This window comes from Macadamia integrifolia, chromosome 3 (genome assembly GCF_013358625.1).
Source record: "Macadamia integrifolia cultivar HAES 741 chromosome 3, SCU_Mint_v3, whole genome shotgun sequence".
NCBI classification, from domain to species: domain Eukaryota; kingdom Viridiplantae; phylum Streptophyta; class Magnoliopsida; order Proteales; family Proteaceae; genus Macadamia; species Macadamia integrifolia.
In genome coordinates this window covers 4,707,729-4,778,679 of record NC_056559.1, presented here as the reverse complement: position 1 = coordinate 4,778,679, position 70,951 = coordinate 4,707,729, and the positions used below count along the sequence as shown (strand labels likewise).

Below are 70,951 nucleotides of genomic sequence, written 5' to 3'. Positions count from 1 at the left end.
TAACTCGGTATTAGGTAAAAACCCATTAATTCCCCAAACAACCCTTAGTGGGACTTAAGTGGCTATAAATAAGACTCTTACCATTCATTTCTTCTCCTACCAAAATAGAAACAAGGAAAGGGAGGAAGAAGGAGGGGGAGAAGGAAGTCAATGGAGGAAGAAGAAGAGGGAAGCAAAGGGAGCACCTACCATTGAAGGTAAGTTCTTCTCTCTACCATTTAGATAATTCTCTCTCTCTCTCATGCCCCATTCTTGACCTAGGCTAGGTTGGGGAAAAATCCTAATCGAAATTCCTCTACCCACATACCCAATCTACAAATTGAATGGGGGATTTTGGTGTGAGGGACCTAATCAAGCAAGTTAATCATTCACCATTGAGTGTGAAGGCATCTTACATGAAAAGCCCCAAATTTGGTAGCCCAAAACCTTGGAAATTTGCCAAGTTCTCTACAACTAGTTATCCCAAACCCAAAATTAGGTTGGGGAAAATGAAATTAAACACATGAATAATGGATTTGAGTGATCACACAAGCAATTGGTGGTCACCACATGAACCCCCCAATCGATATTCCTCAATTTAGGTTAACCTAGACTTGAAAAATGGGGATTTGAGTCTATCTTATGATTCTATGTAAATTAAGCCACCAATTACACTAAACTCAAGCTAGGTGATGTGTGTATACCCTACATGCAAACCGACCCTAAAATCACAAAACCTAAGTTGTAAACCATACAAAAGAGGGAGAAATGGAGTTGGAAATGGCACTACACTCGAAACCACATACACACACGATCAGATAAAGGGGCCACAAGGCCTATGGGGCTAATCTGGGTAAGAAAACCCCAGTTTCAACTTCACCGGCCAGCCAGTGAAGGCAAGGACCATCCACCAGTGAAAATATTGCAGGATTTGCATCCCTTTCGGATTTGTCCACCAGTGAACTCACCGGCGGATGATCATCCACTAGTGAGCATCCACCGGTGAACCATTTTAAAGCTAATTTTTAATCCTTTTATTAGAGCACGGATCTTAGTGTCCCACTTCCCTATGGATAACCAAATAACCTAAAAACACTATGTGTCCTAGGAGTGGAACCGAGAAGTGACAGGAGCACGCAACACTAAACTATCAACTATCTACCGCCATCTACAACTCGAGGTGAGGGGATTTTGTATGTTTTTATGGAATACTTGCATCATATCGTATATGTGGGTGAATCATGTCATTTTGCATATTATTATCTCGTTCCTTGTGGGAAGTGTCGATGTGGCATGAGAATGTGGATTATGGTTGTACATGTGTATGTGTGTGACTGGGGAGCAGGGTGGCCAACGGTTGGTGCCGGCGGCACTGCATGCTTAGGGTGAGTGTGTGTGTGTGCGCTTGTGTGTGTGACAGGGGTGCAAGGTGGCCAACGGTTAGTGCCAGCGGCACTGCATGCTCAGGGTGAGTGTAAGTGTGTGTGTGTGTGTGTGTGTGTGTGACTGGGGTGCAAGGTGGCCAATGGTTGGTGTCAGCGGCACTGCATGCTCAGGATGTGTGTGTATGTGTGTGACTGGGGTGCAGGGTGGCCAACGGTTGGTGCCGGCAGCACTGCATGCTCAGGGTGAGTGTGTGTGTGTGTGACTGTGTGTGACTGTGTGTGATTGGGGTGCAGGGTGGCCAATGGTTGGTGCCGGCGGCACTACATGCTCAAGGTGTGTGTGTGTGTGTGATTGAATTGTGGATTTTTATGCTTTTATGGAATGCTTCCATCATATCGCATACGTGAGTGAATCATGTCATTTTGCATATTATTATCTCGTTCCTTGTGAAAAGTGTCGATGTGGCATGAGAATGTGGATTATGGTTGTATATGTGTATGAGTGTGACTGGGGTGCAGGGTGGCCAACGGTTGGTGCCGGCGGCACTACATGCTTAAGGTGAATGTGTGTGTGTGTGACTGGGGTGCAGGGTGGCCAACGGTTAGTGCCGACGGCACTGCATGCTCAGGGTGAGTGTGTGTGTGTGTGTGACTGGGGTGCAAGGTGGCCAATGGTTGGTGTCGACAGCATTGCATGCTCAGGATGTGTGTGTGTGTGACTGGGGTGCAGGGAGCCCGGTCTTGACTCTTCTGTGTGGTATTCATTCTCGTTCGGCTCTTGGAATCACATCCAGCAATGTGTGTGAGTGTGATTGAATTGTATTGTGGTATATTATAATGCATTGGGCTAGGATAACCACCCTGGTACTACAACCCTTGCCAATAGGAGTTTACGTATTGGCTAATCCTTTCATCCGACGGTCCGTGATTGGGGACGATTTCTGGTGACTGAGGTGCGCAGATGCCAGCGTCGTGACAGGCCCCCACGTGATGTTTGATTCGGTGACTGGTATACCCTACATGCGATGTTGGATTTGATGTAGTGGTATTATGGGAGGGTTATTAATAGGGGTTTGCCAGATAACAATGTGGTTCCAAAACCGGCACGCTCTTGACCCACAACTAGCTTGTATCCCTGGGGACTGATAACGTACATTCATGACTGGGGATAACACCTATGTTGCAGTAGCACTTATACCCCCTTTGGACTTAGAAATTATTGCTTAGAATTGCTTGATAATAAATGGATCATGTCATTGCATTCATATTGATGTGGTTGGGCATGGATATTTATGCTATTGCATCTTCTTGGATTGTTATGATTGTTTGTGTGTGTGTTACCCCTCACTGGGCTTCGTGGAAGCTCACCCCATTTGTTGCACCCTTTTTAGATGGTGGAACCAGTGCAGAGGCATGCTTTTGACTTCGGTGGCAATGGTAAGGCTTGTGTTTTCGAGACACCGTGTTGATGGACACCACTTCTTTATTTTCAGTTATTTATCCTTATGTATTATTTATAATCTTGTAATACCTGGGATCATAATTCAAATGAATTTTGGTAGATGGTAATTATTATTTAGTGAACCACCAGTAGTAAAGTAAAGTTTACAAATCTTATACATGTACTCTGATTTTAGTTGTGATTTTGGGGCATTTACGGATTGGGGTACTGTATCTGTGATCTTGGAGGGTTAAGCTAACTGGATATAGGTATCCAGTGCCGTATATCTTGGCCTAGAGGAGGCAGGGTGTGACAAGTTGCATCAAGAAGAGACCAAAATAAACATCATCCAAAGTTTACATGATCAGAACAAAAACCAAACTGGTAAGAGTAAGGACTAGTCCAAACAAAATTAGAACAATAAAGAAGAACAAAAAAAAAAAAAAGATGGCCAAAAGCTTCTCAGAATCTACAGATTAGACAATAAAGGGATATACTCATTTCTTTCTTCAAACAGCTTTGGGACTTATCAAATATTGACTTAGGAGTTAGGTCATCAGGTAAAAAAATCAATCAAAACCAATAAAGGGATATACACATTTCTTTCTTATAACAACGAAGGTGAGACACAAATCAAGCAAATAAAGAAACTAAACAAGTAGTACAGAGATGGAGTGGAGAAAAGGTAGTAATAGCAGGTGAAATCTAAGTGCCAATAGGGTCATCACCTGGCTCTCTAACGGTACCATGGACTCTGTAGCCCTTAGAAAGGAGAAACTTCACAAGCCACGACGCCACATACCCTCCTGCGCCTGTAACACACACTCTTCCCTTCTCTGCCATTGTCGATCAACCTGCAAAAATTAGAGAACCCAATACTTTTTTTTTCTTTCTCTGAGATCAGTTTCTTCGGCCGGCAACCCTGTGAACTGTGGCATTGGTATTAGGAAGTCGGAGAATGCTTTAGAAAGAGAAAATGGAGAGAGGCATTCCGATAACAGGTAACACAATTGCAGAGGATTTTTATCCGTGACGTTGGCGAAGGAAAGCTACCCCAATATTTGATACCACTCTTTCTTTACTAACGTCAAGGATACCGAGTCACATATTTAATATTATCGTTGGAATTCATCATCCACGTGGTCGAACCACATCCAATCAAAACTTAATACGTCTTCCCCCACAGATGGTTGCCTTGCCAATCCCTCATCATGACCGTCAAGGAGTGGAATGGAAAAAGACCCAGGCCCCTCTTCCAAAGATAAGGCGGAACCTCTCGCAGAAAAAGACCAGTGGTCAATAGGGAATGGATCTCATGCTTATATGATCCGATCGTACGGATGAGCATTAATATGTATTCTACGTTTTTGTCATTTCATAGATAAAGAGAGGTATATTAAGAAATAAAAGGAACAGATGTTTGATGCTCACTCGACCGAGTGAGTGATTGTACGAGTAGCTGGATGAATCGAAATCCTCCATCGGGAGGGAGGTTGGTGGAGACGACTTCAGATCGCAACACATGGACTGTGATACGTAGATGAATGGAAGACGGAGGTAGGGAACGGTTTCGGTGGTGAAACGGATCGCATCGTGGATCAAAATCGGGAGAAGGGAAAATGACCTAGGTTTCTTCTTTCTTCTCCCACCTTCATTTTGTCTCTCTTTGTCTCTTGCTCTCCATAATCCAAAATGGCAATTGAAGATCCTCTTATAGAAGAGCGAGAAGAGAAGATGGTATGTCCAAGTGGTGGGAATCCAACATACAGAACTGGAAGGTTCCTCAGGCCTTGCGCAAACTCTCCTGAAAAAGCAGCTTCATTGTCTCTTTAACGATTTTTCTTCTAACTTCTTATATGCACATAATCCAACACTTGAAAACACACAAGCCCATATATACATGTAAGAAGTTGAAAAGTCTTTAGAGAGAATTGTCCATGGAAGGTGAGCTGCTTTCTATTGTTGAAAGGATGACCCTCAACTAGGATGAAAGTTTTATACTTCCTAAAATCAATAGGTAATGGTGTCAAATTCTATTCTTGGGGATTTTTGGTGGATGGATGCAAAACTGGTAGGGGTTATATGCCAGAGGTTTACCTAGATAGAATAATGGATTTTAAAAATTCTGAAGGTTCCAGTCATGGTTTCAAAAATCAGAATCAGATAAGTTAATTCACACCGATTCCAGCCGTTTCGAATTGAAATTGACACTGGCCGATTCAATTACCAATTCCTAGTTCTGAAACCTGCTTTCAGCCTTCTTATGCCCAACCCTAAGCTGACACAGCCTCTGTTGGCTGTTGCAGCAAAACCCCATTTACATTAGACATACAAACGATCCATAGCCTCACCACCATTGTGAAGCCCTCATTAAAATACGACATATTTCATATTTATCCTAGTTGTGGAATGTCCAATGAGTTATTCTTTAGGCTCCATTTGCTTCGGTGTAAAAAAGCGGGGAAAAAAAAACATTGACCAATAAGAACAAATGTACATAGCAAAATGCCACAAGTAAAATATTATTTGCAGAAAATAAAAACTATACTAGGAAACAAACAGGATCTTAGTAACAGTCAATGAAACAGAAGAAACTCAAATCGGTTAATCCAAGAGACCAGCCTCCTGATAGCTTTTAACAGCATCAACTAGAGTCTCTTCTAATGGCCTGAATTTCCACCCCAACCGCTGCAATTTCTCCGAACTCATCTTAGGACCTTCATCTACCTCGGTAAAACTGCCAAATCATAGATATAAAGATTTAAGTGAAGATCTTATCAGGCTATAACCCAAGTTCACCATTCATGTATAAGGTGAAGGAGATAAACCCAAGTCAAGATAAAACAGAAAAAAGTTGCCAGAGTTGCAACTTAGACGAGGTATGAACAACCTAAGCCAAACCCAAAGAGCTACATATTTAAACCCTAAAATAACAAGTCTAACTGGATATACTAAACTTTAGCAACCTGTGGTGGGTTGGGTCGATCTCAGGTTAAGCCAAGCTAAGCTTCCATGTATTGAAATACAGAGATATAGACTGATGATAAGGTGAACCCAGACCACACAAGGGCCCAACAGCCTCACGGCCTTCACCTATAGTTTTCTTAGTACATGAAAGACGACTTACTTCTTTGGATAGTTGTAGTTAGGATTCAAGCTCCTCAGTTTGTCCACTAAGTCCTTTGTTTTGATCATGTGTGCTGTACATATGTATCTCCCTTCCACTTCAAGCTTCTCATATACCAGCAGCAGTGCCTCAGCTACATCGCGGACATCGACGATCTTCAGGAGTTTGTTTTCCGCAGACTCACATCCTTCTGCTTGGTAATGTTGGAAAGAAGTAACTTAACAAAGCTCAATTTCCAAGAGAAAAAAAAAAAAAAAACAAAGGAGAGGTTGAATAGGGGGATCAGCCCAACATGCAAATGGACATGACAATGCGGATGGAAAATTTCTTACAGTAAGACTCCTTTCAACATTAAAACAGAGTTTTACGAAATCTTAGGCATGCCTCCAGAATTACATATATCTATATTATAAATCAACAGAATATGTAGTGCGCCTTTTTATATGTCATTAATGACAAGAAAAAAAAAAGCAGTATAATAGCTGCATATCCGAATCAAACACTACCCTAACAGGAGGTGGGGAAAGAAATCAAGCAGGAGCCAGAAAACCAGTCACCCCAACTTCAAGGCAAACCCAAGTTTCAAACCATGGAAATTGACAGAGAACCCAGCAAAGTTCACTCATGCAGTGTAAACTACTATATAGTCATAAGATTAGTGAGGGTCAGCGAGACAACGCTGTTGAAGCTCATCGAGTTTACAAGTCCCAACTTGCAAATCTATTTACATATGTACATGCATGTATAAAGAAATTATGACAATGTGCATACTAAAAATGAAAAGGGAAAAAGGGACCTAAATAAGCCAATAATGTAAGACTAGACCTTTCAAAAGCCTGAGAATAACCCGGCTACTAGCATTCAGTGTAGCCTGCAGCATTGGGCCAATAACCAGAGTTGGCAAAATGGTTACTACATCAAGCCCACTTCTCTTTGCATATTCCCAAGCCTCACTTTCTGCTAAAGTTTTGGAAAGGCAATAGTAATTCTGGCACCAACATGAAAAAATGGGTGCTTAGTCAATCTACAGAAAAACCTTCCTGTGCAGATATCCTAAAATCTTCAACGTCAACCAGGAGAAACAATAAAACAGTTAGAACAAAAAAATGTAATCAAGAAAATAGTATCAAGTGATGTCAAACATAAAATATTTGTCCCATTTTACTATATGGTGACAGCTAAATCAAGAGATCTGAGAGACCAGAGAACTAGTGAAATACTATATGCAAAACCGAACATGAACATAAAAATGCTTCAAAACACCCCCACACCCCCCCCCCCACCCCAAAAAGGAAAAAAAGAAAATAGCATATTACAACTACAGACTGACATGCACATTGTGATGAGTTGCACTCACTCCAGGAGCACCCCTCCCTTTATCCAAGAACAATATTCTTCCTTCTATGATTCAAAATACTAGGTTAGACCAATTTAGATTTACATCCATGACCGAATCCATGGATATCAATATGACTCAAATAAAAAGAAAAGGGAGCTGGGGGTGTGAGAGAAGAAAATACCAGAGTGCCCACAAAATATCCAGGAGGTTTGAATAATAGCTGTACAGCTCTACCAAGTGCACTGGCTAGGAAATCAAGCGAGAAATGCTACAGTGTATCCTCACATCTAAAACATTATAATAAATTCCCAGGAAACTCAACTTGTGGTCAGGAATTTCAAGCAATTAAGAGGATGTCAATCATCCCAAAATCAATGGGATGCAAGCTCAAGAAATAACATAGGTACACATAGGCAAACTCTCTCTTAAGTTCTCTGTGGGTTGGTCTACTAGTTTCATTTCTATTTTTTTTTTTGGCTGAATTTTATTTCTATTTTATTTCAGTACACTCGGGTAAAACAATAGTTTATTCTTCATTCAGGCACATTAAATTGTTGATTGATTACTGTAATCAGTAACTAGGTTTTTAAAAACAGCAGGAAAGAACTCTTCTGGGGGCATCATATATCTGCACCAGATTTAGGCAACAGAGTAGGCTGGGATCTGATATCAATGACGGGTGGTAAACTCAAGCAGATGCAACAATTTGACACGAGGAAAATGATTCAGACGATTTCAAATGAAAAGCAGGTTCTGCAGTAACAAGAACCCCTCCAATGTTCTCAAACTTCAGGCATGGTCTAACATTTAAAGTAATTTTGATTTACCAGCCTTATAACAAGCTAAAATAAATCCAGCAAGAGATAGCCAAGTCCAGAGAAATTTTTTGAAGACTTCTCATTACACCATATTCACTCTTCCTGAAGTTAATTTTCAGAGCCTTGCTCATGTTCATCACTTTTGGTTCAAGGAAAAAAAAATATTGAGAGGTGTTCCAGAGGCTGCAATTCTAAGCAATATGTCCGCGGACCCATGGGCCCATGGCACAAAACCAAAAACATAAATTTGTGCATTTAGCATCATAGACAAAGCCAAAAACATATCTGTGATATTTAAAAGATACAGCACAAACAGTAAGTCCAGGAATCACAAATCGAATGATGGAAACATCCAAACATTGACTAATTTGCTCCAAACAATCTGATTTATTTATTTTTGGAACACTAGTTCCTAGAAACGAACCTGAATGGTATTTCTCAGCACCTTACCTTGGTTTCCCTGCAGTATTCCTTATCAGACCAGCATGTATCATCCATGACTTGATTCTTCGGCCAATTTGGATTCATTAAAACAGCAGCTATGGATGACACAATCACCACTCTTTTCACTTTTGTTTCAGAACATGCCTTGAGTACGTTAAGTGTGCCAGTAACAGCAGGTTCAATAAGTTCTACCTGCAAAAGAGTTCCTGAGATATGATTCAAAAAAATATTTGTGCAAATCCACCATTGAAGATGAATGCTTTGTGTCTTGTCCAAAATTGATATTGCTCAGCATCAGGTCCACTTGGCCTTATGCTTTGTGTCTTGTTAAGAGGATGGAAGGGAAGAGGGGGAACATACATTTGATATACCAGAGAAGAAATCATCATGGACCTTAGAAATTAGGAAAACTGGAAAATGATCTACTAACAACAAAGGACGCCATGCTACCTGTTAAGTTTGTCTCGAATTCTTGACCCGTTTTGAAGATTGACCCGCTCCGACATATTTTGCTGGCGACCCAAATGGGAAGTTTTCTGAGATATGTGATGGAAGCATAGGGGTTGGGCCCAATCCGGCCCATCATTGATCTCATATGGGGGTGCGGAGGCATAGCCCCCACGGTATGGTTCAACCGGAAAGACTGCGACCCGATGGGTCGACCCGCGACTTGGAGTATATAATGAACTGTTATCTTGTTGAAAAAGTCATTGTATTTTGGGGGTTTATCGAGCTAGGGTTTCAGGGCGAGTTTTCTCGCCTCTGCTTGGGTGTAATCTCTCTTCTACATAGTGAAACATCTTCCTCTTCGCCTGAGGACGTAGCACACCACACTGGTGTGTAAACCTCGTTAAATCTTTGTGTCGTGCAGATCTTTTGTCTATTATTTTCGTGTTTCTTGGTGTTTGATCTAACACTACCTTTTCTCCGACCAACCAAAAAATGTCACAGCATGATATAATAAGGATACTTCAATTGGATTAGTATTATATATATATATATATATATATTCAGGCTACATCCTATATAAGCACACATATGTGATATGCCACAAGTAGCATTAAGCTGTTACAAAGTTCAACGTGTGTTTATCATAGGGGCATCAGGCTTAAAAACATCTGAGATAAATGCCATCACAGATACAGTGAGGCACAATTGGACCAGCTCACACATACATGATCATTTTGAAATAGCTTAAAGGGAGGTATTCTTACCTCAGGATTCAAGACCATTCCTGAAGGGACAGGGCTTGCAGTATGAAATAATCCAATGCATCCTGCAATAGCTGTGGGGAGAGAGCTGTAGTCCAGCAAATCTGCCTTGAAGAGCTGCAGGTTCTCCAAGGCATTGTCCAGTTTCTTCAAATGAGCATTCTTCAGATCCCCTGCAAGAAATTTCAGAGGACCTTATTGGAAGTTCCAGGAATTCCAGAAGAATTTGAGCTGAGAATGTTTGTTGGAAGCATTTACCGAACAAACTATAAAACAACATAGTATTCTGTACAATTGCATGATTTGGAAGCTCAAAGTTACATTCTAACATTACCTTTGTCCACAAACCTATCTGAAATTGAAGGGAAAAACCTAAAAGCATGTGAAACTGCAGAAAGTGTCTGATTGTTTGCTTATAAAAGAGGATAAAAACCATAGAAGATGTAGTTTCAGGTATTTGGTTGCCCATAAAATACCTGTCAACTAGCATATGTGCAGGGTACGAACTTTTCTCGTTGTACATAAAATGCTATGGCAATTTTCGAAGAACTTGTGGATCTTATGATCCTAGATTCTACCCATATCTAGATGACCTGATTATCAGAATGAAATCTCAGCTGGAAGTTGACCAGGATGATTTTTGCAGGAATGAAGCTTAGTAAAGGTGAGGATGCTATTGTCTCACATCTCATTTGTTCCAAGTCATTATTTTTCGAATGTAACTGCTTGTTTCACTTTCACTGTTCACTCTGGTACTTATATAACTAGGGGTCTAGGATAACCTCTGAACACTTGATTGTTGTCTTTGGAGGACAACAAAATTCTAGTCTGGCTCTATCTCTCTATAGATTTATCTTCATCGGTGGATGGGACATCGAATAATACAGAAGCCCTGAATTCTAAAAGCTCAGACAAAGGTCTCTGAAGCAAATCAGAACCAACACACAGACCCTACTTAGACAGCCATATAAGTTTATGTTGTCCTTTACACCTGATGTATTTCAACCTTAGCCCAATGGTTACAATCCACTAAGACCTTTGAAAGAAACCTAGCATAACCATATCGATTCAACCAAACTTAGCTTAACAGTATGAATCAATTCAGTCCTCTAACAAATAGAACTATTTCCCCAAAATTACCAATTATTTTTTATCATCTTGAAGGGATCCAGACTTAAGAATAGGTCAGGGAATGAAACCTGTCTACACCTACTTATCCAAAGGAGAAGTGTACACAAATTGGGCAACATGATTTCCTTGGGGTAAGGAAAAAAAAGGGGGCTTGTGTTGGAAAAACAAAAAATTTACTAGTTGCCTACCTGGTAAGCTAGCCATGGATGGTGTCCATACCATGCACCAAGTCCTTAAAATCTACCTCAACTCAGTTCTAACCATAAACTACCAAAACTCTACCAAGGAATCTCGATGTGGCAGCATACTTCAAAAGCCCAAAGGGTTCTCATATAGGACACCAGCTTGACCCGCAGTGAATTTCATGCCAAAAGCTCTTCGCAACTGGCAAAATAAAGCCACTCCAACGTATAGAGTGCCATAGAGCTAGAACCATAAAACTAGACACATGGGCCATCCATCCTCTCCCTAATAATGGTCTAGGTTCGCCAGATTGTCCCTCAATATGATGGAAATTGAAGAAACAAAGGAGTAAGGACCCACCAAGATGGTGCACAGTCCTCATTTTTGGCTTACGGACACTTTAGACGGGCCACCAACTGGACACTTACTTGACAGTAATTAAAATGCATACTTGAATGATGGCTCGTTCCCTCTATTTACTATTTATTTTTTTGAAAGAAACAGTTTTGGAAGGTGCTTAGAACAAGCATCATATGACACCATCTGCCATGTGGCTATCCCCCACCCCCAAAAAAAGGCAGGCTGGCATCATGTCAAATTTTAGTCGAAAATGATTTCACAATGTGGCAAAAGTAAAGCGCCCTTTCTTATTTTCACAGAGAAGAGAAATCTTTGAATTCTAGCTCCCATGAAAACAACGGATTTTCATCCCTGTCGGATCTTTTTCATCCTACTCTTGGAAGAGAAAGAATAGAGAGTCACCGCCTAGATTAGCGTCTAGGACCCACAAAAAAACATAACTCCACATATAACTCCAAGGGAAACTAGTCAAACCATGAGATTGGATTCGAGTCACTATGGAACAAGGAAGTTGTTATACACCTCGGTCCACCTAGTTAAATCGGTCTTCCTATTTACTTGGACTAAATAATCTAAAATAAAACTGAAATACCACTATGATTATTTATCAATATTTAGTACTTCCCAAGTAAGGCCTCATTCTGCTGCTGCTTATTTTCCCTTCTTTCTTTCTTTAAATCTATGATTATATATGTTTTTGGTGGTTAGCTTGTTATTCACTTATTTGTTTTAATAATTTATACTTTAATATTTTAATTAGTTAAATAATTTACAGTTTTTTATATGGAATTCAATAATTTATGCTGTAGTTGGTTTTTGATGACTTGATGTGGTTTAATGTTATTTTTTTATGATATAACGTATATTGTATAGCTATGTAACATATTAAATGATGCTAGAAAAGAGGAGCATAGCTTAGGTGAGCCGGCCCTCCACCGTCTAGGGTCGCCTTGTCACCTTGACAACTATGATTACAATAAGAAGAACAAGCAAAAGATGGCCAAAAGCTTCTAAGTGTCAAAAGATTAGACAGCTTTGGAAGTTATCAAATATTGACTGGGTGAAAAATCAAAACATAATAAATGGATATGCTCTTTTCTTTCTTCTAACAATGAAGCTGAGACACAGATGGGTGGGGTGAACAACTGAAATATGCTGTATGCCTAAACTCCCATTTTGAGCATTAAAAGCAGATGGAACAAAACGCACAATAATTTCATCAAATAAATGAAACAGAAAAAGAAACCAACCAATAAGTGATAAGAGTCTACAGACAGGTGAAATCTAAGAGCCAACAAAGTCACCTGGCTCTCTAACGGTTCCATGGACTCTGTAGCCCCTGGAAAGAAGAAGCTTCACAAGCCACGAACCCACAAACCCTCCTGCGCCTGTCACACACACTCTTCCCTTCTCCATTGCGATTAACCTGCAAAGATTAGAGAACCCAATACCCTTACTCTAAGACCAGTTTCTGTGGCCGGCAACCTTGTGGATTAGTTTTAGTATTAGAAAGTTGGAGAATGCTTCAGAAAGAGAACGTGGCGCGGGGTATCTGATTACACCAGACAACTGTGGAGTATTCCTACCCAACTGTCGATTTAGCTCGATAGCATCTGTTATACTTCTCGTTCCTTCCAAAGTCAAAACCAGCAACTCACATAATAATTTTTTTCCCCTGGAGACCGCCTTGTTCTAGAAACGGAAGTGGCCAGGTGTCGCTTGGATTCCTATCTGATAGCCCTTCGGATTCCTTCGGAATCAACCGCAGGAACATGCTTATCTGAGAACAGCATCGAATCAAGTTTAACTGTTAAGGCACTCTCTCTATTCCTCCCCCCTCCTCCGTAACTCTGCTTTTCGTCTCCTTCGTGTCTCAACAAATCGGAAGTCAGAACACTAAAGTCGCCGCTGCAACTGCCGGACTCAGACTTCCTCGCCGCTATTGTGTTTTTTTGGCAGGTGTTGCATGCAAGAAACGCTATGGGAGTTCGGTATATACAAATAGTGCGTGTTTTGTCGTTTGTGTGCTTTTGCTTGGAACCTTCTCAAGCGATTGTTGGGGGAAGATGAGTTGCAGTGGAAGTATGGGTGTAAGTGTTGGAGTAAGCCCAGGAAATGTGATCGTCTACCATGGGAGCAATTTGAAGTTGGTTGATCGGAGAGTGAGGGTTGCAGAGTTGGTTCTGAGGTGTCATTTGCGGACAAGACGTTCTCCTGGCTTCAGATACGCACGTCAGGGAGATACTCTCAATCCGAAAGAAGGCCAAATTCACCAACATTATATCTCTCAAACGAAAGGTTTTCTCCCTTTCTATTGGAGTTTTTAACCTGCTACTTGCTCTTCATCGGCCGCTGCGGCCAGCCTACTGGGCGCTAGTAGAGCCAATGGCCTTCTACTCCTACAACACATAACCTCACACACTTGCATTCGACAGCGCTCGATCCCATATCCCATCTTTCATGAGTTTGCCATTGATCTTGCTTTGCAGTTCTTCCATCCAGACGACCCTTTCTCAAATTGAGAATTCTTCTATCCACTTTTCGATGACCTTCTTTTGAGTGTTAATATGTTCTTCTCGAGACCATAGCCCTTTCGTGTTCTTCCTTTTCACATCAAATACAAACAAATGCATCATTACACCCGTGCCCAAAATCCCAACAAAATTTAAATTTTTGGATATAGGTAATGCAACTTGGGTGACAATAACTAGTAACTTATAGATTTGTCCGAGCTTTAATAGTAAAATGCACCAAGGGGTGGGGCTCATATACTGGAAACACCTTAGAAATGGTCCGTTCAATTTAAATATCAATTTCCACACAGAGGGATCAATTTGGCTTTCATCAGTGAAAACCTCCGGTAAGTTATACCGGTCAAAATTGGGTTATTTGGCTATGGGGCCCCACCCCTCACACCCAGGTAACTCAAACTCAATCCCAGTAGTTGGGACAACATATTGGGGAATAGATTAATGTATCCGAACACCCTGAGGTGGGTTTGTTAGTGCCAAATGATGAAATAACCTGGTAATGAGTGAAAACCCATTTTTTTCCCAAACAACCATTAGTTAACTTAAGTAACTATAAATAGAAACTCTTTTCCCATTTCTTTCATTCCTACCAAGTTAAATGCAAGGGAAGGGAGAAAAGAGAAGAAGAAGAAGGAGGAGAAGGAGAAGAGCAAGGGATAAGCAAGGATTTTCCTATCAAGTAAGGTAAGATGTTTTCCCTCTACTCCTCTCCACTCACACACACACACACACACATCTCTCTCTCCCTTCCATTTTCACTTTCTATTGAACTAGTGAAGAATCGCCCCAACCGAAACTCCCTACCCACATGCCCTATGTACGAATTGGTTGGGGATTCAGTGTGGGGGACTAACTAGCATGTTTTGCCTTTCACTTTGGGTGCATAAACCTCCTCCATTGGAAGCCCCATAAAAAAACCCCCAATTTGAACAACACAAAACCTAGAAATAAGGAAATTTACTAAAACCCTCTTTCCCACTTGTCAAAACTACAAATTGGGTGAGGGGTTTAGTGTAAGAGACCTATCCTAGCAAGATTGATGATCATTTTGAGTCCATGAACCCTCCCTAGTGAAATCTCCAATTTGGGTACCTAAACCCTAGACATGGTGGGTTTAGCCCAAACCCTTTATACCCCACCATTCAAACTCGAAATTGGGTTGGGGAAAATGAAATTAAATACATGTATAGTGGATTGGGGTGACCAAATAAGCCATTGGTGGTCACCACATACACGCTTAACAGAAATCCCCAAATTTAACTTAGTCGCGACTGGAACTTTAGGGAATTTGGATGCATTGTGTAAATCTATCTTAATTAAACCATTAATTACACTTAATCTAAGCTAATTGAGATGTGTGAACATCCACCACATATAAATTAGCTCTATAGTCATAAAACCCTATGTTGAGAATGATTTCAAAGAAAAGAGAAATAGGAAATGAAGCTAGAACATGTGCCTAGGGTCTCATTTCTCTATGGGTGATTTATTTCCTAAAATTCTTAGGGTAGAACCAAGAGGTGACGAGACACGGCGCAAGGCCATCAGTTGTCCATTATCACCTAGGACTCAAGGTGAGGGGATTTGTGTGATTTTATTTATGAAATGTTATGTTACGATGCATATGTGGATGAGCATGTTAATTGCATATTATAAACTTGTTACTTCTATTGGATGTGTACGTTGCATAATGATATGGGTTGTGAATGGAGTGTGTGTGTGTGTGTGTGTGTGTGACTGGGATGCAGGGTAGTCGAAGGTTAGGTTCCGACACTGCATGCCTAGGGGGAGTGTGTGCGTGTGTGTTTGTGTGTGTGTTTGTATGTGTGTTGTGGAGATTAGGGTGCAGGGTAGCCGAAGGTTGGTTCCGGCACTACACGCCCATGGTGTGTGAGTGTGGGGTACAGGGTAGTCGAAGGTTGATTCTGGCACTGTATGACCACGGGGTGTGTGAGTGTGATTGTAATGTGGTGTGACATATTAGAATGCATTGGGCTAAGATAACTATCCTAGTGCTACAACCTTGCCAATAGGGGTTTAAGTATTGGCTAATCCTACTGTCCAAAGGACCGAGGTTGGGGACGATTTTCAGTGACCGAGGTGGGGGGTACCGGCGTTGTGACAAACCATCAGGCGATGTTGGATTCTGTGATGAGGTATATTATGGGGGATTATTAATATGGGCTTACCGGGTACTGAAGAAATCATGCAGGGACCGATATGCTCCTGACTCGCAACTAGCTTATATCCTTGAGGGTTGATAACATACATTCATAATTGGGGATACCACCTATGTCGTAGTAGCACTTATACCCCTTTGGACTTATAAATTGTTGCTTAGAATTGTTTGATAATAAATGGATCATGTCATTGCATTCATATAAATGCATTCATATTGATGTGGTTGGGCATGGATATCTATATTATTGCATTTTTTTTTCTTGGATTGTTATGATTGTTTGTTTGTGTGCACCCCTCACTGGGCTTCGTGGAAGCTTACCCCGGTTATTGCCCCTTTTTTTTTAGATGTTGATTCAAGTAACCATCCGGAAACGGTGGCTAAGGATCCGGCTCTTTACGGAGGCGACCTCTAGGATGAGGAGCTGGTTACGCATGAGGACAATTGCGTATGTGATGATTGTGCATTCGGAGCACGCTGAGGATGAGAGTATTATCTTCCATTTATTTTCTTTTGCACTTATCAGATATAGCCCTAGAGGAATGACTAAAATTTTGATTCCGCTGTGAAGACCTTCTTTTGAGTAAATATGTTAAATATCATTAGATATTATCATGTGTATATTTTGATTTATTATTATCTATGTGATCATAGAATCATTTCATAGCTTTGTGAACTTAAAGTATTGCATCGTGGATCCTGAATGGATTGTGAACACATGTGCGTGTCCATGTCACTATCTTTCAGGGGAGTGAAGGCGGGGTGTGACATATCATCCATCCTCTCTATCTTTTGGAATTTGTTCAACGTTTGTTTCCTTTTTCATTACTGATCTCTAAGCTATACTTTCATTACTAGTCTTCATTGCAAAATCTCTCTAAGCTATACTTTCATTACCAGTTTTCATTGCAAAATGGGTACCCTGTAAATGATGCAAGATACTAACATAAAAGAGTGGATGACTTCAAAAGAATAGATTATGTATTAACAATTTAAATAAAAAATTCTTTAACATTAGAATGAGATTATCAGTCTAAGAAAATACAGTAAAAGGCAACAAAGATTCTTACCAGCAATTGCAGAATTTTGTCTTCCCTAGATAGCTTAGAATTCAGATTAAAAAGCTCGTGAACTGAATATATATCCAAAAAATGGCACAAATTGATCCGTCTCATGTCCCTGATTGCGAAACACCCAATTTCTTTCAAATTTAACAATTAATCTGCCTAACTAAACATCGATACAGTTGGCAGGGTCACATTTTAGATACATTTGTGTACAGATTAGCCACATATCTATTAGACAAACCCTAACAAATGCATATGAAAAATTTGTAACTGCACAATGATTACAGTCTAAACCTAAGAAGGTCTCATACGATTCACATACAAAGATATATGTTTCATAAATGTTGAGAAATACGTTTCGCGAGGGTCGAGAGATTTTCCACTCCGAGAAATAACAGTTGCAGCCGCGAGGAAGTCCGAGTCCGGCAGTTGCAGCGGCAAGGAAGTCGGATCCTCTCAGAGACACGGAGTAGTGAGAATGAAGAGAGCGAACAAAGAGAGAGTTTGGAGCCAGGAACGGAGGATGCTTCGCGAGGTAGACTTCCTGCACCGAGAGAAATAACAGTTGCAGCGGCGAGGAAATCGATTTGCAGAGACACGGTGGGTAACGGGAAGAGAGACAGGAAAAAAAATGATCGGGCGCGGGAAAAACAGGTTTTTGTATTGGGATGAGCCTCACCGTACGGATGGGTCCCTCTATACGCGCGCGTGGAGTTTGTGGTCTTGGTACCATTTTAGGAAAAGGAAAAACCAAGACCAATTTGGACCGGCGTAGAGCCCACCTCCAGGCCCGGGCCAGGTGAAGTTGGGCCCCTTTGACCTTTGTTGGGCTTAGCACCTATCTACGAGTTCTAAAGGGGGCGGATTTTGTGCGCTTCCTTCGTATATGGGGGTGTTTATGGTATTTCGATGGGACTTTTGTCGTTACCGATGATCTTGTTCCGAATCTTTCGATCATGCATGACGTTGCATAAATTTTTTTTTTTATTTAATATTCAATTTAAAAAAAAAAAAAAAATAGGGTTCTAAAGTGTAGTGTGATCCTTACGTCAGCACAGAAGCCAATGGAAATACGCATGGAAACATCAAAATGGATGGAATTTCCATCTTTCATGAGGGATATGGTGATCTTGTTCAATTTTGCATATAGATGTAAGAGTTACACTACCTTTTAAACTTATTGACACAAAAAAAGAATAATAATAATAATAATAACAAGGTTATATATACTTACACAGAAGGGCAGAGGTCTGTATGTTGTTTATGTGTCATGGTTTCTAGACACCTTAGCAATGGATGGAGTGCAAACAGTTCATCAAGTAGGGGGCACAAATGTTATTCACGGTATTGGTTGCTAGGGACATGGATATTAATATCAATTGAATCAAGTCGATATTGGGTAAAGAATTAAATTTTCATTAAAAAAATAGATTTTATATCATATCAGCTAATTTGTATCAATCAGGTGTTATTATCGTTCATAAACCTATATGAGTACATAAAACAACAGGTGAGGATAGTGAGAAGAGACCGCGTGAGAGGGTTGTAAATTCTATAATTTGTACAACTAAAATAACTAGGAGAAAGTTTGTTGTCATCCATGATGAAGAGATTTTATCTCAATCCATGCTCCCTATCGTCTCCCCCCCTCCCCCAACCCATAGGGCCACGTTGTGTTTGAGGCTACTTTTTTTTTTCAAATAAAAAGTTAATTTAATAATAAAAACCAAATAGGGAGGATGGTTAGGCATGTTGATGCGGTTATCCTAAGTCAACATATTCTTGTGGCTATATACTAAGTATTTCAAGCTCCTTCTGTTTTTTTTCTAATGAACAGGCATATTGGATTATCCAATCAGGATATTGGTTATGGAAGAGGTTTTCCCACGTTGGGAGCATGATTAGGAATCTACATTGCTAAAAAATGTATCATCCATGTGAGATTTATATTCTTAAAATGGGTGCAAGAGAAATGCACGACCATGCATACAATCGTTGAATGGGAGATGAGAGTTTACAGTGATGTACCCCTCACTCCCATCGGACAACTGTATGTACGGTTGTGCACTATGCATGACCCTAGTTAGCAATTCGTCCGAATAATTCACGAATTATTCGGCCGAACAGAATTTTTCCGAATTAAATCAAAATTTCTGACCGAAGCCGAATTAAAAATAAAATTGGTAAAAAAATATGAATTTTACTAATTTGAATTTAAAACCAGAATAATTCGGGCCGAACCGAATTAAACTGAATTATTCGATCCACTTAAACAATATTTAAAAAAAAAACAAAACAAAAAAAACAAAAAACAAAGCATCATATTCGCTTTTTTGATCGCTTTTTTGACCGAATCCTTAAATTAATCAATCAAATTATTCCGAATAATTCTCCGTCCGAATAATTCCCGAATTCAAATTTGCTAACTATGTGCATGATTGTGCATAAAACCTATCACCTAAAAAAACTACATGTGGGAAGGATGCTGCATGACAGCATATCAATATTTTCCCCTTAACTAATATCAGTGAAAATCATGTCGTAATCAAAATGAAAAAGAAATTATAACATTACTTTTTTTTTGTTTAGTACAATAAAAGATTCCCCATTGTGTAGAGTGCATTTGCATCTCATGTGATTTTTTTATTATTTCTTTTTCATACTCTAAATATATGAGTCCCATGTAGATAAAATATTTATCAAGACAATCATTTGTTTAGTGTGCAAATTTTTCCCAACAGTGGCAGCTTGAGGAACCCTCACCTTTTAATGTAATACATTTATTTACTTTTATCTTTTAAGGATAATGTAATACAATTACAACTTTAATACTTATATAATGGTAAAAATTTGTTTTTGTTACTAATAAATAGGTTGAAATATTACGATTTATTTTGACATCTTGCACATCAAACTAATATCGAATAAGATATCAGTATATTTAATAAGGAGAGAGAAAAAAGGGGATTAATCATTTCAACAGTTGGAAAATTTAACAAAGACAAAGAATGGAAAAAGAGACTACGGTAGGGATCAAAAGCATATCCTAATAATATTAACAATTATTGTTGATCAATCATTTCAACAGTGGGATTAGAATTTTTTTTAAAGGCATGGGATAAGATTCCACTCACCGTCATTGTAAGGGTGATCTTCCACACCAAACCAATAATAATATGAGAATTAAATCCATTAATAAAGAAACCCACATGGTAAAAAATAAGTCTCACTTGTCATAAGAGGTTGAAAAAGAGTGCCCTGCACTCAAATTCACGGGTGCGTGACATTAAGAGGGGCACGGTGGTCGTTGCACGTCCCCTTTGTGTCAATGGCATAGGGCCTGCTTTGGGACAAAAAAAATGTCCTTTCAAAATTTTGACATCACCACATCCACTTTCACTTAAAATGACACCCTTATTCATGAATCAAAATTATATTCAACTCCCATATAGCTCATGTATGTCATTTTTTCCCTCATTCATAAAATGACCTTGTTGCCTTCTATATATGATACAATTTGTTGCATTTCATTGATGCTCTCCCATGTTAACCCTCTCCTAAAAAACAATAATTCTATACCTATTGGTTGACATGTATATAATCTATTCCACTTGGTTACAAACTAATTTATAACTAGTAATGATCACAAATTGAAGATACAACTCAAGGTGTTGTACCTAACTTTGATTCATGATGGTGACGATTGGACATATCTGATAACTAAAGTCAAAATAATCCTAAACTTATCTTAAAGTTCCATTAATTCCTCATATAACATGGGCAAATGTCACTAACTAACCTTGCGTTTTGTCATCATCTACAACTATCCTATTATTAAAGTTGTTTATAAAGAGACAGATCTACATGCTACCTGCATGTATTAACATCTTCTACGTCTTGCTAATGAACACAAAAGAAAGAGTGTCTTACGATTTATATAAGAGAAGGCCTTGAAGCTTAGGGATAAGAGACGATTAGGAAAGAATGAGAGTATAAGAGGATATCGTTTGTATTTTCATTCCCCAAATTATAATATGAAATATGAAAGGTGAGAAAATGAACTACATGTAGTTTTGCTCTTTACTTTTGACTTGATGTGTAAAATGCCAATACAAATGAATAACGTAGAGATATTCTCCCATAAAGGATTCATTAATTGTTGATAGCAACACATGATGGTGATTCATTTTTGCTAATTTTATTCATGTCTGTTGTTTATGTTGGTGTATGATGTCTTGTATTCCGTCGAAGTTTAATCCAGTAAGTATTGATGTAATACCTAGACAGGCAGGACGGCGATCCCGCTAGCCGGTTAGCGGGCCGTGGGGGCTGCAAGGGGGGCGCAGCCCCCCGCTTAAATTTTTTATTTAAGGGCAATTGTAGTTTAATCCGGATTAGGGTTTTTTCGCTATATATTTGTAGCAAAGGTTTCTTTCTCTGTAATGCAAGCAATACTGAGAGATGTGAGGACGAGCACTGTAACCCTATTCTCCATTGATAATGAAGCAGGATCTCATCTCACCGGGGACGTAGGCAACTTTGCCGAACCTCGTAAAATCTGTGTGCATTGTTTGTTTTGTTTTTCCATTATCTTTTGCATCGTTTTAGGATTGTGTTTCTATAGTTTATATATGTAATTTATTTATTTATATGAAAGAAAATTGTTGCCATGTTGTGAGGCACATGTGGCATGCATGGGTATTCAAGGGGAAATGCAAGGTGGTCATTTTGGATCTGATTCCTCTCCGACAATTGCTCTCTCCAATCTCCAAACACCATTCAGCAAGACACATGCATGCATCCCAACACTTGGGGCCATGTAGCCCCTAGACGTGCCTATGTATGGTTTGAACGTCAATCATTGGAGAAGATCTAGATCCAATCATTTCACTATCCCATGTGAGAGGATATAGGGGCATTGTCCGGTAATACTCTTTCTTATTATTAATATTTTTTTCATTCATTTAATGGAAAAAAAAAATATGAGAAAAGGTTTCCCACGATGCTCGAATGGTTGGGAGCTCCACCTCCCCCACCCCTTTAAAAGAAAACAAAGAATCGGCAAGTGGGGATGAGATTTATGGGGGAGAGAGTGTAGGGGCCCTCATTTATGTGAGAGGGTGTGGTAAGAAATCCGCATGCAGCTGGGAATCTTTTGCCCCCAAAAAATGAGAAAAAAAACACTACCTAGTCCGATGGCTTATGTGCCGAATGCATGAAATTACTGCCCCATCCCACGTAAAATAAAAAAATTCCATCTATATTGACGTCCCTACATGTATCCTCATTGGCCCCATGCTAATGCATAGGACCAAGTAATTAGGCAACGGTCTCTTACCCAAAAAACATAAATATAAGAAAATACAAAAATCTAGCCAATTTTATTTTTTTCTGTTTTGTTTTGTTTTGTTTTGTTTTGTTTTGAAAAATATAACCCTTGTTGATGCTTCAACGTATGTTCCTATTGCAAGACCAAGTTGGAAACTCTATCCCAATATGTAAGGGTGTCAATTGGATGGTTCGGTTGGGTTTCGATTGGGTTGAATTGATTTCAGTCTAGGAATGAGGGAGACAAAAACCAATCGGCTAAAGAACTTCGGTTTTCGATCGGTTTCAATTTCAATCCGGTTTGATTTCGGTTTATTTCGATTTTTTAATATCGGGTTAATATCTGTTTAGATTTGTTTATTATTAAGCTTGAACCATAATGAATATTACATTCATAACTTATAGTGACAAAATTTGACCCAAAAAATACTTTAAATTTATGATTAAATCATGGTTTATCATTGTAATGGAAGATAACTAATATTGAAACCCAATAGATAACAAATTATTAAGAAGATAACTAATACTAAATTCCAAAATGAACCATATTATCCAATTATTCATTTAACCATCCAACTAGTTTTCTATAGTGAACAAAGAAATCAATTGAAACATTATTACAATTTACAAATCAATTTCTTTATTCATAACCTAATATTCAATGTTTTGTAACAATGTCCCTTACAATTTTTTTTTCTTACTCATATTGTAAAAAATGGATGATTAATTCACCAATTTATAATCTCTTAATCATTTATTTTTTTATCGGTTTCATTCAGTTTGGTTACTGGTCGGTTCGGTTTGGACCAATTTTCAGCCGGTCCCAACAAGTTCAGTCCAAAACCAATCAAATAAGGATCGATTTGATTTGATTCGAGTTTTATCAATTGATTTTATCGATTCAAGCTAGGTTTTGACACCCCTACCGATATGTATATACTAAATCAAAATTGTAAAGACAATGGAAGATTATGCATCTTGGGATGTAGACATTTTCACACTATGTTCTCTAATGCATCAATTACACTATTACTAAAACAAATCAAATAAGACGAAGTACTTCAAATCAGGTAGAGCCTAGCTGAAACTTGAAAATGGTGATAGAATTATCCATAAGTAGATTATATAATTAGTTGCAAAGTCCAAAATTTTTTGTCTGAGGGTAAAAGCAAAATCCAAAAATTTAAATATCATAGGTCAAACCACTTCCCAAGCTTAAAAAGAGAAAAAAATAAAAACAGGTGAAAATAGGTATTAATGCAAAACCAGATTAAAGAATAGAGAGAGAGAGAGAGAGAGGGTCCCACGTTCCTCCCACCCTGTAATTCTGTATACCTTGAATGAAATAATACATTCATCTGGGTTTTCTTTTCCATTTTCCCTTCTCGTCTTGTGAAAATCATGAATCTCTTCTATTGCTCTTGTTCAAGGAAACAAAGAAATCCCTCTTTTTTATTTGTTGATCTTCTCCTGTAGATTCTTATACAACTCTCCTTGATTAGCTTTTCCATAAACCAAGTTAGATTCCAGCAAACTGCAACATACCCATGTTCCTTTTGACCCTGTTCTTTCAAACTCCTCTTCAAATCTAGGGTTTTTATGGGGTTTATGATCCTTAGGGTTTATTGGATCGACTACAGCGTCACCTTATTCGTAGGTTGTGTTCTTCTGGGTTTTTGAATTAGGCTTCATGTTGGTGGAATTTGATAGTGATCACCATATCCTGGACATTCATAGGGTTTTATTATATTCCTCATTTTGCAATGAGGATCAGTGTTAATCGGTTTTAAGAAGAGTCTGCTACGTGGTTTTTTCGAGTCCGTACTATATTTATTGGGATTCCATGGCTTATCTGTCGATTCCGGGTTCTGGTTCTGGTTCGGGGTCGGGATCGAGTTCGAATTCCGGGTTTCAATTCTTGAATTCCCCTTTTGGGGACACCACTTACACCAAAGTCTTTGTTGGTGGATTGGCTTGGGAGACGCAGAGCGGGACTCTGCGGCGATACTTCGAGCACTACGGAGAGATTCTAGAGGCAGTCGTGATCACTGATAAGAATACAGGGAGGTCGAAAGGATACGGCTTTGTGAGTATTTCTGGTTTTGGGTCGTTAGTTTCTTGCAGCTTTTCATTTTTATTTTGAGCCGGTGTTCATATATATATATATATATATATATATATTTTTTTTTTTTTAATACAATATTTTGTCAAGGATTCATAATTGCAATTGGGTATTTTAAAAGGAGGAGAAATGTTGATTTTTGGAATTGAGATGTACTCTGGTTAAGCTTTCGTCAGAGATTTAGCCAACAATAGAAGGAAAGTTGTGTGTCATCGAAGAATGGAATCTTATAATGTTTTAGTATCTTTTAGTTGGCCAGAGAGATGACTTGCTTTTCATTCTGTTGATTTGTATGGAGGGTTTAGGTGACTTTCCGTGATCCTGAGTCTGCGAGGAGGGCCTGTGCAGATCCAAACCCTGTTATTGACGGTAGGAGGGCTAACTGTAATTTGGCCTCACTTGGGCGGCCAAGGCCAGCTTCATCATATGGTATTTTCTTTGATCATCTTGTTTCCTTTACTTATATTCATGACTGCATGTACGGACCCTTGATTTATGAACTCAATGATATCATTAGGTTGATCATTTCTGTTCCCCATTTGATTAGTTCAACTTGAACTGGTTGCAGTGCCCATAAGTGATAAATGTATCACCTGAACTTGATTTCTTTGGTGATCTGGATTCTCTTGGTACATTCTTGTGGTGTTTCCTGTCAGGTTTCTGAAACTTTGTCCTGCCTTAATCTGATGAGTGATTTGGATTTTGTCAGACTTGACTATCTAAATATGTAATCCTTTTTTATTTTGGGAGACCAGAAACTGACGCTTATTCATATTGTTGAACTAAATTGTGTCAACAAGCTCTATGAAGTCAGAAAATGTATCTGATGCAGATCAAAAGAAGGATCTGCTATGGTGGGCTTAAGAGAGAGAATAAGAGGAGGAGAAAGAGAAGATAAGAGAGGAAAGAGGAGAGGAGAGGAGAGGAAATCAATTGGGAAAGGGGGAGAGAGGAGAGAGGAGAGAGACAAAACCAATAAAAACTTATTCCATTCATTCTAATCATGGGGGGAGGGCTGTGCCTCTTGCAAAGTATTTATAACTGAGTGAGAGACCTTAAAAAGGAAACCAAAAACAAAACACAAATTCATAAGGACACTACACTCCTTTCCTCCTTACTAACCCCCCCCCCCAAAAAAAAAGGCTGCCTCCTGGCATATTTAATATCAATAGCTCATTATTTTTCCCTAAAATGCTGACCTTACAGAAACGCTGACATCATAGTCCAATCAGATGTCTGATGAAACCATTGTTCGTTTATTCACCCCCATTATATGGGTTTTTTGATGCTCAGATCCCACATGCCTGATCAGATAGGCCTATTAGCTAACTGTGACTGTGAGGTTAGCAAAACTCTCCTCCCTCCCCTTATCGTGGGAGATTATCTTTGAAAATGTCGTTATCTATGTGAAATGGTGGTGGTTAATCTTGTGCCTGTCATAAAAGATAAATGTACAAGCTGATTAAGCATCAGCTCATGTTCAGGTCCAACATTAATGACCCTGATAAATCTTCATGCTTTTTGTTCTTTTGGGAAAAAATATCTCCATGATGCCGGAGTGGTGATTCTATGCTCACACTCTCATATAATGAGCCGTGGGGCCACACTGACAATCTTTCTCCTCAGACAAAATGTGGGCCTCCTATTGAACGAATCCATCTCCCGCCCTCTTATTGTTTCGCTTTTCACTCTGGCATTGTCTTATGATTTAGTGTACTTATCTATTTCTTTATTTTCTTCCGTTCTTCAAGCATGGTTTAAGTGTACTTTAATCCATCCTTCATGTATGTATATACTGATCTGATGTATTTATGGATATTTTACAATAAACCTGTCCAATACCTGATCTGATGTAGAGATAGTAATCCGATACCCTTTTAATTTTATTTTATAAATATTTTAAAATTTAATTCACATATTTATATTCATACCTTTGCTTCCTCCTTTCATATGTTATAGCTAAGAGTTATAATATTCAAGTTGTGCTTTGAATTTTCCATGTACTGTTTGATTGGCAGCCTTGGGATTCGCAGTTCTTTTTTTTTTTTAATTGCAATAATTCAACTTCTTTTTCTCTGACCTCATATATATATATATATATATATATAGCCCATTTTTGTGGATTCCAGTAGGGACACTCCCTATAGATTTATAATAATTATTGTTGCGTTGTTTGCTTTGGTTTCATATAGGGCGCTTGAGGTCAGCAGCACCCTTTGTTGGAAATTTACAAGTTCCCCATGGATCTTATGCAGGAAGCCCTGGATACCATCAACCAGTTTCTTACAGCTACCAACAAGGATTTGCATATCCTCCATATGGGTGAGTTTTTTATTTTTTCCCCCCCTTCAAGTTGATGATGCCATGTGTTGAGATTGAGTCAGGGTGGATGCACAAGTCGGCCTTTCTTAACTGAATGCATGACGGACATGAGAACAAAAAAATTGTACATATACACACACACACACACACATACATACATACATATATACATATATATATATATATATATATATATATGTATTGGTGTTTAATTAAGTATTAAGTTTTGAGTACAAAACATTTTTCTCTATGTTTACACATATAGTGCATTTCGTACATATGTGAGCTTATAATGGAGAGCTTGCTTGATTGTCCCATGATAATTTAATTGTAATATCGTGCTGGCTCATTAGTCCAGAGGGTTGGCTAAAAGTTACATTGGAGAGGACAATATGATTTCGTTCGTTTTTTGTTTTTCCCCAGCCACATGGTCAAAAGAATTTCATATTGATTGGAAGTGCTGATTTCATGAGCAATTGTGCCAATGTGCATGCAGTCTTATGGCCTCATCCTGTAACTGGATATATTATAGGGAAATTTGTGGAAGTTCCATGGTAGCATTTCAGGTTCCTGGTTTTCCTGGCAATGTAGCTATCCTCTGCCAGGAGCATCTGGAACGTTTCCTGTAATAATTCCAAAACAGCCACTTAATACCCGAAAAAGAAATAACAAGAATTCACAAGCTATATATATTCTCAAGGGATGCTATGATTTTCTTTTTGTGCAGGTACACAACTTACGGACATGAATATGTCTACCCACAGGTTGGAGTTTTAAATTCACCACCGCAGTTGGAAATTAACTTCTGTTTGGGAAAGAAAGTGTACAGGAACTGGTGATTGCCTGCCAAGCTGACTTGCTTCAATTTGTGTGTGCCATCTTTTCGTGCAGGGTGTTTATAATCCTTACATGAATCAGCAATATCTTCAGATATATGGGGTGCCAGGGACAGTTAATCCAGCTATCTATCCATTTGGACAATATGGTCAGTCTCTTCCTGGCAGTCATGGGTATACAGCAGTCCAGGGCTACACAATGCCAGGCCATCATCTTGTGCAATATAGTGGGCCCGGCATCAATGGAGTGACCAGCGCTCCCATTCCTGCAATTCAAGTATCATATCCTACAGGTAACTTCTCTAAACTTAGTTAAGTTAGTTTTGAATGCGGGATAGCAAGTATCCATCTGGGATCAACCAAGTCTAATATAATTCAATAGAGATGCTGATGGAGAGCAGACAGGGGATCTGCTGGTGGTGGGCAGATCGATGGAAGAAAAGGGGAAGAAGAGAGAAAAGAGAGATCCTTTTTTTTTTTTTTTTGGGTGGTGGTGGGGGGGAGAGGAGAGAACTTTCAACTCACTTTTCAAAAACAAATTACTCTATTCTATTCCAATATCATGAGGTGTCCTTAAGCCTAAATTGCTGTATATAAAACTGAAACTAAAACAAGATATCGACATCAGTATCCTAAATTGAATAACGTAATGAGGAAAAGATAAAAGGATTTTAAGAACTAATTCAAATACATAAGCTTTGCTTGTTTGACGTAGAAAAGTGGAAAAGGTAAAAAGGGGTGGGAAACTTGTATTTGTTTCCCCACAAACTACCACAACTATGAGTGTTTGGATAAGTGGGGTGGGAAACTTACAAGAATAGTTCATTCAATGCAGTTATTGTTGTTTGCTGATGCGGCACTCAACTTTTTCCCACTTCACTTACTTCCAAATTTTGGTAGGATTTTGGCACTATTCATGGACAAGTTGATTGTATCTATCTCTCCTCCTATTTCCTCTTTTTCCCGTAGGATCCCACCCCACCTCCATTTCCTCTCTTCCACCAAATTCCACCCCACTAAAAGTTAGATATTCCTTTGTTTCCTTTCCTTCCCTTCCCTTCCCTTCTCTTATCAACTAAATCCACAACATGTGGGACCCACCCACACAAGTTTTCCACCCCTTTTTAATCTGTCAAACAAACGGGGCCATAAGGTAACTAAAGAAATAATGACTCTTAAGTAACTCCCACAATTTTAATAGTGACAAGGCTCCTAAAATCTAGCCACAACTTGTGGGTAGAGGGGAACTTCATAACTCAAACTATGAACTCTCTCAAATGATCCCCACAAGTTGTGTGAAGATAAAAATACTACGTTAAAACTTTAAAATACTGTCTATCCTGTATATCTAGCCTATATTCGTGCAATACAACCGTGATACAAAAATACAAATCAAAGGTCCAAAATAGAGGATCAGGCCACATACAACTGTGGTGATCATGCTCTTTCATTATTCATTCCTTGTCTGAAAAAACTTACCCTTGAGTTTTGTATAATGGGAAGATCTGCAACGCATGGCCATCATCTGTCCTTGACCCTATGAAATCATCAATCAGACCACAACCCAATGGTATGAATTCAGCAATAAGGAGTTTGTTGCCGAAGTCGCAAAGTGGAAGAACAAATTCAACTGGTTGATATGTTTCTCTATGGTTGGTTCTTGAATGATAATTGGAGCCACTTGGTCTTCCATCGTCAGTGGCTCGTCTTCTTGTTCTTCCACCCACTGTTCAACAATTGGGATCAATTTGTCAAAGGAAAGATCCAGTGGGTTGAGCGAGAGCTGCGGCATCTGACTTCGTAGTTGCTCTTGTCGTCAACATTCCTTAAGATGCTCGTTCACTAATCGCAAGCGTTACCAATTCGCTTGAATTCTTGAAAGAAAATAACAAATGGAATGAGCATGAAAACAGAGTTACAGTAAAAGGTAGGATTGCTATGGGTTTAACATAAATTCTTGTTATAAAATCAAGCCTTCCCAATTGAACTTGGAACCATAATATTAGTTACTGTAACACCGCTCTGAGAAGGTTTATTCAAGTACATTAGTAATTTTAAATATAGTTTGAAAGTTACATATTCAGATGATATTAGTACAATGATTTGGTGCATGCATGTGTATATCATGATCAAACTAAAGTAATGTAGTCATAAATTGGTTGTCAAGCTGTTCATGAACGTCTTATCCAAAAGTGGGAGGGTGAGGAATTTGATTGGTAAGGGTTCAGCATGATATGATATATGCATGTGACTTGCATTTAAGCATCTTTCTTGGATTTATCAGGTGTAACAGCACCAGTTCTATCACAGCCGCATTTCATGGTTCCTGCTCATTCTCCTAAGTTCACCCAGGGTAGTGGGTCAGACCAAACGGCAAGTTGAGGGATAAATCAAATGAGTTGCATCTTGAGGTATGCAATCTTCTCTTTCTCTCTCTCTCTCTCTCTCTCTCTCAACTAAGGAAGAGTACAAATTTCACTGTTTAAAGTTTTTTATCTGCAGGTATCCTTAGATTGCAGCAGGACTAAGAGCAGCGGTACTGCTACTTGAGTGGCGGGCTTCGAATCTAGCCTTGCAAGTTATTATCTTTGCATTCTAGAGGTACAAACTCATTCCCACTATATTGAGATTTAGTTTTGATAACAGCCTCAGTCTGGTCAATGTATAGTTTCAACTTTGAAGTTACTGGAAGAAATATTTGGTATCTAATAATGGACAGACTGTAAATGGTGGTCTGGCAGACTAGTGAATCACATCTAGCAGGATGCTATCGACCATTCTCACTGTACAGTGTACACATTCTGAATTCTCACTACTTAATTAGTTTGATTCATCACACAAATTGAGATGCATGAATAACACATTGTTTTTGTACCAGCTGCACCACATTTTTGTGAGATATTCAAGCCATGAGTTCCCAATTAAGAAATGTTTCTGACTGAATGGATGGCCCTAACGCTAAACACTTGTTTCTGTTAGAACTATTAGAGGACACTACACTTGCTATAGGGGATTTGATATATTGTTAGTTTCACTCTGCGAGCAGGTTGCCCTAAGTTCAATTACATTGTGGATGTGCAGATGCTTCAATTTCCTAATATTGATTAAAATAGATGGACCAAAGTGAACATTTTGTATTTTCTGGAGCTATCACTCTTTACATTTAAATTTTCCTGTTGTGGAAGTTCCAAGTAACATTAGTGCTGTATTTTTGCAGGTCATCCATAGTCATGGAGATAGCACAAAAGTCAGATGTCGTGTGCTCCCTGCAACAGTTGCTGGAGCCAGGAACAGGGAGGAGCATGGATCGCTCCTCTGTTTCCTTAGTGTCTGTAAATCCCTCCTTTCCTGCCGGACATCGAGATTGCTGGCAGAGTATGGATTGGTGGATGCTGGAATATGGTTTTCCAGCAACCATGTAGGTGCAAAATTGTGTAAATCCATCATGTAGAATCAAAATATGATTCATTGATGTAGACCCAGGATTTGGGCGTATAGGTGTCAGTCCCTAGTTGTGTGGAGGGTGGGTCTTCTTGGCCTGTATTTAACAGTCTTGTGTATATCTATATTTATTGTGGGATTAATGTTTCTATTACTTGTTCCACACTGAAATCCATGTAATTTAGATTACTCTTAAGTGCCTTCGAACATGTGTCGGATGAGGTAATAAGGGATTTTCAAAGTTTTATGTTGCCATGGCAAACCTTGATAGGTTTGAAACTGACATGTGAACAAGGAATGTAGGGCTCTGATCTTTTCATAAAACTCGACCCCTATTTAATCTTTAATGCGACAGCCAATGGTATCTAAATTGGGTGTATGAAAGTTACCTATGGTCTGGATTTGAAAAAAAAAAAAAAAAAGTGCAATCATCCCATTGCTCAAGAGAAAACTTTCTTCACGATGATGCCTTTGATTATTCAAATATATATATTTTTTTGGGGTACAAAAGCCGTTTCACTCGTTTGGTTGCAAGTAAAGGAAAAGGAAGGAATATCAGTTTTAAAAACAAGGGAAAGGTTTTTCTGAGCAAGTGGCATAGGGGACGGGTTGAAATCGTCTGCAATTTCGATCTCGTACAATTCCGTGCAATACCACCTCCAGGCGGTGACACGTGTATTGATACCAATACAATGGTCCATATTTGGTATAACTAATAAAACATTAAATCAGTGAAGAGATATTTAAATCAGATCTGGACCATTGCATTGGTATCAATACACGTGTCACCCCCTGAAGGTGGCATTGTACAGAATTGTACGAGATCGGAATTGCAGACGATTTTTTTCCCATAGGGGACGCATGAATGGGTGCCTGGGTGGCTACGTAAGATTTTTGTCTCTTCTTTACCACATATTTACCACATATGATGGTGACAACCTATTGTCTTCTCTCTCTCTTTTTTGGGTTACTTATTGTCAACATGCATGGATATATGGAGATTAACCAATATTGAATCTCGGTTGACCTACCACTTGAATAGGTGATAGGTGTCATGAAGCCTACCTACTCCCAAATGGTCATGAGGGCCAAGTGAACCCTACTTCACTAGTTGACACCCATTTCTTAGAAAAATCCTTTGATTAAATCTCCTTACTATTTTGCTAACAATGATTAGGCAAGATTAAAACTTTATAATTGTATTTCTGGAGATATACTAGTTTTATCTTTAAAGTTTTCTGTATAAGGTCCTGTGCTCTGATACTCCGAGCAATATGCCCTAAGATGGATGACTCACATTTCGACAGAAATGCATTTCCAGTTGAAACTCAACCTACGGTGGCTTCTGAAAAGAGAGAAAAACCAACCTTTGAATTAAAAGAGCATGAGCTTAGGGCCAAAATAGCCTGTGAGAGGAAAATGCAACTTCTAATCAAGAAGAGGAGACCATGACTTGATTAACTCTCTATATAGAGACGAGGAAGAAGGAAATCAGAGTCAGGGCAGAATAACTCTAAGAGCAGACTTAACTTGTACGGTGCACTAGGCCAAGAATAGTATACATGGTGTACCCTAATACTCGACCACAATGCTCAGAGTAGAATTAGGCTTGGCTGATCTGACCTGATGTATCAGATGTGCTAAGGACAGAAATAGTCCTTGAGAAGACGATGTGTACCCAACAAAGATTATACTCAAGGCAAAGATAGCCTTGGATAGGGAGAAGTATACTTATTCAAACTAGCCTTTATGTTGAGGATTTGACGTGTGAAACTTTAAAGCAGAGGATATAGTCATTTCCCAAGATGATGAAACCTTCAGCATACATGAATTTAATTTCCTGTACAATCAAAATGTGAGGCCCAGCCTCTGCATATTCTACAAAAGTAAAATAAAACAAAATGGCCTATGCTCCAGCCGATTTAAATGATAAAAAACATGTTATAGAAAATTTTTAAACTTTGATGAATGTGCAAGAAATAATTGAATTATACATCACAAACCCATTATTATTGGCCCTATACACGATTGGAAGATATGGCTTAGAACATGCTGCACTTCTCCGGAGCTATGTTCACTTTGCACAAGATCTACCAACAAAGGAAAGAAATGCGACACATATCTTCGAAAAGAATCCCTTTCCAAGCCACTCAATTCCTGCAATGCTAGAACAGTCAATGGAGTTCGAGCAGCTAATTCTTCCTTCTTTGTTGAACCTAATGGAAGTCTCCAGTGTGGCACCGGTTGGTTACCCGATGTCTGTTTGGACTGACAACCTGAACAATTCAAGTATTTCTGCAATATTTGTTCACATACTGCCACAAGTTGGGGTTCAATGTTCATCCTTTCATAAAGCGATGGGTTATCTGTGAGTATACTATGCAAAAAGTTGAGGTAGCTCTGGTATGACTCATTTTCAAAGTGAACTATTGGAGGGTCTGAAATCTCCAAGATTGAGCACACTTTCCTCAGCTTCACCTGTAGTGTGGTTTCAGAGTTAAGTTCGTGAGCATGAGAAGTAACAGATGCAAATATCTCCAAAAGGACTGTGATGTTGGCTGCCGATAACGATTGATGGTGTGCCTTATAAAGATCCGTTATGACCTGTCAAACAAATATAGCAAATCAATGATATTTTGGTGCAATACAGATCAAAGCATCTTTCTCAAATATTGTCAAAAGAATCTTTAATACATGGATGTAAAACTGACATCTTAGTGTAATACAGAAGAAGACAGAAGGTAAGGTAGAGGGTAGACACTCATGCTTTAGAACCCATTAGCTGTGTTGACATCATAAAGTTTTTATCTTCCCCTCGGGCCTCCCCCTCCCCCACCCCCAAAGAGAGAGAGAGAGAGATGCAACATGATTGACATGGGCATGATTGACGTGGGCAATACAATTAAAGTGGAGCATGAAAGTTGTCATGGGACCAAACAAGATTGGTCCCACTATCTATCCAACGGTCTAATTAATGCAACATCTGCCCTCTGGGTGGCTCAAATAGGTGACCCCTGTAGAGAAGCTTTGCTACTTAAATGAACTAGGGAAACCCATTTGTAGATATTAAAAACAATCAGAAAGACGACACACACAAAAGTACAGATACCTGAATTATGAGTAATTGAACAGCTATATGACACTTCACTCTGGAAAGGACATAGGAGGCAATTTGCAGACTATCATCCTCAAGATCATCATTTGTAATTCCATGATCAGAAAATAACTCCATATCTGTATAGGTTTGTGAATCATCAGACACCTCAATGTCATCCATGGTTCTGAGAACCCTTAAAATTTCAGGCAGAGTAGATGCAGCTGCTTCTTTCAAGTGCAGAAATATATCTCCCCATTCCTCCTCAGAAAGTCTATCACCCAAATCTGCTGCCAAACGTTGCAGTGCAGCCACACCAGTGCTAGCAGGACTCTGAACAGGACTGCTAATGAACCCTGTGAGTACTGATACAACACTTGGCAGCTGAGAATGCATCGAATCAAAGAAACTAACAAACAGATCCACTAAATACTGAGCTGCCTCTGCAAGAATTTCAGAACTCCATGCACTTTCCTCACGTTGTGGGGATTTAGAATCTGGTGAAAACCTGCCATCATTAATGTTTGTTTCCCCTTTCCCTTTGGAGTTACTGAATATGGGAAGAATGACAGATTTGAAAACACCGACCCAAAAGAGCTGTGAGAATGTGTGTCCATGATCCTTCAGAATATTAAACAGAACTTCCAGAGCACTCCTCCTGATAGTTTGTCTGGGATCAGATGTCAGTTTGGACAAACCTGAAAAGAATTTGCACATCCATATATTAAAGTAGACATGATTTTCAACATGCACAATATCAATGGGCTGCTCATATGGTAAGTTCGAACTCAAAAGCATTACACTACATTTGATAAATTAATTTGCATCAACATTTTGATAGTAGAAAAGTCAAAATACAAGGGTAAGGTATTCAATGCTTGGTGGACCATATAATAGAGATGGACTGAAAATTTTGCATGAGAAATACAAGGGGTTGGCCCAGCTACAACAATGGAGAGAGCTTGGCTAAAATCAATGAAATGACCAACCTGAAAAACCCAACGCTTCTAAAACTAATACCTTCTCTTTGATGGAAAATACCTTGTTTGTGCTCTCTGATTTGCAATTGGGTTAGGGGGTAATACAAACAGATCTCCACCTGATATTTATATACTAAAATATTTAAATCAAGGGAAAATCTTGTTGTAAACAAGATTAACCTTCCTTTTTTGCCCTTCTAGTATAACCATTTTTTTCTTTTCAATGAGGGTAAATCCTGTGATTTCATATTAAATAATGCATTATGTAATTTGCAATTTTTTGAAAACCTTTCTTAACCCTGCATTTTATAACTTTTGGGAACAAGACAAGGGGCAATTAAAAGAAGGTTGCAACTTCTTAGTCCACCAATTTGGTGACAAGAAGTTGCACCCTTAATAAATGACATTTTGTGATTCTTTGTCACCCAGTAGCATGCCCCTTATAGTTGTTTCACTTGTATGTAATGATCAACACTACTCAAACCTACACAATAGAGTGTTGGAATAGGTACCAAAATCATAAAGCAGTGAGGATGATTTCGTTTGTATCTAAGCAATCCTAAATTCTTTACCATGCTTAAATTAGCATTTCCTAAAGTATCTTCAGGAAATACTCAAGACTTCCCCATGATTTCCTCATGATTTCCTAAATTTGCCCATATTTATTCAAATTATATTTTCTAGGGAGGTAAATTTGAAAGCAAGTTACCTGTGAGCAAAGGAACCCAAAAGGAGACATGATCATCCTCATCTGTGAAGGGGTGTCCAGATGAATCATCTTCATCCACAATTGGAATAGATGAATCCCCTCCCTCGCTCTTATCATAGCAAATTAGTCTGCCATCTGCAAGCTTAACAGCACAAAATCGGAGAAATGCAATGGCATTGAGGCTGACATCACTATTAAATCTGCTATTTGTGAAGGTTATAAGACACTTCACACAGTCAGTGAAGGTTGTAGTCTCTGTCTCAGTTATGTAAGGGAAATAATCTCTGACTATTTTCTCCATGGTCTCAAACGCCAATAAGACAATATTCTTGCGTTCATCTGCTGCAGCAGTGGTAAAAACCTGGCAACAAGCACACATAATGTGAGTAACAAAGATTTTTGAAAGACCCACCTGTTCTCTACCGCAACAATTACCATTTTGAATATAAGCAGCACAGAGAAGCATGCTCTAGAAAACAATCATCCTTGTGGAGGAATCTTTAAGAGGTAAACTCAATATAAACAGCATGAGGTACACAAATGTATACATCTTTAATTGCTTAGCATGGTGACCTAGAGCCTCCTGGACTAAGAAAAAAAAAGTCATTTCCACTAGAAGACAAAATGACTTGGCTAAGCTTGGAGCCCTCCACTTATTGGGTGGAAGAAAAGGCAAAGAATTTCTTGTCCACCATTTATACAATGAAATAGAAAGACTACCATTTTCCTACAATTTTAGAAGGCATAATTTATTAAGCATTTATATAAGAGAACAATCCATGACTCATCAAAATCACAGGATGCCAGGACTTGCCTAATTCAAGCTTCATCAATGTGCAAGTTGATTCAGTGTCATGGACATTTTAAGTTCTACGACTTAGATAATGAAACAGTACAACCCCAAAAAGTTCAACATACCGTAAAAACAATTTTCCAGCCAGATTTCACATTACTGACACGGCTGAGGACCATCTGTGAGACACACCGAACTATTAATTCTCTGATCTCTGCAGAGTTGCTTTTCTGCATGACAATCACGAAAGGTCTAAGAAATTCATTCTGAAAATTGTAATTTGCCAGCTCCTCACGCTCTAGGAACTTCATAGCTAGCTGTCTTAAGGAATCCATCACAAAGATTGCAACAGAAAGATTTTCTGACAACCCAACTTCTACAAAGAAATCTGAAAGCACGCTCCATATGCGAGACCACACCAATCTAATGCGATTCATATTATAATGCCTGCAAAATCAAATTGAAGTCTTTTAATGAATATAACATCCAGCCTACAGTAAATTTCCGTAGAAAGCAGGTTAAAAGATTCTTATAAAATTCTCGGCTGGGAATTTCTGGAGATGAGATCGGTGATATTCCTTGGGAAAAATCATACAATTTCTGTAGTACCATGTATAGGCGAGTTTATTTCAATCAGGTTTGAACCCAAGACCTTCCATTGAAGACACAAGCAAACAAACCCAGTATATATATATATATATATATCATATTTTTTATTCAAATGTCTGTGTATCAAGAAAGCCCGACAGCCTAGCCTAGCCTGCACTTCAGGATCGATATCAGAGCGAGAATCTAAACTGGGCCCAAGCCATTCACATGGTCCTTATGTCCTGTGCTAGGCATTGCCCAAAGCATGGCCTGGGCTAACAGATTGCCATCCCTACTGTAAACACAATTCTGAAAACACCAAGAATCTTGACAGTTTTTATGGTTTTTTTCTTCAATTATAACAATTTTAAAGAGAGAAAAGAGTCTTACGCAATTTCAACTATTTTGGTAAGGCTGAAAACGCGAGGATCTGTAGGAGACTGCAATTCTGCCATAGAAACTTTACACAGGGCCTTCACAAAAGCTACGATTGCTTCACTGTTCAACCTTTGGCTATGGGCAAATATGTGGTTCAGCTCAAAATTTCCGATCTGGTCAAGTAGATTCAAGTTGGAAATAAATTGATTAATCTGGTCCGGAGTTACCAACGCTGAGGCTTTAATTCCAAGAGTAGTGCTATCATAAGAACCTCCTCGAACAACAGCCATTACAGCTGGATTCTGAAGAGCATTTCCTTTCTTCTTTAAAGAAGGAAAACTGGCAGGCTTATGTGTCCTTTCTTCTGTTTCAGACTGAGTTACCACGAAAAAGGACGCATCAGGTGGTGCACCCTCTCCCAAGAGATGTAGTTGTTCAAATCGGGAGAGGCATGTTAATATGTGCTCCCAGGCTTCCTGAAGAAAATTGCCATCTTCAATGGCGATTGATATTATTGCCTGCAAAGAGAAACTGTGAGGATAACGTGCACACACACACACACATACAGGATGCTCAGGCTTGGGCATTGCACATCCACCAACCTGTGCCATACATATGGCATACCCTAACATTTGAATGACCAGTAAAACATATAAGTCATGGTCTCACAAAGAAGGAAAAATAAACAAGGCACCAAAAGAAACAAAGGCCTGATATAAGACGATCAAAATAAGTCCATATGTGCAGTACAGGTAGGAAGGGAAGCTGGACAAGAAAACAATCTAATACAAGATTTTCTAAACCCACTCCAATAGAGAAAAACCTGTACCAGAATTGAACAAAAAGTATCTTAATTTTATGCGAAGACAATATACATACCTTCATAGCATCAACATTCTTTTGCTTCATGTCTGCAGCACAATGGAGAAAAGTAAACTTGGCCATAGATGTAACAAAAGCATCTCTCTGTGTCTGCATACCCATCACTGCAGTAACATGCACAGCATGTCGGAAGCCTTGTAAAGATTGAAAGGTAGCAGTCTTATCATCGCTCTGGTCAAGAGTCACACTGAATGCAGCAAACATCGGAGCCCAGCAGACCTCCACCATAAACCTCAGTATTGCTGTATCCGTGACAGCATAATAAACAGATCTGCAATATTGATGAGAGTAGTGTTCAAATGAAAGCCTCAAAAAAGCAAGTAAAACCCAAAATAGCTTTAGAATAGAGCATTAATTATGACCTATTAAGGTATAGCAGCATTTTTTAAGAAGAAGCCAGAGGATGGAACCACCATTCAATGGCTCCCAAGAGATCTCTCAAAAAAAAAAATTCAAAGAAATTTTAACGTATAACCAGTGTACTCCACTCCTAACCTCTTTCTTTTTTTGGGAGGGAAGGGGGGGGGTGTGGGGGTGGGAAGTGGGGAGGTGGAGAATGAATAATGAATTTTGTTAGAAAAGAATCAGAATATGTAAAACAAGATGGGGCAACTCCCAAAACATCAACCTGACAAAAAGGCGGAAAATCCCACACACGAAAAAATAAATAAATAAATAAAGGAAAATTCTTATTGCAAACCAAAAAGTATCTAAGATACACCCTAATGAGAACGAACCATTGCTACAATATAAGTGGGCTTACTCTGATTTGCCCGACTTTGCTTTAATCTGCTCTTGGATGTGCTTTATGAGAACTGCATTTGCACTTAAGGGCTTCTCTTCAGTCTGCTTCCAGTTGACTAAATTGAACAAGCCATCCAGGCCCAACAACTTATTGAAGCTGTTTGCCTGCTTGCTCTGTGGTGCAGAACAATCAGCACTCATCTTTATTTCATTTTTCACAATTTGATCATATAAAGCCCCAAGATACTCTTCTGGTAAATCTTTTCCATCATCTATCCCACGATTATTGCGGATAAAATCAGCCTTCAACATCTTCAGTGACAATCAAGTGAGGATATGAAGTCAGAACTCAGAATTGAACTGAAATCAGCTGGGTAAGCTCCATCAAAATTGTCACATATATTTAATAGAGGTGATATAACTTTCCCACAAAAAAAATGGGAAAGGAAAAAATAAAAAACATTAGAAATTTTGCAATGTATATTTCCCAAGCAATTACACATGCATATGTACGCATGAGTGCATGGCTCTGTACATGAATGTGCACATATCCATATATGGATGCATGTATGCACCTATATATGCATGCATGTAGTGTACATACAGGCATATACTCTGAATTACACTTTGTATCTTTCTAAAAAAGAATATTCTAATGTATCCTTACATCTTCTCTTCTTAACTAAGGAGAACCCAGTAAACCAGAAAGGTACCACGAGTTCTTTTTTCGTCATTTTCTGCACTGAAGATATAATATATAAAACAAGAATCGAGGATGCTAATAAAAGAAACAGAATTTAGACCCAAAAAAAAAAAAAAACAATTTCAGGAAGCTCACCTTGTCTTTCACCATGCTATTATGGGCATCAGTGTTGAGCATTATCACGGAATAAGCAAGAACATAAGCTGTATCTGCACTTGTAAAAGAATTTGGATTGCATTTACAGTAACGTTCAGCAAACTTTTCCATTATACGGTCAATCTTCTGTGCCTCACCAGGCAACCTGAAGCCCCTTAAGAAAAACCGAATAGCTTCACCAAAATCCTTTCCTTCAAAATTAGAAGAATCCACATATGCATGCATGACTTTCAAAGGGAATTCCTCCCTTTCACCCAAGTAGTCTCCAATCATGGTCTCATTCAGGCCAGTGGTGTTTTTCAGGAATGAAGCAACTTCTTCTGGAGAACTGCCAATCATTTTGGCCCTTATTAGAAACTCAATGCCCTTGGAAGGTTTCCTATTAAACAGGGATATCCCTTTCTGCAATGAATCCAGGAAAGTTGTCACCACAATTGGGATCAGGTGGTTGCTGTGAAAATAAATGAGCATAGATCAATTAAGATACAAAGAACTAGGAGAGAATAGCATGGCACCCCCTCCCCCCCAACAACACACGCACACAATGAAGAGCTAGCTTATTGTTATCTAAAACAGAAAATGCAAATCCACGACTAGCTAGCTATCCATGAGTGGGGACAATGGAAGGATCATTATAGTTAAGGACACCAAGCCAATGTCCACTGCATTGCTTCTCTTCAAGTAGTGATACCTGACCTGAAATTCTATCTTAAAAGCTCGGCGTTGCTCAAGTGTTGCAGCTTCTGACAACTCAGAACTTGTTTCCAGTTCAGAGTCAACAGCAGCTCCATCCTCTCCATTAAGCATGCTATGATTCTCAGTTGATGCATCACTTTCAGGACTTTTCAAGAGAGACAAATCAGAAGCTTGCAGCTGTTGGTCCATCCAAGCTCCCATTGACCTGATGATCCCAGCCAAGCACTTGACAGATTCAACCCGGAATGCCATATCCTGGGCTGGAGTCAAAGTTGTAGTGGAACCGAGAGGCGGACCTAAAGCAGTCTTTACAAGGCCGTTGACAGTCCTGCAAATATCTGATGGAATTAAAATGGTTTTAATACATCTTACTTAAGAAGAACTACAAGGAAATATAGTAAAAACTGACAATCAGAAATTTTGCTATATCCTTTTGACTTAAGTTGTGATTAAATGTTCCAAGCTCAGGCTAAAGCATAACTGGAAGGCCTAATTATGAGGCAAGGAGAAATTTATTCAGCCAATCCCTAAACAGGGGGATAAAGCATTGATGATTGATTGCTGCACATCATTTGGCTGAACTTTATACCTCCTTGTGTTTTCATGGTTTCTGTCCATTCCACGGAATTATCTAAGGTCTTTTTGCATTTATATTCCTGACATTGTTGGGAAAGAAAACATTTAGCCCTGCATCAGTCCCAATAGATGTAATCATGGAGAAAGAATGATTCATAGCTTTCTGGTCATGTAAAGTCTTAAGGTAAGACATAAGAATAGGTGGGTTTAGGTTTTCTTTTATCATTTACAGTAAGATTGCAAAAGCTGACCCCATTTAGTTGGGATAAGGCCAAGTCGAGCTTCAGCCTTCAGTAAGGATGCAAAGAATCTAGATGATATAGGAATATTAAATTACAGGGAGACTTGTAAATGTGCCAAAACTATACGAAGAGAATGGTTCCCTCTTACATAGGCAGTGGGAGCAGTATTAGCAATACTAGCCAACTCTTGGATGAACTCTTCTGTAAACCACATTGGATGACCTCTATAAGACAATTTTTTTTTTTTTTTTTTGGGTGGGGGGGGGTGTTGGCTAGGGTTTGGAGGGGGTGGGGAGTGGACAGGTTGGGAAGATGAACTACTAAAACTACCTAGCAAAGTGTCCAAGGAATCTTCCACATTTCAGCTTTATCAGTATAGAAGGGCTCCATGTTTTGGCCATGTTACCCTTTCATGGCGGTAATTTCCATTCCAATCTAATGGTTCAAACATGTGTAGACATTTTTTGACATTGATGTACTATTAAATGGTTTTTCTTCATTATTAATACATATATCAATTGCTTTTATTAAATGCTGTGTTTTCTAGTATTAAATTATGTGTAAAATGGGTTATATAAGAGAAAGGATACAGTAGGCTACAACATACAGTAGCAACCTAGGGGTTTGAAGCCAAACTACCTTTTAAATATGTGTAATCATGCTTGAATAGGCTTGCCCTAAAGTTTCAAGGCAAATTCAAATGTTGGACCACCGAAGTGTGCATTTTTTTTTTTTTGGCCAAAATGGCAAAACTTTTGGCCATTTCGGCCAAAATTTTGCCATTTCGCAAAATACATCAATTTCAAGCAGGATTGATACCCTGGTCGAAATCAAATTTTTGAGCCTTGATCGGATCTGGATATATGGCTTATTGCCACCTACTTAACATACTAGTTAAAAAGGGCTAGAAGGATTTCACCTAGTCAGAAAATAGGTGGTGTACATTGTTAACTGTGTAAACCGAAGGTGTTAATGTTAGACTTGCCACAGAAGATTGGCCCTAGGCAGTCACCTATTGCATAGGTTGGATTCAACTTGCCCTCACACCTACTTCCAAATTGGTTTAAAGTATCTCCGATACCGATATGCATCTTAAATTTAGCTCACCGATACAGTGACTGATATTGATACTTTAATCCTTGATTTTTAGCATATCTTAGCGTATCTCCAATACGATACCCTCCGATACGTATCTTAAATTTAGCCAACCGATACGGCGACCGATACCAATACTTTAATCCTTGCATTCCAGTTATGCACATGTATGATAAATGCAAAATGAGAAAAAAAATAATGTGAAATATAAATACAAGCATGTAAGTTGTATTTGCAGATTAATATGCATTGACTTTTCATTCTATACAAATATCAGATACCACCAAGCCCAAACCATACCTGGATTGTAACATAATCATCTAGGCACATGCCACTGCCTAAAAATACCTCTACTAGGCTGGTGTGGCTTAGACATCCTCAGGATGCCTAGACACCTAGGTTACACATGGACATAGCACTTGAAACAGTGGGATCAGCAGTATCCCCCCCCCCCACCAAAAAAAAAACACACACACACACACACAAAGGAGAAAAAAGATACGAGCTATGTGTAATACCTTTCAAAAATATTTGGTGCATCCACATCACAGTCGTAGTTCACAAAAATGTCAATGATGACTTGTGAATCCTGAGAGATCCTCTCTAGCAAGTTGAGAACTGTCATTTTCTGCATAAAACTAGGCTGGAGCACATTTTCAAGCACTCGAAGGACAAGCATGGGAAAGAAAATCCCAATTTCTGCCTTTAATCCTGATCTGAACTTTGATAATAAGCTCATGAAGATAGAACATAGAAGCTGGAAAACAGTCATGACTGACAATGTACTATTCTTCAACAACGATAGGCAGAGGTACTGCTTGATAGCACTGAGAAACCTGTGTCAAGGACAAGGAAATGTAAAATTATGTTAATCTAAAAGCTTGACAAAGAAATGTAAAATTATGTTAATCTAAAAGTGTTGGGGGAGGGATGGGAAGACATCATCATAAAAAGGGGGCGAGACAGATTTAATCACTTGATAGAAAAGAAAAGAAACAGAGACATATGAAGCCCTCAGCTCTGCTATTGATCATTCTTTTCATTCTTCTGTATTCCCCTTCTCTAATGAACAAAGAAATAACTTCATGTAAGGGGCACGATTTCTTTTTTTGTCAACAGAATACTGGACTACACCATTTATTAACCAATCTTCCAGCCCCAAAACCTTACTTTTCCCTGATTTCTAGATCATTGAATGCTTTTTCGGTCCTTTTTTTTTTGTACAAGTAACGTGTTTATAGATGAGATAGTGGAAGGGATTAATACTAAACTGGAGCTATGAAAATCAAGCTTGAAATCAAGTGGTTTTATGACAAGCAGAACGAAGACAGAGTATATGATGTGTCCCTTCAATCGAGCTAGGAGAGGTGATGAAGTGGTGAAACTTAAGGAGAGGAAGCTACCACAGTGACTGTTTTAAATACCTGGGGTCAATTATTAACAAAGAGGGTGACATAGAGGATGATGTTTCCCATAGAATTAAAGTGGTATGGATGAAGTGGAGAGGTGCGTTGGGAGTGCTATGTGATGAACTCATGCCTATTATAACTCAAGGGAAGATTCTATATAACAGTTTTATGACCAACTATGACGTATGGGGTGGAGTGTTGGGCAGTCAAGAAGAGTAACTTGAATAAATTGGGTGTAGCGGAGATCAAGACGTTGACCTAGAGAGATAGAGTAAGGAATGATTATATTAGAAAAGAATTGAGGGTTGCACTGATCCAGGACAAGCTCCACAAGAGTCAGTTAACATGGTATGGTCATGTTCAACGGAGACCCATGCCCCCTATAAAGAAGAGCGGCCAGATTCAATTAAATGAAGCTAGAAGAAGTAGAGGTAGGCCTAAAATGACTATTGACAAAGTGGTAAAAAAAGATATGCATATGGTAGGGCTTAATTCTAGTATGACCGCGGATAGGATAAGGACCCATTGTAGTTGACCCTTTATAGGGGGATGTTCCTGTGATGCCGCTTTGACTACTACTTTGACTTATTCTTTTACCTCATTTTTCTTCCTTTTGGTACTTCTTTTTATTTTTATATTTACTACTATTTTAGACCCTACCGGATCCATGTGGCCGACCCCATTTAGTTGGGATAATGTTATGGTTGTTGTTGTAAGTCACATTTTCGATGTTCAACATTAACCCCATATGTGATAACAGTGAAATCCTGAATCCTAGATGATGTAGGAGAGCCAGGTGGCAACTCTGAATTATGGCTTAAACCCATAGAATTCTACCAATTAAGGACACGAGGGGGTTTGGGAGACTTAGAAAGGTTCAAAGAATAAAGGTATTGAAATTAAATTAATTGTTAGTCTTAAAAAAAATATATATTAGCAAATGTTTTCAACTGCCTGTCGCAAAATCAATGAAAGTTGAATTCTGGTTAAGGACTATTGGTGAATATATACACTAAAAGGAGATTGGCAGATGCATTACGATGCATTTACAGAGATATATGGTTATTCTACAGCTGTTCATATGGTTATGAACATGGGTATGGTACATCTGCAAAACGTTACGCATTCTCAAACCTTTACAAACTGCAATGGGGCTAAGAACTATTCAAAGGATCAAATAAAGCCAAATCATCAGGTCCAAAAGGTGTAGAACCAATGATATATATATGTCTTAGTCCTACAGTGCAGGCATAATCTGGACGCTGTCACACCAGAGAACTAGGGCTTAGATCAATAGTTTCACGGGCATGAGATTGGTGGAGTATTTGGAGCTGGATGACAAAAAAAAAAAAAAAAGAAGCAGTTTAGAGGCAATTATTAATGAGTACGTAGATATGAAAAATTAATTCAAGGTATCAAAGAAGATCTAAGGGATTTTAAGAAGTAGCACTAAACAAGAAACAGCTTAAACTCTACAAATGATTGTTTTGAAATGGCCATGAATTTCTTCTCTTTTGCCAATGTGTGTGTGTGTGTGTTGTGTGTGTGTGTGTGTGTGTGTGTGTGTGTGTGAGAGAGAGAGAGAGAGAGAGAGAGAGAGAGAGAGAGAGAGAGAGAGAGTGATGTAGATGGATCGAGCCACCAAAAGAACCAGCCCAGATCTGGCCTATTCTGAGCCAGCCTTGGGCCCGCTTTGCAACCAAGTTCTAGCCCTCTTGGGGCCATCTAACCAGTTCCTATGCAGATCTTATCAGCCTTAGTTGGTGATGGAGGGCCGGCAAAAGGAAAGAAATCCCTGAGAAAACCCAGAGTTGTAGAGGAGAGAGAGGAGTCGCACAAAGAAGAGGGGGGAACGAGAATCGCACACACTCAGCCCAGGCACACACCACAATATCAACTGAAAACTTCATTCTTCAATCTATCTTTCTCAATCGGTTACAAGCATATAAATAGGAAAATAAAAGACTCCAACATGGAAACAAATCCTAAAAGGAATCTAGTTCAAAAGGAAACTAGGAAACCAACTCTATTATAACCAATGTATCCTACTTTCTAAAATAAAGTGAAGTGAATCAAATAAAAATAAAATATATTATATTCCTAAATCCTACTAGATTCCAAAAACAATATGGATCTGGTTCATCTTTGTCCAGATACCAGATGGGTATAGATCGCTCCACGGGTGCGTATCTGCATCAATTCCCCTAGTGTTGAAAAAAAACCTGTCCACGAGTTTTGTAGAACGGGAGAATCAACACTAATCGATTAGTATCCATCCTTGCATATGTGAATCACCATCAAAACCGTGATCGAATGCTATAAAATCCACGATGTGAAGTTCATTGGTGAAGTAGTGACTTGGAAAAAAAAAATCGACCAGTTCACTGAAAAGATCAACCAATTTAAATTTTTCCACAAGTTGATCTTCAACGTCCAAAGGCACCATCTCATCTTTCATCATTGGTGACTCATCTTCTAGCTCGTCTACCTGTTGCTAAATGGCTAAGATCACGTAGTTGAAGGTAGAGTGCATACAATCAGATGTGGCTAATACTAGTTCTTTGATGTCCTTGCAGTGTCGTTAAATCTCATCAAGCTTCTCTTGTACCAGTTGCATTTGTTGATGAATATCCAATAAAAGATCTAGATCCATCGGCCAAGTTTGCTTCTTTTTTTTTTTTAATCACTATGATTGGATGCTCAAAGCAAGGAGTGAGTGGCAGAATGGTAAATAACTAGAAGTTCTTTAGTGAGTGGCAATTCTGTAAATACAGAAGTGCAACTTGAAACCAATAAAGTAACATATATAGGGGGAGGGCTAAACTTGGAAAGTAGAAATGAATATGGGATAAAAGAAAATAAAGGAAAAGCTAGGGCAGAATGGGAAGTTAAAATAATAAAGGGGCAAAAAGGGGGTCGAGGGGTGGGGTTGTACCAAGAAAGGAGTTTTATCCTTCTTGGAGATGAAACCAGCAGCGATGGTTTCCCAACAGGTCTCTCCAGCGATAGAAGATCGAGGGAGCAGCGGGACTTCGGAGGATGCGTGGCTTCGATGGAAGCCGAGTGGAGAGGGCGACTTGCGAATAGGTATGGTCTCTCTTCTCTCTATCTTCTCGACTTCTCTTCTTCTGCTGCGGGGGTTTTTTCTTTTTTTTGGTTCAATCTTCTCTCTCTGCTCTCTTCTCTTCTTCCTTTTTTTTTTATTTATTTTTGAAACACCAGAAGAGGGGGGGTTCGACCAAAGGAAAACAGAGGGAGGGGTTTCCGACTTCTCTGTTTTGCAATAGAGATTTTTTTTTTTTTCTGGCGGAAACCTAGGACAAGGGGGAAGGTTTTGATCAACTGTCGAAGGGGTGGAATGGGTTGGTGGGCACTTTGCTTGAAGAGGCACAGGGGTGGGTTGGGTTTCAGCAGATATTTTTTATTTTTAGTTCTAGCAGAGAACAGAAATAGGGTGGGAAGGAGAGAACAGAAATAAGGGTTAGAACACACACAGGGGGAAGAAGAATGGAGGTTAAGTGGAGAAAGGAACTGGATCCTTCGCATCTAATACCAAGTTGATGAAGGGCCGGTAGGGGAAGGGTAGAAATCCCTGAGAAAACTCAAAGTTGCACAAGAGGGAGAGGAGTCATACAAACAAGGCGGGGACAGGGGAATCGCACACACTCAGCCGCAGGCACACACACTCAGCCGTAGGCACACACACAATATCAGCTCATAACTTCATTCTTCAATTTATCTTTCTCAGTCGGTAACAAGCATAAAATAGGCAAATAAAAGACTCCAACATAGAAAAAAAAATCCTAAAAGGAAACTCATTCAAAACGGAACTAGGGAACCAACTCTATTATAACCAACGTATCCTACGTTCTAAAATAAAGTGAAGTGAATCAAATAAAGAAAAATATATTATATTCCTAAATCTTACTCCGAAAACAATATGGATCTAGTTCATCTCTATCCAGATTCCCAGATGGGTGCGGATCGATCCACGAGTGCGTATCTCCATCAGCTGGAGCCTCCAGAAGCTTCCCTATTTGGCACCATCGATCCAGCTGTCCAGCACTCCAAGTTTCTTTTCTTGTTTCCATTCCTGGATCCCTCCACATAAGGCATTCTCCTCCATCGAGCAGCAGCTTCTCATCCCAGATTTGGACAGTTATTTGGTTTCCTTTTTTGGTCCTTCAGGCCAGATAAGCAGCAGCCCATCTTCATGTCGGCCTCCAGTTTGCCTTCAAATGGATCTTCCACAAGACCCATACAGCTGTCCTTTATTGTTGAAAAGCAGTTTCAAGAGGAGAGCTCCAGCAGCCATCGAATTGGCCAAGTTAGCCTAGGATTTAGTTTCCTATTTTGTTAGTCAAGTAGTTTCTATTTTGTAACTTAGGCTAGTTTTCTTGGTCTTTCTTGGTTAGCAAGTTCGTTCAAGTAAGAAAGTTTATTTCCAGCTTTAGTTTTCATTTTTGAATTCAGCTATATAAGCCTATAAAGATGCATCCATCGATTATAACCATTAAACAAGTTTAATTAATGAAATTGAGGGGTGAGATGCATATTCCCTAAATTCTTCTCCCCCTTCTCAACCCCTCCATCAATTCTCTTCCTTTTCTTTTATTTTCTTCTTTATTTGCTGCTGTGAATGGATGAATTGAGAGTGTTCTGGTCGTACTGGAAAACCAGAAGCATCATAGAAGATCAGATTGAAGAAGCATCCATAAAGCCCAAAATCTATCCAAGCTGTCAGGGTTTTGGAGCCAAATCGGTTTTGGCTGTAACCCCCCAACCAGCAAGCTTCTTCTGAAGCCCTTTTAGGGTTTTGTTGAGAACCCCAGGGCCCCCTTTTAACCACAGTTTGAAAGCCGTCAGAGGCCTGGACAGCAAGCCGCAAGCTCTCTCGCCTTGTTGGTTCGAAACCCTGTTTCAGATAGGTTGCCTGCAACTGTGCTACCTTGTTACAGCTCCCTTGGAGGATCTATTTGGAAGATATGCAGGTCGATCATAGACCTTATTTTGATCAGGTGTGAGACTTCTAAATCCTCCCCCCCCCCTCATTCTGTGAGTTCTATTACAGCACTATTCTAGGCCTGGTGTTGCTCTATTTGGTTCTTTGATCTGTGATCATATCTGTATTTGGGTTGGGGTTGTATTATTGTCATTGTTTGCCTTCGGGTGAACCAACCTTACATTAAGTGGTATCATAGCTATGGCTGGATCAAACTCTAACCAAACCTCCATGGAAGATCTGTTGCAAGACATCCAACACATGTCTGCAAGGATGGATACTATGGACCAGAAGTATGAACAAAGATTTGAGGAGATCAAGGAGGCTATGGCTGTTCAATCAGCAGCTCAACCAACAGTGAATGTTGTCCCCACTACTCGTCGACGAAGTCTACCTCAAGCTCAAAGGAATGTACCAACCTGTACAAACAATGATGAATATGACGGATGCCCACTACCTCGTGATGACACGCACAAGGTAAAGTTGGGACTAAAGGAATACAATGGAAAGCACGATCCCTCTTCTTCCATGACTGGCTGAACATGTTAGACGACTACTTCAGATGGTTCCAAATGTCAGAGGAGAGGAAGATTCAACTTGCTAGCTCACTGGAGGTGCTAAGGGTTGGTGGAGAGCTTAGGAGAATAAGCTTATCGGGAGACGAAGAGAGCCTCATACTTGGGAGGAGTTCAAGGTGATACTGAGTGACAGATACTTACCAACAACTTATCGACAACATCTCTATGATTTTCTCAACACTCTTCGAGAATGTACTATGACTGTAGAAGAGTACACTGATAAGTTTAATATTATGCTCTCATGTACAGGTGCCTATAATAAGGGTGACGATTTGCTAATGTCTCGATTCAAGTTGGGCCTAACAGTTCTTCCACTTTCCTTGTGATTTGCACCGAGATGCAGTTGATAACTATTCATTCTTAAGTTTGATGAATAGACTAACAGAATTAATCATAAGTTCTTTTGCTAATCAACAGAAAATTTTTACTCAGTGCTTGTTGTTAAGTTGATTTTTAGCTTTTCTCTAAAAAGATAACAGAGATCCTCACTGCTGGATTTGATCATACATTATTTTGCTTGGGAAAAAATTAAAAGAGTGGTCTAAGATGCGCAATAAGCCAAAAGATCAACAAGTCACAATAACTACAAGAGAAATTTAAATTATATTTCAAACTTCAAAATAAAAAATGTCTGTGCCAGGGGAAGCAACAAGTAACACCAGAAAACCCAAAGGTTCCTCAATAGCATAAGAAGACTTGCCTCTCGTCTGTTCGCCAAAATGAAGTAGCGTGATCCATTGCAACCTTTAGCAGTTCCAAGGACAAAATTTTTCCCCTCAATAGAACTTGGTCCTCGGGATTCTCCTGCGTTGGAAATTTCAACGAGAACTTGCACAAGTTTTTGAATAGAAGAAATCCGTCTTCTCGGATCTTACTTCCACAATTCGATCCTTCCCGATCAACCGACGCTCTATCACCAAACTCACCTTTTCCCTCCTCCTCGGTGGACCCTGGAACATGACCATTTCGCATTTCAAACGACGGAGAGAGGGACAGTCTCAAATCTGAGACCCCTTGGCTACTTTCCACGATGTCTTCAATGAAGTTCTGAACAAACTGAACCAAACTCCAATCATTCAGGTTCTTATCGGAAACCTCCAGTAATCCGCCAACGGTAACAGCACGAACCTTAGCGTCCATCGAATCCTCCTCGACCCTGGCATTAACGATCATCAAAATCTGCGCGAGAACCACCTTGGCACAGATCTGGTTAGTGCTGTTCAAGCTGCCAACATACACATTGTAGCAAGTCTTAACAATCTGAATCAAACAATCGCCTCGGATCAATACGCAAGGAGACCGGACAGCAGTACACAAGACCCTCAGCACCGCAAGCTCGATCCCATCTTCACCGACAGCGACGCATTTGCCTATAGAATCAATCAACCGAAACAATACAGAAGGATTCTCATCACCCTCGGGACGATTGATCTCACCGCGGATCAGGCCTTGAGAGAACAGCTTAAAAGCGCATTCCAGAGCAGGCTCGATGACCTTACCAGAGGCCGAATCAACAGCAAGGAATAATGGTTGGAGAACGAATTCAGCATCTGCAGGAATGATTCCAACGATGGGCGTGTCGGGTATTGGATCAGGTGAATCTTTGAGGGTCTCGAGCTTGTCAAGTACGGATTTGCAGGCAGTAACCAATTGTGTATGCTTCCGCCAGGCCACATTCTTGATGATCTTGTCTAACGAAGGTCCGAGTATGTGACCGGCACGGGATGTTCCGCCTAAAGCCTGCGAAGAGGTCATGGAGAAGGATCGAATTCAGATAATAGATAGGGTTTCAGAGGCGTTCTCTGTATATCTGGTCAGAAAGCCGAGAGCAGCCATGGGAAACTCATAGAAGGATTAGGTGATTTGGGTCGTGAGCTCGTTCTCCTGGGTCTCGAGTTAGAGGCCAAAGTAGAGAAGACGTATTAAAGGTGCAGAGAAAGAGGGACAAGAACCTTCTCCATCTGACTTCGTCGTCCTTTGGAGTGGTGGGCTTTCGTGGAACAAATTGTTGAAAATGTTTTTTTTTTTTTTCTAACGTTGTCTGAGGGTCCTCTGTAGGCTGGGTGTTACCTGCTCCAACTTCCAGCATAGAAGCCAATGAAAGCTCATTTAAAAGCATCAACAAGGGTGAAATTTCACCTTTCATTAGGGGCAGCCGGAGAAAACAGTTATTTTACTTTTATCATTGTCTAGGTGTAGGATCCACGCTGCATTTCAAGATTTTTTTCAAAAAATATATTTAATTTCTTTTAGAAATATTTAATTTCTGTCATGTACATGTCCAGGTGTCATATTATTTCGACGTTATACTATTGGAAGAACGTGAGTACGGGACTGCGACACCTTCAATCAATTTTCTCAAGAAATGGGTTTTTTGGTAAAATTTTATATTTATTGGGGGCATCAGGATCTCAGCGTCACGGAGAAGCAGAACCACCACTGGAAGGAAAAGGCATCGCTACCTTGGTTTCCGTTTCGGATCGCATTGATCATCCTCAAAAATCGATAGATCTGATCCAAAAATTAAAGTTATGCTCGCAGCCATTTCGCTCTAGAGCAGTGAATTTGAATTTCAAACGAGGAACAACGGTTACTGCGATTATAGTCATTACTTGTAGCAAAAAATTATGGTAGATTACGCCGAGGAGTTTCGAACTCCGCCAGTCACTCTGATTTCTTTGGTAGGATATCCGGAGCTTCATCCAACGATCTCTACTTACCTTCACTCCGAGCAGCCCCCAATCAATACTTTAGCATTGCCGGATTTCTCGAAGATCTCGATATTGGGTAGGAAGCAGAAGGAAACTGTGGCTTCTCGTAATGTGGATGGGATTTTGAAGAGAGATTGGTTATTGAAGCATCGAACAAAGGTTCCAGCTGTTGTTGCTGCTTTATTTAGTTCCGATCAGGTCTCCGGCGATCCTGCAGCGTGGCTACAGGTCTGCACCGATCTTGAAAACTTAAAGTACGGTTTCGTTCTTCATTTCCCCCTTTGTTTACCAGTCAATCGCTCAAATTTATTTCTTATTTCAATAACTACAACCTCAGTTAATAGTTCATTCTAGAAATTTGGAAAGCTGGTTTTCCTGACACTTTTTAGCAGAACTTCTATCTGGAAAGTCGTGGGTTTGATTGTTGAAATCGTTGAAAGACCTGTGGCACTCGGTATCAATCACCTTTACATGAATTATCATCGTACATTATTTTGAATATGAGTGACTGTTCTTCTAATGTCTGTGTTACCTCATAAAACTGGAGGAAAGGAGTGATGCTGGTTGATGGGAAGGCTTTTTTACGGTTCAAGTTGAGAGTCTTCAGACCGTACCCTTGACCTCAACTTAAGTGGTCACTTACGGCCCGTTTGCTAACATTTCAAGAAACGCGACACAGAAATGGCAGAAACGGAACAAAAAACATTTGTTTTCATAAATTGAAATTGAAATTTCTACCTATTTATGGTTGAAGAAACAACTCAGACGAAACAAGTCGTCGTTTCTGGAAATGACTCGTGGCCATTCTTTCGTTGGTTACTATCGACTTCCAGAAACATGACTTATCAAACACCTTCAATTCCGTTTATGTTTCTAGAAAATCTGGGTTTAGCCCTTTTCTTTCTCCCTCAAAACCGGCTTATCAGGAGAAGGCGCCCAGGGACGACTTAAGTATAGACCATGGACGGGATCCACGAGCGATGTGGGACTAAACTCCTTACACAGGAGATAGACGCGCACTCACTCTCCCCCGGTTCGCCCCGGCTCTGATACTAGATCTGGGTTTAGCTCTTTTCTTTCTCCCTCAAAACCGGTTTATCAAGAGAAGGTGCCCAGGGACTTAAGTATAGACCGCGGACGGGATCCACGACTGATGTGGGACTAAACTCCTTACGCAGTAGATAGACGTGCACTCACTTAATCTTGGTATTATTATCAAAAAAGAAAAGGCACTTTTTTTGGATAAGTAACTACTTAAATAATAAAAGTGAGTCAGTACGGCATAGAGATACAATGTAAAGGTACAACGACCACAACCATAACAATGATGGAACCACACCAACACGCTTGAAAACAGCCATACAGTGTCCAGATTTGATCTATCTTTTCACATTCTCACTCAAAGATCTCAAATTAAGGATACTTTCCATCATTCCATTTGACTTTATAAATGACTATGGTCTCATAACAAATCTACAAGAACAACTCTTGACGAAATAGGCAGTCAGTCTAGGTCGGTCAACTAAGTTAGCTAATCTGCTCCTCTTCAATTTCAATGTTCTTAAACCAGTAAAACCAGCCTGCAGATTTGTTTGGACAAATGAACTTGAAAGAATATCAATTTTTTTATGTAATTGCTAACCCATGTGATTGATACCATCAAGAGTTAAATCCCAACATCAAAGCCTAACTACAGCATTCAGAAACAAAACTTTGTGGCCAACTTCAATGTTTAAAATAATGTAATTTAAGCAATAGAAGCTTGGAAGATTAATAGAAAGAATGGGTCTAAATACTTACTAGTAACACAATGTGAGAGAGAGAGAGGAGAATAGAGAAAACAGCAGCCAGCAGTCATACTAAATGCAGTAGCAGGAGCCTCTTTCACTGGATTGCTCTTTTTAGATTATTTTCTTCTTCTTCTTTTTTCCGGGGGGGGTTGAAAATTTTCATTGACAAAAGTGAAGAAAAACAGGGCTCCCAAGGGAGGGAATGTACAAAAGCCACGGGCCAGAAGAAAATTAAAAATACAATAACACACCCACACTAGAAAGAGTGTGGGAGGTTCTAAGAAGTGACAATTAGTCTATTTTGTGGGAGAGTCAACATATCTGGAGGTCGTCACAGACAATTTGCTTTTGACATAAAAAAAGATGGAGTCCCTAATTTGCTGAAATGATCTAGAGTTGGGAATCCATCTTCTTAGGTTAAGCTCCAACCAAATGTGATGGATGGTGGCGCCAAACACAACTTTACCAACTCTATCACAAATTGAGGAAACTCTGAAGGTCATATCCACTCATGTTGGAAGGCAAGATTCTTCATCTATGGGGCCGACAACAAGCAAGGAGCCCAATCCAAATCCTAGAGGAAAAAAGGGTAATTGAAGATAAGGTGATCAACATCTTCAATGGTATTCCAGAAAGCCTGCAAGGAGGGATTGGGATGTGCCTCTGGATGAGGAAGGATGAGTTGGAAGACCGTAGGAGAGAGCACACCAAGATATAAAGTTGTGACTAGGAAAATGAGATTTGAACTTAATCAGATTGTGGGAAGGAACAAGAGAACCGTGAGATCTGAGGAGATTCCAAGCTGACTTTGATTTGAAAAGGCCTAAAGGAGAGGCAATCCAAGTAATGATATCACCCTTACCAAATGACCTTCTAGTGATGCCAAAGAGGGACCAAATAGAGCCCAATTGGATGGAGGAGAAGATAGGAGAAGCCCAAACATCTTCCTAGATAATGTCAAAATACCATGGCAATTCTATCTGAACCCAAACTGTAGATGACTATATGGCCTACCAAATGAAGGAGAATACCAAAAGGGTGTCAAAAGTCCAGCCAAAGTCTAGTGGAAGAACCATCATCAGTCAAAATGGTGATGGATCCATAAGCAAGAGACCTAAGTTTCAGAACCTTTCTCCATACCCAAGAAGCATTTGAGATGATTGGGGCTGTCTAGATAGAGCCATTACAGAGATGCTTATAATGGACTCAAGCACCATTTGACAACGTTCCGTTTCTGCCTTTTCTACATTTTCTTGTTCCCAGAAACGGAGAAACAACCAAAAATGCGTTTGATAAAGTTGTTCCGTTTCACCCATTTCTAGAAACATAAATCAAAATTTATGCCTATTTTCAATTTTAGAAACGACTTTGACAAAACAAGTCCAACTTGTTTCATCGTTTTTAGAAACGAATTTGAGAGAAAAAAAAGTCTATTGTGCCCCATAAATCTCTCAACTATTTAAACCTTAAAAAAGGCAACTGAACCCTCTCTCCTTTTGGGCATCCGATGATACTATTGGGTTTTTTAGTGGCATTATGTCTGCAAAAAACATTCCGAGAAACAGGTTTATCAAACACCAAAAAATCCGTTTTTGTTTTCAGAAACGTTAAAAGCTATTTCTGCTGTTTCTAGACACAAAAACCGCAGAAACATTATCAAATGGTGCCTCAGTCTACCCAAATGTTTTTCTTCTTAACATTTAACTTCCTAATCAACTTGAAGATAGCAGTCCAGTCCTCCCTCTTTTGGGAGGTAAACAGAGGCCCAAGATATGGGGTGGAGGAATCTAAAACAATCAGATCCTTTCCAAAGAAAGGAGCACGTAAGAGCTTCAGCTTCACAATAACTGCCTTAGGAAGACCAGAGATGCCTGGCCAATAAATACCGATGTACTAAAGGACCAATCTAATCAACTCAAGCCGGCCTGCATAGAATAACAATTTACCCTTCCAAAGCTAGAGTTTCTTCCGCATAAGGTCAAGCATGGCTGTACAATGGTGAGTGGTCAATTTGGAAGCGATCAATGGCAGCCCAATATATTTGGATGGCAGCTAAGAGAGAAACCAGTCAAGTCCTTAAGACATGCATTAGATTAATTTACTTATTGGAAAGAACAATTTTGAGATTAGGGTGACATTGCCGAGAAACTTGTTTTATTTCTCTCATTCAGATAATCCACAGTTCTGTTTGCAATGATCCTACATGTGGTTTATAATCTAACAGCCTTTTTTGCTAGAACAGTAAATAAAATGAAGAAATGCCCTCTCCGCAAAGTGGAAGTAAGGCTGCATACATTATGTCCCTCCCCTTACCCTGTAGTGGTGGGAGCCTCGTGCACTAGGTACGCCCTTTTTAGTAAATAAAATGAAGAAATATGGGCATGGCTGACGCTTGGACTGTTCTTAACATACACTGTTGACTCTCGAAGACCATATGTATGACCAACCATTAAGAATACAGATGGTACCTTTTATAGAAGACCTCATGACTTCTTAACTGAAGTATGAACATTACAATCACTCTTTAAAAAAATATATATATATTACAATCACCACACTTGCAACAGATATAACAAAAAACTTGACCTTACTGAAGACAATTTAATGAACCAACCAAACTTGCTTGATCCATTAAACATCGTAGCATAACCAAACCTTGATTGCATTGCTTGTGGGCCCCACAAAAATACCCGTATGCACTACTAAACACTTAAACACTAAAACACTAAAACACTTAAACACTTCCTCAAGCTGAAGCATAAATATCACCAATGCCTAGCTTGGAACACTGATGCAGATAAGTCACCTAAATGGGCTTATTTTGTTAGAAATAAGCTTTAGCTTGGGTTATGTATGTGTTGGGCTTTGTACACAAATTTTATTAATGAATGAAAATGGTTTTTTGCTGCCCTTTTCTGTGGGAATCAAAATTTGGTTGTGGGATTCAACTAATCTGTTGGTGAGACTCCAATACTGCTGATGGGATTCCGGTAAGGCTGGATGAGAAGCTTGGCGATGGGGACATCAAGATGTACAGCCGAAGGAAGAAGAAGACCCAACCTTCTTTGTGGTTGGAGGATAAGAAGAAGGAGGAAGAAGAAAGAAGAAGAAGAAACAGGTGGAAGAAAGGGAGGCTCAATCCAGCCTTTCCAGCGCTGGATCGAGTCCCTCTCCTTCCAATTTTTGTCCAAATCTTGTGGATCTTGTGGACCCCACTTTGATGTGTTAACTTAGTGATTTTTTATTTCCTAATATCTGGTTTAGTTAGACTTTGAATTACGTAGGAAACTACTTTAATTTTATTGTCTTTTTTTCTTTTAGAAACTTCTTTATTCTGAGAATATTTCCTAGGATTTACCTTGCTTTTTTTTTTTTTAGTAACTAGTTTACTACTTATGTAAGGCCATTGGCCATCTAATTGGGAATTAATGAATTTGATTCAAAAAGCACAGAGCTGTCGACCCCCCCTCACGATTTCTCTTTCTCGCCTTCCCTCTCTCCCTCGACTTTTCTCTCCATTATCTTTCACTCTTTTCGCTGCCTCTGTTCCCTTGAACTGCTGCTACTGATCTCCCTTTGATGTTGGATTGCTGCTGTTATACTCTGTTGCTGCTGTTGTTTACCCTCTACTGCTGCTATTACTCTCTGTTGCTGCCGCTGCACCGTTGCAGCCACTGTTTGCAACAACCGAAGGTCATGCTACGTGGATAAATCATCACCTGGGCTGCTGCTGATCTCCTTTTAATAATCGGACTACTGCTGGACACCATCTTCAAATCTGGGTTGTTTTCTTTATTCACAGATCTGGGCAGCAGGCAAGTATAGAATGAACCCTCCCATTCCCCCATTATCCCCTCATTATTTACTTCATTAACTTCCATTAAAACCCTCCCCTTTTATCCCATTGTTTGACCATTATTTGCACCACTATTTTACCTTAGATACTGCTGGTTTTCTATTACAAGTATGACTGATTTTGGAGCATATAATATGGTATTTTTTTATCTATCGTCGGTGTTTAATAGACTAGTGTCATAACCTAATATTGCTTGCTGCTATGTTCCCTACCCCATGTCCCCCCCTTGACACTTGAATGAGTTCATGTGTTTTTCTTCCTATATTATTATTGCTCTTTGTTACTTTGTTCATTGGTCTCACTTTTTTTTGCATGTTAATCTTGTTTGCTGAGCTTCCTTTATCCTGTCCAACCCAATTCCCTTGAGTTTACCTTACCTAGTTAGTTAATCTTGTAGGAAACCTAGTCACCTAGGAACCCCCCTACATCACTTGGTCATATTCTCCTATGATATTCTACTTCTTCTTCTTTCCTATAATCCTTCCATCGATTCCAAATAATTAAAATAACTTTTCTTCTCTTTTGTGGCTTTGCCTCTTGGAACCTTGTGAGATCTTCTAAGTTCACTGTTCCTTGGCACAATTTGATCTGGGTGAGAAGCCACATTCCTTGGCACAGCTTCATTGCTTGGAGGGCTATCAATTTCACCCTTCCTACCCAAGTTCTCCAGTCAGTTTAGAGTTTGGTCCAGTTTTCCTGTCGGTTTTGTTCGGTCCAACCAGTTTGGGCTGGAATTTGACACCCTAATTGTATTATTGCACCTAAGTTTTACCTTTGATAATACAGTCATTTTGAAGTTTTTACCTTGTTTGAATTTTAATATTCTACTTTTATTTCTTTTGCTTGATGTTGCTTTCGGGTGTTTAGACGTGTGATTGTGTACAGTTCCATTTTATGTTTCTCAATGTCTGCAGAACTGTGGTTCGTGGAAGGAACATCAAATTAGTTGTGGTGGTTGTTCAGTTAATTGATACGGGTAATAACCTTATATCAAGTCATTCTCATAATTTTTTATTAGAATATTTCCTCAATTATGCTATTGAAGTAATTCAATATGATCTGCAAGCCGTCCTTATGCTGTGGTTTTCTCGAGAAGAGTACTTGGTAATTCGAGTTTCAGATGGCATCATACACATGTTACTCGCATCCAGTACAAAATTCTTAGGTCATGCATCAGCATAAATTCTGATTATAGGTTGCCAATATTCATACCAGTTGGCATACTGACCTGGATTTGGAAGAAATGATGTTAATTTTGGTGAGAGACTTGTTGAGAGAATTTAAACTCTTTTTTTAATAGCTTTCTTCTGGATCTTCAAAGGCTTTTTAAGAAGGAAGAAATCAAAAGTCTGCTTCAAAAGTTATAGACTTTCAAATATTATGTTTATTTAATCTAGTGTGGTAGGAGGGAGAAAAGAAAAAGGAAGAAAATTTAATGTAAATACCTTTACGTTCAATGCAGATGAAGTCAGTGAAGATCATATAATTGCCCTGCGGAAGCATGCTGAAGTTGATTCCAAGTATCTTCTTATCTTCATCCAGAATGATGCATCAGAACTAACACAATCACTTAGCAGGCAAGCAATAACTTTGATGTACTGTTATCTTAGTTCCATGCTAGAACCTCAATCTGTTAGTGATCTTGGCATCTTATTGAATAAACTTTGCAGGTTGGGTGATGCATTTTCTGAACTAGCAAAGATATATTACAGGGACGAAAGTCAAAGGATTAAAACCCGTATTGAGAAGAAAAGCTTCAACTTTAACGAGTTGAATATCCGCTACTGCTTTAAGGCTAGGACTTGCTTTTCTTTCTTCTCTCAAGTTTGTGTTATTGTTTCTACAATTACCTTATACTCCAATGCCTGATACAACAGGCACTAAGCGTTTTATCTTTTTCAATTTTGAAATGCGCTAACCCTGTGTTGACAATTGTTCCCAAACAAAAATATAGACCAAGTCCTTGTTTTACAGTTGATTCCACTACAACACAACTTAGCCTTATCTCAACTAAATGAGGTCGGCTACATGAGTATATATTTATATAAATATATATATATAAGAAGTGACTTTGGGACATCCCACTCACGAATCGGCAACCCAGATCTTAGCCCTCCACGTAGCTCTATTAGATGCCATACTTGGGTGAAGACTTAATTTTTGCATGTCTCTCCTTACTAACTCATCATTGTCGTTTTCGGCCTGCCCCTAGCCCTATTAGCTCCATCCATCTGCATCTGGTCACTCCTCCGTACTGGGGCATCCAAAGGCCTCCTTTGGACATGCCCAAACCATCGTAGCCGACATTCTCTGAGCTTATCCTGAATTGGGGCAATTCCTAAATCGGTTCTAACCTTATCATTTCTTATTCTATCTCTCAGGGTTTTACCGCACATCCATCTCAACATCCTCATCTTAGCCACACTCAACTTATCTACGTTACGCTTCTTGACTGCCCAACATTCTGCACCATACATCATAGCTGGTCTTATAACAATTCTGTAGAATTTTTCCTTAAGTCTTAGAGGAATCCGTCGATCACATAGCACTCTAGATGCCCCTCTCCATTTCATCCATCCTACTTTAATTCTGTGTGAAACATCATCATCAATCTCACCTTCCTTATTTAAGATAGAGCCCAGATATCTGAAGCAATCACTTTGTGGGATCTCCCTCCCCTCAATTTTCACTTCCTCGCTATCGATCCTCACTCGACTAAAGTTACACATCATATATGCCGTCTTTGTTCTACTTATCTTAAGACCTCGCGATTCTAAAGTATATCTCCATAGTTCCAACTTATCGTTTATCTCTGTCACAGTTTTACCGACCAGCACAATATCGTCAGCAAAAAACATACACCACGGGATCTCTCCTTGAATATTCCTTTTTAAGTCATCCATGATAAGTGTAAACAGATAGGGGCTTAAAGCAGATCCTTGATGTAATCCGATGGTAATTGGAAACTCAGCACCTTGGTCTCTCACTGATCTCACACTAGTCAACACATCTCCATACATGTCTTGAATTATATCCACGTATTTACTTAACACCCATTTCTTCTCTAAAACCTGCCAAATTAAATCTCTGGGGACCCTATCATAGGCCTTTTCTAGGTCGACAAAGACCATATGAAGATCCCCTCTTGCACATTCTGGATTTTTCCATAAGCCTTCGAAGAAGGTAAATCGCTTCTGTAATGGATTTCCCGGGCATGAAACCGAATTGGTTCCCAGAGATATTGGTTTCTCTTCTTAAGCGAACCTCTATTACCTTCTCCCATAGTTTCATAGTATGGCTCATGAGTTTTATGCCTCTATAGTTGTTGCAGCTCTGGATATTGCCTTTATTTTTGTAGATTGGGACAATGACACTTCTCCTCTACTCATCTGGCATCTTTTTCGTGCTCATGATCTTGTTAAACAGCTTGGTACTAAACAAACCCACGTGGACCCAAGCTCTTCCACACTTCAGTTGGGACCTCATCCGGACCTGGAGTCCTCCCTACTTTCATCTTCTTCCTTAGGGCTTCAATAACCTCGGTCACTCCTATCTTGTGTATATACCTATGATTCCTGTTGTCAAGCAAGGTACTCGAACCACTCCTATTAGGGTTGTTTCCATTGAGTAGGTTACAAAAATACTCATCCCATCTCTTCTTTATGTCTTTATCATTCACAAGCACTCTAACCTCCTCATTCTTAATGCGTCGAACATGGTCAAGATCCCTGCTATTCCTTTCCCAAATTTTAGCTATCCTATAAATAACCTTTTTACCTTCCTTGGTATTTAAATTGTTGTAGAAGTCATCATATTTTCTCGCCCTTGCTTTCCCCACAAACTTTCTTGCCTCGTTTCTGGTGGCCTTATATCTCTCTTTATCTTCAACTTCTTCAGTCCTTTGCCAAATCTTAAAATTATCCTTCTTAGTCTTTATGGCAGCCTGGACCTCCACATCCCACCACCAAGTCTCTCCAAGGGCGAACTTGGTACCCTTAGACACCCCTAAAACCTCCTTGGCAACTTTCTTAATGCAATCCTTCATTTCATTCCGCATCGTGTTGGCGTCCCCTTCACAATCCCACTTCCCATTCTTCACCACATTATCTGTAAAAGACCCCCGAGCCTCACCTTTCAATCTCCACCACCTAACCTTAGGGCAAACATGTTTCCTTGGTTTCTTCTTCAATACATGGAGGCACAAGTCCAAGATCAACAATCTATGTTGAGAGGTTAAACTCTCCCCAGGGATGACCTTACAGTCTTTACACATCCATTGGTCAGACCTTCTGGTGAGGAAGAAGTCTATTTGACTGAAATGCTGTCCAATTTTGTAAGTAATTATGTATTGTTCCCTCTTAGCGAGGAGAGAGTTAGCAATGGATAGGTCATAGGCGGTTGCGAAGTCCAAAATTGAGGTTCCCTCCTCATTCCTCTCCCCAACACCATAACCTTCGTGCACCTCAACATAACCTCTCCTATCTTTACCAATGTGTCCATTCAGATCCCCTCCCATAATAATTTTTTCCTCCGGTCCAAAGCTATGCATCAATTCATCCAAGTGTTCCCAAAATTGTAGCTTGCAAATCTCATCCAATCCTGCTTGGGGAGCATAGACACTAATAATGTTGACCACCTCTTTGTCTAACACCAGCTTTAAGGATAGGATCCTATCTCCGACTCTTTTAACGTCTACCACATCGTTCTTCAGGTCTTTCCACCACTATGCCAACTCCACCTCTACCACTTTGGTCTCCAACATACTATAGTTTGAATTCGTCTAGCATCTTAGCTTTCATCCCTTTCCATCTGGTCTCTTGGATACATGCAATGTTATTCCTTGTCCTCCTCATGACATCTATCAACTCCAAACTCTTTCCCATCAGTGAACCAATGTTCCAGGAAGCACATTAGATCCTCCTAACACGCTCTTGTACATGTTGCAAAATAGGTCGATGCCGTGTGTCGTTTGTGTGGGATGTCCTGACAGCAGGAAAAAAAGACATAGGACACGAAACGGGTAAAATATAATAAAAAAATCCGGGGATCCATGCAAATGGTGGATTGGCTGAATATAATATGGTGCCGGCTGCCTACCTGACGCACCAAAAAATAACTAAATATATATATTAAGAAAGAAAGTAAAAGGATAGAGGTAAGGACTGAAACTTAGCCAGTTGATTCCACTACGTGAACAATATTGGATTTTTTTTCTTTTTTGGAGGGGGGGAACCTAAAAAAGAGCATTGTGAGTTTAACCTTTGAAAACATTTGAGTGCATCAGTAATCTCCATGCCTTCTTCTATTCTTTAAACAATTATGATGCCTGGCTTGTGCCACATATATAGCTCTGCTTGTTTTTGGCAAAATGCAAGCCATGTGGTATTAGCTAATTGCTAATATATCCAGAATTTTGTTAATTGCGAGGGAATTTTCTGTTACTCAATAAAAATAAAACTAATGAAATTGCAGGTTGCTGTATACGCAGAATTTCGAAGAGACTGGGTCGAAGCTTTGAGGTTTTATGACGATGCATACCGTGCTTTACGTGAGGTATCTTTCACTTACTCCGAACACAAATACCATTCTCCATTAATAGCCGTGATGTCTTCTATTATGAAAGCTATGTCCTGTTGCACTCATCTTTCTTCTAATTATCCATTTTTGAAACAGACATTTCCTTCAAAATAATTACTGTTATCAAGGATATCAATGAAGTGCAATTGGCTCATTATTAGTTTGTTGAGCCAAGTTGATGGCAACATGACACCCCATGTGCAAATACAGGTTGTGTCAGTTTCCTGTTTACGGAAAAAGAGGTTCCTTCAAAAAATACATAAAATTATTTGCATCTTGCTATGTTTATTTTGAATGTTCTGCAAGACATTGAACACCTGAGGTTTACCTGATGCTGCACTTGGCTTACTACCTAATTTGAGTAGTATCTTGGAACCCTTATTCTTACAGAACACATTAACTGCAGTGATGTAGGAATTTTGACAGGAAGTTGCAACAAAACCTACGCAGGATGGAGTTATTTATATAACACTTCTATTCTATAAATTACAAATCAATCTCTTTGCCAAAGAATGTCCATAGTGACCCATCAATTATCTAATCTTTACAAAAGGGTAAGGCTTAACCCATGTGGTTTACATAATATTTAGAGACCTCTTCCTTAAGGTACTGTTTGAGAGTTCCTGTTCTACCAGCGGGCTTGAACAGTGGTGGGGCACCAAGATTAAAGAATAAACCTGCTACGCATGATGGTTTTGGGCAAGTTGGGTCTGGGTTAACCCAATTATGTTGCCGCAGAAAGTCTTAATTGACTGAGTTGATTTTAAGGCTTAAACTGTAAGTTTTGTTTTCTTTCCAGCTTATGTTTTATGTTTATGAGTTCTAGTTCAGTAAATGTTGACTTTTAAGTTATGAGATGTAAGAGGATTATTGTTTCCTAATTTGGTAGGATTCAACTTTGCACTCTATAAATAATAATGAATGACAAAAAGCGAATTTGTATTGTAGTAATAACATTAGGACAACAATGAACTTATTCATTTATTTATTTATTTTGAACTTGTTTTGTAATAATGAATGAGAAAGCCTGATTACATTAGGACAACAATGAACTTTTTTTAAGGGGGTTTAAATTGGATTTGACTGGAAGTTTGATGCTAGAAAGATTGGTTGGAATCCATTGACTAATGAGTTCAAATTTTATTATCTAATAATTTCCTGCACATCAATGTGCAACTGTACATTTTATTTGTCTGTATTTATGTTTCATGTTCCCCTGTGGTCCCCTAGAAATGAAGCACAATAGCCTAAAGCTGCAACAAGAACCAGAAAATTTTTCAAGAATTATGAAATGTTTTATAACTAACTACATATAACCCCCCCCCCTTTCTGTGTGAGTCGGGTTGCTTCAATCCATGTGAAACATTTCATCTCAAATCTTTCCTTTGGCCAATATTGTTTATGAATCAATTTTTCTGTATAGATAGTTGGAACTTCAACAAGGTTGCCAGCAATTCAACGCCTGGTCGAGATAAAAACAGTTGCAGATTTATTGCACTTTAAGATATCAGCCTTGCTGCTGCATGGTCGAAAGGTCATAGAAGCATTTATGTGGTTCCGACAACACATTGCATCTTATAAAACGCATGTGGGAGCTCCTGAAGTTGTTTTCCTTCACTGGGACTGGATGAGCCGGCAGTTTTTGATCTTTGCTGAGCTACTGGAGACAAGTGCTGCGACCATTCCAAGCATTGCTTCTCTTGTTTTAGGCACATCAGAGAAGCCTTTGGCTGAGTGGGAAATCCACCCAGCTCACTATTATGAGGTGGGTTTCCTTTTTCACCTTCCATATTAAAGATTATATCTCATTCCTCCCCTAAAAAGGATGTTACAAAAGTAAAAGGAATAATTAGCCTGGAAAGGAGGATGGAATGTAACTCTCTTATCTGTGTAGATTGTGGAACACTTGTACACCTAGACTCCTCAGGGTTCTGACAACTTCAATCACCTCTCTGAATGCTTCCAGCCTCCTTTGTGGTTTTCTGGTGAATGGCAGATAAACCATTCTATTAAGTGATTGTAGTTGAGTTAAAATCTGCACATGCTGATTTAAATGTTTGAGAACCCAAAACTGCTGAGCTTAAAGCATTAGTTAAAGGTTTAGAAAGTATTGTCCTTTATGAGTGGCGGGGTTTGACGGAGAGAAGAGTTCTTTTGAGGTGATTAGTTAGAGGAACTTAAATGCTTTTGGGACATCAAGATTATGTCATCTCATCTGGAATAGATCTCTTTGTGTGTTTTGGAACATCAATTTTACCTTGAGGATGAGGTTCCTCCTATTGAGTACTCTGCCTGTTCTGCAGGTGCCATATTTTTGTTTGTTGTGTTATTACTTATTGGTATTGTGTTGTGCTATTCCTTTATCCATCTTTCTTTATCCTTTTGAATAAAATTTTCAATTGTCCCATAAATGTATGCGTACATTATCATAAGACGCATGGTAAATAGAAATGAAGGTATATTTGTTAAATACATACCTAGTTAATACTGAACTCAGTTTTAGTGCTCTGAAGGAGGCATATGAAATCTTATGAAAAGCAGGGGAGGCAGGAAGTTGTAAGGACACAAGGGGGTCTTTGTGTAATTTAACCTATTAATTATCATCCCCATATGAAAATAGAATATTTACATTTTTTTATTGTCCAAATTCCAAAAAAGTATTATCTTCTGATGCATGACACTTGCTTATCAATTTGGACAACTCATACAAAAGACCCTATTAACAGATCCCTAGGAAAATGCATCAATCTGATAAGGTGAGCTGGCCATTCCAGTCACTAGCAACACATTGACAATGAGAATGGGAGAATTCAATGATCAAGAAAGAGGAGTCCAGTTACTGGATGGTTTTATTCATCAGATCCACAGGATAATGAACTCTCCTAACAATAAACTTATAGATAGATGGTTGAGAGTTAAGACTATTTCTTCTTATGCAAGTTAGAGACTTAAGTACTTAACTATGAGTTGAAAGCTCAGGCCATAGCTATATCTTAGAAATCTAGTTCTGCTAACCAAACAGAAAGGGGACCTGTTAATATTATTCTATTTTATTTCAATTTAACCTTTGATGACTCTTTTATTTGGCAACAGTTGGCGGCTCATTACATGAAGGAGAAGAGATACTGCCAGGAAGTTGCTTTGTCTGCATCAGAAACCTCAAAAAGGACTGGAAGTAGCTCAGAATCTGTGATACAATCCGACTTTGTGGGCCAATTTGCTAGATTACTGGAGCAAGGGGAAGCATTTGCAATGCAAACGTAAGTCTTGTAAATTGGTAGCCCGAATGGCTTCTGTATCCTTTAGCTATACTGGCACTGATACTGCTCATTTTGTAATGCAGTCTAACCGATGCAGAGTACATTCACTATGCCATTGTAGAAGGGAAGAGGTTTCAGGATTCTTATGAAATTATTGCTCTTCTGAAGAAGTCTTTTGAGTCATACAGTAACCTTAAAGCCCAGAGAATGGCCTCTTACTGTGGGATACAGATGGCCAGAGAGTACTTTGCTCTTGGTGAATTTGGTAATGCAAAGAGCCTTTTTGATGGTGTTGCTAGTCAATACGTGCAAGAGGGCTGGATTACATTGCTTTGGGAAATCTTGGGTTACTTGCGTGAGTGCTCCAGGAGACTTGGTTCTGTAAAAGATTTTGTTGAGTACTCTCTTGAAATGGCTGCGCTGCCTATATCATCTGGTGCTGAGTCCTCCATCTGTAAAGGAGAATATGGGCCAGCTGGGGCCCCTACTTTTCCCCAAAGAGAGATGATACACAAGGAAGTTTTTGGGCTGGTGAAAGGGGAACCCATTTTGACATCAGATGAAGGAAACTATGCCCTTGCAATAACAGAGGACCAACCCCTCCATCTTGAGATTGATCTCGTCAGCCCCTTAAGGGTGGTACTTCTTGCTTCAGTTGCTTTCCATGATCAGGTGGTTAAACCTGGTGCACCTTCCTCACTTACACTATCTCTTTTATCACAATTGCCCCATCCTGTTGAGATCAATCAACTAGAAATCCAATTCAATCAACCAGCATGTAATTTCACCATTGCTAGTGTTATCAAGGAAGCAGTGGTGGCAAGTTACATTGGAGAGAGAGGGACCCATGTAGAGACTGCACCAAATCTAATCCTGCTTACAAACAAGTGGCTGCGGTTGACATATGACCTCAAATCTGGTAAAATTTATTTTCTCTCTGTATTCTGATTATCTTACTTACATGATCAAATCTGTACTGCACACAAGGAATACATGCCAGCATTCTCAATCAGTGGACCCAATCTCTTACTCAATAAACAGGAAGGGGGGGGGGGGAATTGCAAGGGAAGAAATGCGTGGATATTGGGTTCCTAGATGTTCAGGCTTGAGTATACATGTTCTGGTCCCCTGCATGGGCTCCATTTGTACAGTGGAATCCTCATTTTATCTGTATGATGATAGTGCTGCTGCAAACATATTTTCTCTTTCTTATTTTATACTGGTGTAAATATATGCTACCTGAATGATTCAGAACAAAGCGGGAAGCTTGAATGCGTATCCGTGATTGCAAAATTTGGACCCCACTTCACAATCTGTTGTCGAGCTGAGAGTCCTGCTTCAATGGATGATTTGCCACTTTGGAAGTTTGAGGATCTTGTGCAGACCTATCCAACATGGGATCCTGCCCTCGCCTACTCTGGGCAGAAGGTTGTCCAAGTTCAAGAGCCAGAGCCACAAGTTGATCTTGTTTTAGGTGCTACTGGCCCTGCATTAGTTGGGGAACACTTTTTTATTCCTGTGACAGTGACCTCCAAAGGCCATGCTATCTATTCTGGTGAGTTAAAGATCAATCTAGTGGATGCTAAAGGAGGTGGTTTGGTTAGTCCAAGGAAAACAGAACCATTCTCTATGGACAGTCACCATGTTGAGCTCCTTGGCATCTCTGAACCAGATGGTGAAGGTGAATCCCAAGCAGGTATGGACGATATTAAGAAAATCCAGCAGTCTTTTGGATTGTTGCCAGTTCCTTTTATAAAACTGGGAGACTCCTGGCGTTGCAAATTGGAAATCAAATGGAATAGACCCAAGCCTATCATGCTTTATGTGTCATTGGGTTACTTGCCAAGTAGTGAAGCTGGTGTGCAGAAAGTTCATGTCCACAAAAGCTTGCAGATTAACGGGGAAATTGCTGTAGTAATAGGCCACCATTTTATGATGCCATACCGGCAGCACTCATTGATGCTGTCAAGGATCAAATCACATGATTTTGATGACTCACCATCACTGGCTCTTAATCAGACCAGTATTCTCATTGTCACTGCAAAGAATTGCAGTGAGGTTCCTTTGCGGCTGACCTCCATGTTCATTGAAATGGATGATGATGAAATTGGACGCTCGTGCACTGTGCAGCGGGGAGGTGATAGTCCACTGGATCATGCACTTCTTGTGCCAGGTGAAGATTTCAAAAAAGTTTTCTCCATCATACCTGAGTTGAATTTTCCCAGACTTGCCATGGGAACTGTCTCTCTTAGATGGAGTAGGGAGTTTGGGTTTGAAGAGCAGTCTCGTTCTGGCCTTACAGAAACTGAGGTTTTAACCAGACACAAGCTCCCTCATGTAAATGTGGAGATGGCACCTTTGATTATGAGCCTGGAGTGCCCTCCTCATGCCCTCCTTGGATCTCCCTTCACATGCTATGTGAGAATTCAGAACCAGACAGAGTTACTTCAAGAGGTCAAATACTCATTGGCGGACTCTCAGAGTTTTCTGTGTTCTGGATTTCATAATGACACAATTTTTGTTTTGCCAAAGTCTGAGCATATTATTGGTTACAAGCTTGTGTCATTGGCTTCTGGTGTGCAACAGCTACCCCAGGCTACAGTGACCTCACTGAGATATTCCGCTGAACTTCGACCGCCACTTTCTGCATCCACTGTTTTCATTTTCCCCTCTGAGCCTCAAAAAAATATGGGTGATGTGGGATCAAAGTTGCCAGAGCCCATTTTCACATGAGTAAAATCCGCATCCCAGTCACATATAAAAACCCTTTATTGAAACTAATTTGTCAATGTAACACAATTCCATTATTGATTGCTGCACCCAAGAATCTCATCTCCAACTGGCAGTCTTCTGATTAAGCATTTTTTTGGGTCCCAACATGCCGAGTCTTGCTTGTCTGGTGCTATTTTAGAGTTATTCTTTTCAAGCTGTATTTGCTTCTGATAGGATATTGTTTGTCTTAAAACTTGTAGGTTTGTACTTTGTATCAAGGTGAGTTTTGACCTCTATGTATTGGCGAATTTTGCAGTAGTAAATCAATAAATTTAATTATTCAGGCTGAATTTGATTCCTTCCTCGAATGGTTTTTTTTTTCCTTCTGTTTTTTCTTTTTATTCATATTGAAATGCATAAGGTGATGCTCCACAATGGACTGCTTATTTGTTTACTAATGCAGTCATGGTTTTTTATTAATCAAAATTAGTTTGCACGGGGGGGGGGGAGATTTGAATGAGCACAAGATTTAGGGATACCAAATGCGCATAAAAGTGACAGCAGCCCTTTCATTTTGGTCATTGAGGTTTGCAGAAGTTTTTATTTAGAATGCTGGTATTTTTCAGTTTCTTTTACATTCAAGACAGGAGAGGAAGTTTTTTCCCTTTCCAGAAGAATAATTTTAAGGGGTTTGTCATGCTCATGATAACTGGAATAGACACAATTTTATTGGAGGGTCACTTCCAAAAGATTATTGGTATGGACATATGATGACAGCTTAGATGAGTTGAAAACCCAAGGGGGCAGGTCAAACTTTTGCCAAAAGGAGAAAATCCTTTGGCTCATTACCCTTCTTTTTTCTTTTTTTTTTCTCTGTGGAATTTGTGTAGGTTATTTATTTGCACAATCCACATAGGAAGGGCATCCCATGCCACCACGTGAAATGATGACTTGGTGATCTGGTGATCTGACTATCAATAGGCAAGGGAAAGTCTCTATGAACCATTGGAGGATAGGCATGGGGAATCTTTTTTAACGGAAACATAGTTGTAATTATCGCTGATTACATGATGACAGAAAATTATATTGAAGCAGATTCAAGAAGCCTATTCCACGGATTGAAGCGAGCTAAGGAAAACGGATGGTATCTTGCTGAGATCTAGAGTGAACATATCT

General features: G+C 39.4%; 5 protein-coding genes and 1 long non-coding RNA gene across 10 annotated transcripts in view; 3 read left to right on the top strand and 3 right to left on the bottom strand.

Moving 5' to 3' along the window:
* Positions 1 to 3,871, bottom strand: part of LOC122074123 (cinnamoyl-CoA reductase 1-like) — an 11,778-nt gene extending 7,907 nt beyond the window's left edge. The window contains exon 1 of the mRNA XM_042638984.1: positions 3,534 to 3,871. Within this exon, the coding sequence (XP_042494918.1) occupies positions 3,534 to 3,648 (115 nt within the window). The 5' untranslated portion in view covers positions 3,649 to 3,871. The remainder of the gene's footprint in view (positions 1 to 3,533) is intronic.
* Positions 3,872 to 5,303: 1,432 nt separating this feature from the next.
* Positions 5,304 to 13,823, bottom strand: LOC122074124 (cinnamoyl-CoA reductase 1-like). The gene is made up of 6 exons (XM_042638985.1): positions 12,723 to 13,823; positions 9,748 to 9,917; positions 8,540 to 8,725; positions 6,758 to 6,920; positions 5,933 to 6,122; positions 5,304 to 5,542 (listed from the first exon to the last, which is right to left on the bottom strand). The coding sequence occupies exons 1-6, from the start codon at positions 12,832 to 12,834 to the stop codon at positions 5,410 to 5,412; spliced, it is 954 nt and encodes a 317-aa protein (XP_042494919.1). The 5' UTR covers positions 12,835 to 13,823; the 3' UTR covers positions 5,304 to 5,409.
* Positions 13,824 to 23,820: 9,997 nt separating this feature from the next.
* On the top strand, positions 23,821 to 31,497 carry LOC122074967 (RNA-binding protein 38-like). Of its 3 annotated transcripts, none has more exons than XM_042639970.1 (8): positions 23,821 to 24,609; positions 24,951 to 25,074; positions 26,901 to 26,967; positions 27,695 to 27,731; positions 27,859 to 28,096; positions 30,088 to 30,214; positions 30,306 to 30,404; positions 31,021 to 31,497. In XM_042639970.1, the coding sequence occupies exons 1-6, from the start codon at positions 24,367 to 24,369 to the stop codon at positions 30,183 to 30,185; spliced, it is 807 nt and encodes a 268-aa protein (XP_042495904.1). In that variant the 5' UTR covers positions 23,821 to 24,366; the 3' UTR covers positions 30,186 to 30,214; positions 30,306 to 30,404; positions 31,021 to 31,497. The 3 variants fall into 3 exon arrangements, with proteins under 3 accessions (XP_042495904.1, XP_042495902.1, XP_042495901.1); XM_042639968.1 differs by having other exon boundaries at positions 23,823 to 24,609; positions 26,838 to 26,967; positions 30,292 to 30,404; XM_042639967.1 differs by having other exon boundaries at positions 23,825 to 24,609; positions 26,838 to 26,967.
* Positions 31,498 to 33,040: 1,543 nt separating this feature from the next.
* Positions 33,041 to 51,904, bottom strand: LOC122073317 (brefeldin A-inhibited guanine nucleotide-exchange protein 1-like). Of its 2 annotated transcripts, XM_042637884.1 has the most exons (11): positions 50,570 to 51,904; positions 43,399 to 43,716; positions 40,968 to 41,295; positions 40,251 to 40,673; positions 39,432 to 39,724; positions 38,666 to 38,939; positions 37,799 to 38,304; positions 36,946 to 37,267; positions 36,028 to 36,388; positions 34,354 to 35,036; positions 33,041 to 33,848 (listed from the first exon to the last, which is right to left on the bottom strand). In XM_042637884.1, the coding sequence occupies exons 1-11, from the start codon at positions 51,622 to 51,624 to the stop codon at positions 33,240 to 33,242; spliced, it is 5,172 nt and encodes a 1,723-aa protein (XP_042493818.1). In that variant the 5' UTR covers positions 51,625 to 51,904; the 3' UTR covers positions 33,041 to 33,239. The 2 variants fall into 2 exon arrangements, with proteins under 2 accessions (XP_042493818.1, XP_042493819.1); XM_042637885.1 differs by lacking the exon at positions 50,570 to 51,904 and having other exon boundaries at positions 40,968 to 41,305; positions 43,399 to 43,563.
* On the top strand, positions 45,474 to 50,233 carry LOC122073318. The gene is made up of 2 exons (XR_006138753.1): positions 45,474 to 47,376; positions 48,240 to 50,233. It is a non-coding gene; the product is annotated as an uncharacterized LOC122073318 (long non-coding RNA).
* Positions 51,905 to 52,252: 348 nt separating the features above from the next.
* On the top strand, positions 52,253 to 70,125 carry LOC122073707 (trafficking protein particle complex subunit 11-like). Of its 2 annotated transcripts, none has more exons than XM_042638330.1 (9): positions 52,253 to 52,834; positions 59,141 to 59,202; positions 59,689 to 59,803; positions 59,897 to 60,020; positions 63,699 to 63,779; positions 65,227 to 65,568; positions 66,897 to 67,063; positions 67,147 to 67,982; positions 68,316 to 70,125. In XM_042638330.1, the coding sequence occupies exons 1-9, from the start codon at positions 52,497 to 52,499 to the stop codon at positions 69,794 to 69,796; spliced, it is 3,546 nt and encodes a 1,181-aa protein (XP_042494264.1). In that variant the 5' UTR covers positions 52,253 to 52,496; the 3' UTR covers positions 69,797 to 70,125. The 2 variants fall into 2 exon arrangements, with proteins under 2 accessions (XP_042494264.1, XP_042494266.1); XM_042638332.1 differs by having other exon boundaries at positions 52,735 to 52,808.
* Positions 70,126 to 70,951: the final 826 nt, after the last annotated feature.

Excerpts from the sequence above, each read along its gene's own strand:
- LOC122073707 (XM_042638330.1), top strand. The coding sequence starts at position 52,497 with ATGGTAGATTACGCCGAGGAGTTTCGAACTCCGCCAGTCACTCTGATT. Across the intron at positions 59,203-59,688 it reads TGTTCAGTTAATTGATACGG|ATGAAGTCAGTGAAGATCAT; the intron begins GTAATAACCTTA and ends CGTTCAATGCAG. Across the intron at positions 60,021-63,698 it reads ATATCCGCTACTGCTTTAAG|GTTGCTGTATACGCAGAATT; the intron begins GCTAGGACTTGC and ends ATGAAATTGCAG.
- LOC122074967 (XM_042639968.1), top strand. The coding sequence starts at position 24,367 with ATGGCTTATCTGTCGATTCCGGGTTCTGGTTCTGGTTCGGGGTCGGGA. Across the intron at positions 25,075-26,837 it reads AAGGCCAGCTTCATCATATG|GGCGCTTGAGGTCAGCAGCA; the intron begins GTATTTTCTTTG and ends GGTTTCATATAG. Across the intron at positions 26,968-27,694 it reads TTTGCATATCCTCCATATGG|GTACACAACTTACGGACATG; the intron begins GTGAGTTTTTTA and ends CTTTTTGTGCAG.
- LOC122073317 (XM_042637884.1), bottom strand. The coding sequence starts at position 51,624 with ATGACCTCTTCGCAGGCTTTAGGCGGAACATCCCGTGCCGGTCACATA. Across the intron at positions 39,725-40,250 it reads ATAGCATGGTGAAAGACAAG|ATGTTGAAGGCTGATTTTAT; the intron begins GTGAGCTTCCTG and ends TTGTCACTGAAG. Across the intron at positions 37,268-37,798 it reads ACCAAAATAGTTGAAATTGC|GCATTATAATATGAATCGCA; the intron begins GTAAGACTCTTT and ends TTGATTTTGCAG.
- LOC122074124 (XM_042638985.1), bottom strand. The coding sequence starts at position 12,834 with ATGGAGAAGGGAAGAGTGTGTGTGACAGGCGCAGGAGGGTTTGTGGGT. Across the intron at positions 9,918-12,722 it reads TGGAACCGTTAGAGAGCCAG|GGGATCTGAAGAATGCTCAT; the intron begins GTGACTTTGTTG and ends AATTTCTTGCAG. Across the intron at positions 8,726-9,747 it reads GAATGGTCTTGAATCCTGAG|GTAGAACTTATTGAACCTGC; the intron begins GTAAGAATACCT and ends ACTCTTTTGCAG.